We start from the raw sequence: 72,089 nt of genomic DNA, 5'->3' as shown, positions 1-72,089 counted from the left end.
CGTATTATGAGGTGTTGCAGTAGCTGAGGTGTGTATTGTGAGGTGTTGCAGTAGCTGAGGTGTGTATTATGAGGTGTTGCAGTAGCTGAGGTGTGTATTATGAGGTGTTGCAGTAGCTGAGGTGTGTATTATGAGGTGTTGCAGTAGCTGAGGTGTGTATTATGAGGTGTTGCAGTAGTTGAGGTGTGTATTATGATGTGTTGCAGTAGCTGAGGTGTGTATTATGAGGTGTTGCAGTAGCTGAGGTGTGTATTATGAGGTGTTGCAGTAGTTGAGGTGTGTAGTATGAGGAGTTGCAGTAGCTGAGGTGTGTATTATGAGAAGTTGCAGTAGCTGAGGTGTGTATTATGTGGTGCTGCAGTAGCTGAGGTGTGTATTATGAGGTGTTGCAGTAGCTGAGGTGTGTATTATGAGGTGTTGCAGTAGCTGAGGTGTGTATTATGAGGTGCTGCAGTAGCTGAGGTGTGTATTATGAGGTGTTGTAGTAGCTGAGGAGTGTATTATGAGGTGTTGCAGTAGCTGAGGTGTGTATTATGTGGTGTTGCAGTAGCTGAGGTGTGTATTATGAGGTGTTGCAGTAGCTGAGGTGTGTATTATGAGGTGTTGCAGTAGCTGAGGTGTGTATTATGAGGTGTTGCAGTAGCTGAGGTGTGTATTATGAGGTGTTGCAGTAGCTGAGGTGTGTATTATGAGGTGTTTTAGTAGCTGAGGAGTGTATTATGAGGTGATGCAGTAGCTAAGATGTGTATTATGTGGTGTTGCAGTAGCTGAGGTGTGTATTATGAGGTGTTGCAGTAGCTGAGGTGTGTATTATGAGGTGCTGCAGTAGCTGAGGTGTGTATTATGAGGTGTTGTAGTAGCTGAGGAGTGTATTATGAGGTGTTGCAGTAGCTGAGGTGTGTATTATGTGGTGTTGCAGTAGCTGAGGTGTGTATTATGAGGAGCTGCAGTAGCTGAGGTGTGTATTATGAGGTGTTGCAGTAGCTGAGGTGTATATTATGAGGTGCTGCAGTAGCTGAGGTGTGTATTATGAGGTGTTGCAGTAGATGAGGTGTGTATTATGAGGTGTTGCAGTAGCTGAGGTGTGTATTATGAGGTGTTGCAGTAGATGAGGTGTGTATTATGTGGTGTTGCAGTAGCTGAGGTGCGTATTATGAGGTGTTGCAGTAGCTGAGGTGTGTATTATGAGGTGTTGCAGTAGCTGAGGTGTGTATTATGAGGTGTTGCAGTAGCTGAGGTGTGTATTATGAGGTGTTGCAGTAGCTGAGGTGTGTATTATGAGGTGTTGCAGTAGCTGAGGTGTGTATTATGTGGTGTTGCCGTAGATGAGGTGTGTATTATGAGGTGTTGCAGTAGCTGAGGTGTGTATTATGTGGTGTTGCAGTAGCTGAGGTGTGTATTATGAGGTGTTGCAGTAGCTGAGGTGTGTATTACGAGGTGTTGCAGTAGATGAGGTGTGTATTACGAGGTGTTGCAGTAGCTGAGGTGTGTATTACGAGGTGTTGCAGTAGCTGAGGTGTGTATTATGAGGTGTTGCAGTAGCTGAGGTGTGTATTATGAGGTGTTGCAGTAGCTGAGGTGTGTATTATGAGGTGTTGCAGTAGCTGAGGTGTGTATTATGAGGTGTTGCAGTAGCTGAGGTGTGTATTATGAGGTGTTGCAGTAGCTGAGGTGTGTATTATGAGGTGTTGCAGTAGCTGAGGTGTGTATTATGAGGTGTTGCAGTAGCTGAGGTGTGTATTATGAGGTGTTGCAGTAGCTGAGGTGTGTATTATGAGGTGTTGCAGTAGCTGAGGTGTGTATTATGAGGTGATGCAGTAGCTGAGGTGTGTATTATGTGGTGTTGCAGTAGCTGAGGTGTGTATTATGAGGTGTTGCAGTAGCTGAGGTGTGTATTATGAGGTGTTGCAGTAGCTGAGGTGTGTATTATGAGGTGCTGCAGTAGCTGAGGTGTGTATTATGAGGTGTTGCAGTGGCTGAGGTGTGTATTATGAGGTGTTGCAGTAGCTGAGGTGTGTATTATGAGGTGCTGCAGTAGCTGAGATGTGTATTATGTGGTGTTGCAGTAGCTGAGGTGTGTATTATGAGGTGTTGCAGTAGCTGAGGTGTGTATTATGTGGTGTTGCAGTAGCTGAGGTGTGTATTATGAGGTGTTGCAGTAGCTGAGGTGTGTATTATGAGGTGTTGCAGTAGCTGAGGTGTGTATTATGTGGTGTTGCAGTAGCTGAGGTGTGTATTATGAGGTGTTGCAGTAGCTGAGGTGTGTATTATGAGGTGCTGCAGTAGCTGAGGTGTGTATTATGAGGTGTTGTAGTAGCTGAGGTGTGTATTATGTGGTGTTGCAGTAGCTGAGGTGTGTATTATGAGGTGTTGCAGTAGCTGAGGTGTGTATTATGATGTGTTGCAGTAGCTGAGGTGTGTATTATGTGGTGTTGCAGTAGCTGAGGTGTGTATTATGAGGTGCTGCAGTAGCTGAGGTGTGTATTATGAGGTGTTGCAGTAGCTGGGGTGTGTATTATGAGGTGTTGCAGTAGATGAGGTGTGTATTATGAGGTGTTGCAGCAGCTGAGGTGTGTATTATGAGGTGTTGCAGTAGCTGAGGTGTGTATTATGAGGTGTTGCAGTATCTGCGGTGTATATTATGAGGTGTTGCAGTAGCTGAGGTGTGTATTATGAGGTGTTGCAGTAGCTGAGGTGTGTATTATGAGGTGTTGCAGTAGCTGAGGTGTACATTATGAGGTGTTGCAGTAGCTGAGGTGTGTATTATGAGGTGTTGCAGTAGCTGAGGTGTGTATTATGAGGTGTTGCAGTAGCTGAGGTGTGTATTATGTGGTGTTGCAGTAGCTGAGGTGTGTATTATGAGGTGTTGCAGTAGCTGAGGTGTGTACTATGAGGTGTTGCAGTAGCTGAGGTGTGTATTATGAGGTGTTGCAGTAGCTGAGGTGTGTATTATGATGTGTTGCAGTAGCTGTGTGTATTATGAGGTGTTGCAGTAGCTGAGGTGTGTATTGTGAGGTGTTGCAGTAGCTGAGGTGTGTATTGTGAGGTGTTGCAGTAGCTGAGGTGTGTATTATGAGGTGTTGCAGTAGCTGAGGTGTGTATTATGAGGTGTTGTAGTAGCTGAGGTGTGTATTATGAGGTGTTGCAGTAGATGAGGTGTGTATTATGAGGTGTTGCAGTAGCTGAGGTGTGTATTATGAGGTGTTGCAGTAGCTGAGGTGTGTATTATGAGGTGTTGCAGTAGCTGAGGTGTGTATTATGAGGTGTTGCAGTAGCTGAGGTGTGTATTATGAGGTGTTGCAGTAGCTGAGGTGTGTATTATGAGGTGTTGCAGTAGCTGAGGTGTGTATTATGAGGTGTTGCAGTAGCTGAGGTGTGTATTATGAGGTGTTGCAGTAGCTGAGGTGTGTATTATGAGGTGTTGCAGTAGCTGAGGTGTGTATTATGAGGTGTTGCAGTAGCTGAGGTGTGTATTATGAGGTGTTGCAGTAGATGAGGTGTGTATTATGAGGTGTTGCAGTAGCTGAGGTGTGTATTATGAGGTGTTGCAGTAGCTGAGGTGTGTATTATGAGGTGATGCAGTAGCTGAGGTGTGTATTATGAGGTGTTGCAGTAGCTGAGGTGTGTATTATGAGGTGTTGCAGTAGCTGAGGTGTGTATTATGAGGTGTTGCAGTAGCTGAGGTGTGTAGTATGAGGTGTTGCAGTAGCTGAGGTGTGTATTATGTGGTGTTGCAGTAGCTGAGGTGTGTATTATGAGGTGTTGCAGTAGCTGAGGTGCGTATTATGAGGTGTTGCAGTAGCTGTGTGTATTATGTGGTGTTGCAGTATCTGAGGTGTGTATTATGAGGTGATGCAGTAGCTGAGGTGTGTATTATGAGGTGATGCAGTAGCTGAGGTGTGTAGTATGAGGAGTTGCAGTAGCTGAGGTGTGTATTATGAGGTATTGCAGTAGCTGAGGTGTGTATTATGTGGAGTTGCAGTAGCTGAGGTGTGTATTATGAGGTGTTGCAGTAGCTGAGGTGTGTATTATGAGGTGTTGCAGTAGCTGAGGTGTGTATTATAAGGTGTTGCAGTAGCTGAGGTGTGTATTATGAGGTGTTGCAGTAGCTGAGGTGTGTATTATGAGGTGTTGCAGTAGCTGAGGTGTGTATTATGAGGTGTTGCAGTAGCTGAGGTGTGTATTATGATGTGTTGCAGTAGCTGAGGTGTGTATTATGAGGTGTTGCAGTAGCTGAGGTGTGTATTATGATGTGTTGCAGTAGCTGAGGTGTGTATTATGAGGTGTTGCAGTAGCTGAGGTGTGTATTATGAGGTGTTGCAGGAGCTGAGGTGTGTATTATGAGGTGTTGCAGTAGCTGAGGTGTGTGTTATGAGGAGTTGCAGTAGCTGAGGTGTGTGTTATGAGGAGTTGCAGTAGCTGAGGTGTGTATTATGAGGTGTTGCAGTAGCTGAGGTGTGTATTATGAGGTGTTGCAGTAGCTGAGGTGTGTATTATGAAGTGTTGCAGTAGCTGAGGTGTGTATTATGAGGTGTTGCAGTAGCTGAAGTGTGTATTATGAGGTGTTGCAGTAGCTGAGGTGTGTATTATGAGGTGTTGCAGTAGCTGAGGTGTGTATTATGAGGTGTTGCAGTAGCTGAGGTGTGTATTATGAGGTGTTGCAGTAGCTGAGGTGTGTATTATGAGGTGTTGCAGTAGCTGAGGTGTGTATTATGAGGTGTTTTAGTAGCTGATGAGTGTATTATGAGGTGATGCAGTAGCTAAGATGTGTATTATGTGGTGTTGCAGTAGCTGAGGTGTGTATTATGAGGTGTTGCAGTAGCTGAGGTGTGTATTATGAGGTGCTGCAGTAGCTGAGGTGTGTATTATGAGGTGTTGTAGTAGCTGAGGAGTGTATTATGAGGTGTTGCAGTAGCTGAGGTGTGTATTATGTGGTGTTGCAGTAGCTGAGGTGTGTATTATGAGGAGCTGCAGTAGCTGAGGTGTGTATTATGAGGTGTTGCAGTAGCTGAGGTGTATATTATGAGGTGCTGCAGTAGCTGAGGTGTGTATTATGAGGTGTTGCAGTAGATGAGGTGTGTATTATGAGGTGTTGCAGTAGCTGAGGTGTGTATTATGAGGTGTTGCAGTAGATGAGGTGTGTATTATGTGGTGTTGCAGTAGCTGAGGTGCGTATTATGAGGTGTTGCAGTAGCTGAGGTGTGTATTGTGAGGTGTTGCAGTAGCTGAGGTGTGTATTATGAGGTGTTGCAGTAGCTGAGGTGTGTATTATGAGGTGTTGCAGTAGCTGAGGTGTGTATTATGAGGTGTTGCAGTAGCTGAGGTGTGTATTATGAGGTGTTGCAGTAGCTGAGGTGTGTATTATGTGGTGTTGCCGTAGATGAGGTGTGTATTATGAGGTGTTGCAGTAGCTGAGGTGTGTATTATGTGGTGTTGCAGTAGCTGAGGTGTGTATTATGAGGTGTTGCAGTAGCTGAGGTGTGTATTACGAGGTGTTGCAGTAGATGAGGTGTGTATTACGAGGTGTTGCAGTAGCTGAGGTGTGTATTACGAGGTGTTGCAGTAGCTGAGGTGTGTATTATGAGGTGTTGCAGTAGCTGAGGTGTGTATTATGAGGTGTTGCAGTAGCTGAGGTGTGTATTATGAGGTGTTGCAGTAGCTGAGGTGTGTATTATGAGGTGTTGCAGTAGCTGAGGTGTGTATTATGAGGTGTTGCAGTAGCTGAGGTGTGTATTATGAGGTGTTGCAGTAGCTGAGGTGTGTATTATGAGGTGTTGCAGTAGCTGAGGTGTGTATTATGAGGTGTTGCAGTAGCTGAGGTGTGTATTATGAGGTGTTGCAGTAGCTGAGGTGTGTATTATGAGGTGATGCAGTAGCTGAGGTGTGTATTATGTGGTGTTGCAGTAGCTGAGGTGTGTATTATGAGGTGTTGCAGTAGCTGAGGTGTGTATTATGAGGTGTTGCAGTAGCTGAGGTGTGTATTATGAGGTGCTGCAGTAGCTGAGGTGTGTATTATGAGGTGTTGCAGTGGCTGAGGTGTGTATTATGAGGTGTTGCAGTAGCTGAGGTGTGTATTATGAGGTGCTGCAGTAGCTGAGATGTGTATTATGTGGTGTTGCAGTAGCTGAGGTGTGTATTATGAGGTGTTGCAGTAGCTGAGGTGTGTATTATGTGGTGTTGCAGTAGCTGAGGTGTGTATTATGAGGTGTTGCAGTAGCTGAGGTGTGTATTATGAGGTGTTGCAGTAGCTGAGGTGTGTATTATGTGGTGTTGCAGTAGCTGAGGTGTGTATTATGAGGTGTTGCAGTAGCTGAGGTGTGTATTATGAGGTGCTGCAGTAGCTGAGGTGTGTATTATGAGGTGTTGTAGTAGCTGAGGTGTGTATTATGTGGTGTTGCAGTAGCTGAGGTGTGTATTATGAGGTGTTGCAGTAGCTGAGGTGTGTATTATGATGTGTTGCAGTAGCTGAGGTGTGTATTATGTGGTGTTGCAGTAGCTGAGGTGTGTATTATGAGGTGCTGCAGTAGCTGAGGTGTGTATTATGAGGTGTTGCAGTAGCTGGGGTGTGTATTATGAGGTGTTGCAGTAGATGAGGTGTGTATTATGAGGTGTTGCAGCAGCTGAGGTGTGTATTATGAGGTGTTGCAGTAGCTGAGGTGTGTATTATGAGGTGTTGCAGTATCTGCGGTGTATATTATGAGGTGTTGCAGTAGCTGAGGTGTGTATTATGAGGTGTTGCAGTAGCTGAGGTGTGTATTATGAGGTGTTGCAGTAGCTGAGGTGTACATTATGAGGTGTTGCAGTAGCTGAGGTGTGTATTATGAGGTGTTGCAGTAGCTGAGGTGTGTATTATGAGGTGTTGCAGTAGCTGAGGTGTGTATTATGTGGTGTTGCAGTAGCTGAGGTGTGTATTATGAGGTGTTGCAGTAGCTGAGGTGTGTACTATGAGGTGTTGCAGTAGCTGAGGTGTGTATTATGAGGTGTTGCAGTAGCTGAGGTGTGTATTATGATGTGTTGCAGTAGCTGTGTGTATTATGAGGTGTTGCAGTAGCTGAGGTGTGTATTGTGAGGTGTTGCAGTAGCTGAGGTGTGTATTGTGAGGTGTTGCAGTAGCTGAGGTGTGTATTATGAGGTGTTGCAGTAGCTGAGGTGTGTATTATGAGGTGTTGTAGTAGCTGAGGTGTGTATTATGAGGTGTTGCAGTAGATGAGGTGTGTATTATGAGGTGTTGCAGTAGCTGAGGTGTGTATTATGAGGTGTTGCAGTAGCTGAGGTGTGTATTATGAGGTGTTGCAGTAGCTGAGGTGTGTATTATGAGGTGTTGCAGTAGCTGAGGTGTGTATTATGAGGTGTTGCAGTAGCTGAGGTGTGTATTATGAGGTGTTGCAGTAGCTGAGGTGTGTATTATGAGGTGTTGCAGTAGCTGAGGTGTGTATTATGAGGTGTTGCAGTAGCTGAGGTGTGTATTATGAGGTGTTGCAGTAGCTGAGGTGTGTATTATGAGGTGTTGCAGTAGCTGAGGTGTGTATTATGAGGTGTTGCAGTAGTTGAGGTGTATTATGAGGTGTTGCAGTAGCTGAGGTGTGTATTATGAGGTGTTGCAGTAGCTGAGGTGTGTATTATGAGGTGTTGCAGTAGCTGAGGTGTGTATTATGAGGTGTTGCAGTAGCTGAGGTGTGTATTATGAGGTGTTGCAGTAGCTGAGGTGTGTATTATGAGGTGTTGCAGTAGCTGAGGTGTGTATTATGAGGTGTTGCAGTAGATGAGGTGTGTATTATGAGGTGTTGCAGTAGCTGAGGTGTGTATTATGAGGTGTTGCAGTAGCTGAGGTGTGTATTATGAGGTGATGCAGTAGCTGAGGTGTGTATTATGAGGTGTTGCAGTAGCTGAGGTGTGTATTATGAGGTGTTGCAGTAGCTGAGGTGTGTATTATGAGGTGTTGCAGTAGCTGAGGTGTGTAGTATGAGGTGTTGCAGTAGCTGAGGTGTGTATTATGTGGTGTTGCAGTAGCTGAGGTGTGTATTATGAGGTGTTGCAGTAGCTGAGGTGCGTATTATGAGGTGTTGCAGTAGCTGTGTGTATTATGTGGTGTTGCAGTATCTGAGGTGTGTATTATGAGGTGATGCAGTAGCTGAGGTGTGTATTATGAGGTGATGCAGTAGCTGAGGTGTGTAGTATGAGGAGTTGCAGTAGCTGAGGTGTGTATTATGAGGTATTGCAGTAGCTGAGGTGTGTATTATGTGGAGTTGCAGTAGCTGAGGTGTGTATTATGAGGTGTTGCAGTAGCTGAGGTGTGTATTATGAGGTGTTGCAGTAGCTGAGGTGTGTATTATAAGGTGTTGCAGTAGCTGAGGTGTGTATTATGAGGTGTTGCAGTAGCTGAGGTGTGTATTATGAGGTGTTGCAGTAGCTGAGGTGTGTATTATGAGGTGTTGCAGTAGCTGAGGTGTGTATTATGATGTGTTGCAGTAGCTGAGGTGTGTATTATGAGGTGTTGCAGTAGCTGAGGTGTGTATTATGATGTGTTGCAGTAGCTGAGGTGTGTATTATGAGGTGTTGCAGTAGCTGAGGTGTGTATTATGAGGTGTTGCAGGAGCTGAGGTGTGTATTATGAGGTGTTGCAGTAGCTGAGGTGTGTGTTATGAGGAGTTGCAGTAGCTGAGGTGTGTGTTATGAGGAGTTGCAGTAGCTGAGGTGTGTATTATGAGGTGTTGCAGTAGCTGAGGTGTGTATTATGAGGTGTTGCAGTAGCTGAGGTGTGTATTATGAAGTGTTGCAGTAGCTGAGGTGTGTATTATGAGGTGTTGCAGTAGCTGAAGTGTGTATTATGAGGTGTTGCAGTAGCTGAGGTGTGTATTATGAGGTGTTGCAGTAGCTGAGGTGTGTATTATGAGGTGTTGCAGTAGCTGAGGTGTGTATTATGAGGTGTTGCAGTAGCTGAGGTGTGTATTATGAGGTGTTGCAGTAGCTGAAGTGTGTATTATGAGGTGTTGCAGTAGCTGAGGTGTGTATTATGAGGTGTTGCAGTAGCTGAGGTGTGTATTATGAGGTGCTGCAGTAGCTGAAGTGTGTATTATGAGGTGTTGCAGTAGCTGAGGTGTGTATTATGAGGTGTTGCAGTAGCTGAGGTGTGTATTATGAGGTGTTGCAGTAGCTGAGGTGTGTATTATGAGGTGTTGCAGTAGCTGAGGTGTGTATTATGAGGTGTTGCAGTAGCTGAGGTGTGTATTGTGAGGTGTTGCAGTAGCTGAGGTGTGTATTATGAGGTGTTGCAGCAGCTGAGGTGTGTATTATGAGGTTCTGCAGTAGCTGAGGTGTGTATTATGAGGTGTTGCAGTAGCTGAGGTGTGTATTATGAGGTGTTGCAGTAGCTGAGGTGTGTATTATGTGGTGTTGCAGCAGCTGAGGTGTGCATTATGAGGTGTTGCAGTAGCTGAGGTGTGTATTATGAGGTGATGCAGTAGCTGAGGTGTGTATTGTGAGGTGTTGCAGTAGCTGAGGTGTGTATTGTGAGGTGTTGCAGTAGCTGAGGTGTGTATTATGAGGTGTTGCAGTAGCTGAGGTGTGTATTATGAGGTGTTGCAGTAGCTGAGGTGTGTATTATGAGGTTCTGCAGTAGCTGAGGTGTGTATTATGATGTGTTGCAGTAGTTGAGGTGTGTATTATGAGGTGTTGCAGTAGCTGAGGTGTGTAGTATGAGGTGTTGCAGAAGCTGAGGTGTGTATTATGAGGTGTTGCAGTAGCTGAGGTGTGTATTATGAGGTGTTGCAGCAGCTGAGGTGTGTATTATGAGGTGTTGCAGTAGCTGCGGTGTGTATTATTAGGTGTTGCAGTAGCTGAGGTGTGTATTATGAGGTGTTGCAGTAGCTGAGGTGTGTATTATGTGGTGTTGCAGTAGCTGAGGTGTGTATTATGAGGTGTTGCAGTAGCTGAGGTGCGTATTATGAGGTGTTGCAGTAGCTGAGGTGCGTATTATGAGGTGTTGCAGTAGCTGAGGTGTGTATTATGAGGTGTTGCAGTAGCTGAGGTGTGTATTATGAGGTGTTGCAGTAGATGAGGTGTGTATTATGAGGTGTTGCAGTAGCTGAGGTGTGTATTATGAGGTGTTGCAGTAGCTGAGGTGTGTATTATGAGGTGTTGCAGTAGCTGAGGTGTGTATTATGTGGTGGTGCAGCAGCTGAGGTGTGTATTATGAGGTGTTGCAGTAGCTGAGGTGCGTATTATGAGGTGTTGCAGTAGCTGAGGTGTGTATTATGTGGTGGTGCAGCAGCTGAGGTGTGTATTATGAGGTGTTGCAGTAGCTGAGGTGTGTATTATGAGGTGTTGCGGTAGCTGAGGTATGTATTATGAGGTGTTGCTGTAGCTGAGGTGTGTATTATGAGGAGCTGCAGTAGCTGAGGTGTGTATTATGAGGTGTTGCAGTAGCTGAGGTGTGTATTATGTGGTGTTGCAGTAGCTGAGGTGTGTATTATGTGGTGTTGCAGTAGCTGAGGTGTGTATTATGAGGTGTTGCAGTAGCTGAGGTGTGTATTATGAGGTGTTGCAGTAGCTGAGGTGTGTATTATGAGGCGTTGCAGTAGCTGAGGTGTGTATTATGTGGTGTTGCAGTAGCTGAGGTGTGTATTATGAGGTGTTGCAGTAGCTGAGGTGTGTATTATGAGGTGTTGCAGTAGCTGAGGTGTGTATTATGAGGTGTTGCAGTAGCTGAGGTGTGTATTATGAGGTGTTGCAGTAGCTGAGGTGTGTATTATGAGGTGTTGCAGTAGCTGAGGTGTGTATTATGAGGTGTTGCAGTAGCTGAGGTGTGTATTATGAGGTGTTGCAGTAGCTGAGGTGTGTATTATGAGGTGTTGCAGTAGCTGAGGTGTGTATTATGAGGTGTTGCAGTAGCTGAGGTGTGTATTGTGAGGTGTTGCAGTAGCTGAGGTGTGTATTATGAGGTGTTGCAGTAGCTGAGGTGTGTATTATGAGGTGCTGCAGTAGCTGAGGTGTGTATTATGAGGTGTTGCAGTAGCTGAGGTGTGTATTATGAGGTGTTGCAGTAGCTGAGGTGTGTATTATGAGGTGTTGCAGTAGCTGAGGTGTGTATTATGAGGTGTTGCAGTAGCTGAGGTGTGTATTATGAGGTGTTGCAGTAGCTGAGGAGTGTATTATGAGGTGTTGCAGTAGCTGAGGTGTGTATCATGAGGTTCTGCAGCAGCTGAGGTGTGTATTATGAGGTGCTGCAGTAGCTGAGGTGTGTATTATGAGGTGTTGCAGTAGATGAGGTGTGTATTATGAGGTGTTGCAGTAGCTGAGGTGTGTATTATGAGGTGCTGCAGTAGCTGAGGTGTGTATTATGAGGTGTTGCAGTAGCTGAGGTGTGTATTATGAGGTGCTGCAGTAGCTGAGGTGCGTATTATGAGGTGCTGCAGTAGCTGAGGTGCGTATTATGAGGTGTTGCAGTAGCTGAGGTGTGTATTGTGAGGTGTTGCAGTAGCTGAGGTGTGTATCATGAGGTTCTGCAGCAGCTGAGGTGTGTATTATGAGGTGCTGCAGTAGCTGAGGTGTGTATTATGAGGTGTTGCAGTAGATGAGGTGTGTATTATGAGGTGTTGCAGTAGCTGAGGTGTGTATTATGAGGTGCTGCAGTAGCTGAGGTGTGTATTATGAGGTGTTGCAGTAGATGAGGTGTGTATTATGAGGTGTTGCAGTAGCTGAGGTGTGTATTATGAGGCGTTGCAGTAGCTGAGGTGTGTATTATGAGGTGTTGCAGTAGCTGAGGTGTGTATTATGTGGTGATGCAGTAGCTGAGGTGTGTATTATGAGGTGATGCAGTAGCTGAGGTGTGTATTATGTGGTGTTGCAGTAGCTGAGGTGTGTATTATGAGGTGTTGCAGTAGCTGGGGTGTGTATTATGAGGTGTTGCAGTAGCTGAGGTGTGTATTATGAGGTGTTGCAGTAGCTGAGGTGCGTATTATGAGGTGCTGCAGTAGCTGAGGTGTGTATTATGAGGTTCTGCAGTAGCTGAGGTGTGTATTATGTGGTGTTGCAGTAGCTGAGGTGTGTATTATGTGGTGTTGCAGTAGCTGAGGTGTGTATTATGAGGTGTTGCAGTAGCTGAGGTGTGTATTATGAGGTGTTGCAGTAGCTGAGGTGTGTATTATGTGGTGTTGCAGTAGCTGAGGTGTGTATTATGAGGTGTTGCAGTAGTTGAGGTGTGTATTATGTGGTGTTGCAGTAGCTGAGGTGTGTATTATGAGGTGTTGCAGTAGCTGAGGTGTGTATTATGAGGTGTTGCAGTAGCTGAGGTGTGTATTATGAGGTGTTGTAGTAGCTGAGGTGTGTATTATGAGGTGTTGCAGTAGCTGAGGTGTGTATTATGAGGTGTTGCAGTAGCTGAGATGTATATTATGAGGTGTTGCAGTAGCTGAGGTGTGTATTATGAGGTGTTGCAGTAGATGAGGTGTGTATTATGTGGTGTTGCAGTAGCTGAGGTGTGTATTATGAGGTGTTGCAGTAGATGAGGTGTGTTTTATGTGGTGTTGCAGTAGCTGAGGTGTGTATTATGAGGTGTTGCAGTAGCTGAGGTGTGTATTATGAGGTGTTGCAGTAGCTGAGGTGTGTATTATGAGGTGTTGCAGTAGCTGAGGTGTGTATTATGAGGTGTTGCAGTAGCTGAGGTGTGTATTATGAGGTGTTGCAGTAGCTGAGGTGTGTATTATGAGGTGTTGCAGTAGCTGAGGTGTGTATTATGAGGTGTTGCAGTAGCTGAGGTGTGTATTATGAGGTGTTGCAGTAGCTGAGGTGTGTATTATGAGGTGTTGCAGTAGCTGAGGTGTGTATTATGAGGTGTTGCAGTAGCTGAGGTGTGTATTATGAGGTGTTGCAGTAGCTGAGGTGTGTATTATGAGGTGTTGCAGTAGCTGAGGTGTGTATTATGAGGTGTTGCAGTAGCTGAGGTGTGTATTATGAGGTGTTGCAGTAGCTGAGGTGTGTATTATGAGGTGTTGCAGTAGCTGAGGTGTGTATTATGAGGTTCTGCAGTAGCTGAGGTGTGTATTATGAGGTGTTGCAGTAGCTGAGGTGTGTATATGAGGTGTTGCAGTAGCTGAGGTGTGTATTATGAGGTGTTGCAGTAGCTGAGGTGTGTATTATGAGGTGTTGCAGTAGCTGAGGTGTGTATTATGAGGTTCTGCAGTAGCTGAGATGTGTATTATGAGGTGCTGCAGTAGCTGAGGTGTGTATTATGAGGTGTTGCAGTAGCTGAGGTGCGTATTATGAGGTGCTGCAGTAGCTGAGGTGTGTATTATGAGGTGTTGCAGTAGCTGAGGTGTGTATTATGTGGTGTTGCAGTAGCTGAGGTGTGTATTATGAGGTGTTGCAGTAGCTGAGGTGCGTATTATGAGGTGCTGCAGTAGCTGAGGTGTGTATTATGAGGTTCTGCAGTAGCTGAGGTGTGTATTATGAGGTGTTGCAGTGGGTGAGGTGTGTATTATGAGGTGTTGCAGTAGCTGAGGTGTGTATTATGAGGTGCTGCAGTAGCTGAGGTGCGTATTATGAGGTGCTGCAGTAGCTGAGGTGTGTATTATGAGGTGCTGCAGTAGCTGAGGTGCGTATTATGAGGTGCTGCAGTAGCTGAGGTGTGTATTATGAGGTGCTGCAGCAGCTGAGGTGTGTATTATGAGGTGCTGCAGTAGTTGAGGTGTGTATTATGAGGTTCTGTAGCAGCTGAATTACGAGGTTCTGCAGGGTTACATTATGGGGGTACACTCGTGGAGTGATATAATTCGGGCGCAGTAATGATTACAGACCATATGATTGAAGGGACTCGGCGCCATGTTGGTTGTGGGCACAGCGGCCTCACCAGTAAGCAGTTGACGTTACCATGGACGCGGAGTGATGACGCACTTCCTGTGTATACCGGAATTGTCAGTGAGAAGGATGGCGGAGCTCCGGGAGCTGCAGGGCCGGGTACAGGAGCTGGAGCAGCGGCTGTACGGGGAGAGCGGGGCACAGGCGCGGAAGGTATACTGCTGGGACTTGTGGTGTCTGCGCTGAGGATGCTGGGGGAGGGGCGGTAAGGGAGGCTCCTCCCTCTGCCGGGTGAGATTATCCTCATCTGACAGAACAGCTGCAGCCCGGTCTCCATAGTGATGATACAGGAGGCAGCTGTAATGATGGAGGCTCAATGTATGACATCATCACCTGCTAACAGGTCACTATGACATCATCACCTGGGGCCACTGTATGACATCATCACCTGCTAACAGGTCACTATGACATCATCACCTGGGGCCACTGTATGACATCATCACCTGGGGCCACTGTATGACATCATCACCTGCTAACAGGTCACTATGACCTCATCACCTCTGCTAACAGGTCACTATGACATCATCACCTCTGCTAACAGGTCACTATGACCTCATCACCTCTGCTAACGGGTCACTATGACATCATCACCTGCTAACGGGTCACTATGACATCATCACCTGCTAACAGGTCGCTATGACATCATCACCTCTGCTAACAGGTCACTATGACATCATCACCTGCTCTAACAGGTCACTGACATCATCACCTGCTAACAGGTCACTATGACAGCATCACCTCTGCTTACAGGTCACTATGACATCATCACCTCTGCTAACAGGTCACTATGACATCATCACCTCTGCTAACAGGTCACTATGACATCATCACCTCTGCTTACAGGTCACTATGACATCATCACCTCTGCTAACAGGTCACTATGACATCATCACCTCTGCTAACAGGTCACTATGACATCATCACCTGCTAACAGGTCACTATGACAGCATCACCTCTGCTTACAGGTCACTGTATGTGTATATATGTGATAGGTGGCCCTGCTGTATGTGATAATGTGTATGGGGCCTTATCTGGGCACTCACTGTGTATATGTGATAGGTGGCCCTGCTGTATGTGATAGTAATGTGTATGGGGCCTTATCTGGGCACTCACTGTGTATATGTGATAGGTGGCCCTGCTGTATGTGGTAGTTATGTGTATGGGGCCTTATCTGGGCACTCACTGTGTATATGTGATAGGTGGCCCTGCTGTATGTGATAGTAATGTGTATGGGTCTTATCTGGGCACCCACTGTGTATATGTGATAGGTGGCCCTGCTGTATGTGATAGTAATGTGTATGGGTCTTATGTGGGCACTCACTGTGTATATCTGATAGGTGGCCATGCTGTATGTGGTAGTAATGTGTATGGGGCCTTATCTGGGCACTCACTGTGTATATGTGATAGGTGGCCCTGCTGTATGTGATAGTAATGTGTATGGGGCCTTATCTGGGCACTCACTGTGTATATGTCATAGGTGGCCCTGCTGTATGTGATAGTAATGTGTATGGGGCCTTATCTGGGCACTCACTGTGTATATGTGATAGGTGGCCCTGCTGTATGTGATAGGTGGCCCTGCTGTATGTGATAGTAATGTGTATGGGTCTTAATGCCCCAGTGTTTATTATTATATTGATTTATAGGTGGTGAACAGGATTCCACCTTCTTACCCCAGGCTGCGGTGGATTTCCGCACTTTCTCAGCTTTAGCGCAGGCGCATTTCTCTTCATTTTTCTTCCATGTGACATGTCCGGAGCCTGCGGAGTGCCTCTTCCTTATATTCTCTGGTTATATTGCAGATCACCGATGGGTTAATAAAAGTCCAGGTCTCCCTGGGGAACATCGCCAGCAAGAGGGAGCGAGTGAAGACCCTGTACAAGAAAAGTAAGTGAACCCCCTCAGTGTACGAGCCACGTATAGATATCGGGGCGCACTGTATACTTCTGGGGGGGGGCGCTCACTGTATACTTCTGGGGGGTGCGCACTGTATACTTCTGGGGGGTGCGCACTGTATACTTCTGGGGGGCGCACTGTATACTTCTGGGGGGGGCGCGCACTGTATACTTCTGGGGGGGGCGCACACTGTATACTTCTGGGGGGGGCGCACACTGTATACTTCTGGGGGGGGCGCACTGTATACTTCTGGGGGGGGCGCACACTGTATACTTCTGGGGGGGGCGCACACTGTATACTTCTGGGGGGGGCGCACACTGTATACTTCTGGGGGGGGCGCACACTGTATACTTCTGGGGGGGGCGCACACTGTATACTTCTGGGGGGGGCGCACACTGTATACTTCTGGGGGGGGCACTGTATACTTCTGGGGGGGGCGCACACTGTATACTTCTGGGGGGGGCGCACACTGTATACTTCTGGGGGGGGCGCACACTGTATACTTCTGGGGGGGGCGCACACTGTATACTTCTGGGGGGGGCGCACACTGTATACTTCTGGGGGGCGCACTGTATACTTCTGGGGGGGGCGCGCACTGTATACTTCTGGGGGGGGCGCACACTGTATACTTCTGGGGGGGGCGCACACTGTATACTTCTGGGGGGGGCGCACTGTATACTTCTGGGGGGGGCGCACACTGTATACTTCTGGGGGGGGCGCACACTGTATACTTCTGGGGGGGGCGCACACTGTATACTTCTGGGGGGGGCGCACACTGTATACTTCTGGGGGGGGCGCACACTGTATACTTCTGGGGGGGGCGCACACTGTATACTTCTGGGGGGGGCGCACACTGTATACTTCTGGGGGGGGGGCGCACACTGTATACTTCTGGGGGGGGCGCACACTGTATACTTCTGGGGGGGGGGGCGCACACTGTATACTTCTGGGGGGGGCGCACTGTATACTTCTGGGGGGCGCGCACTGTATACTTCTGGGGGGGGCGCACTGTATACTTCTGGGGGGCGCGCACACTGTATACTTCTGGGGGGCGCGCACACTGTATACTTCTGGGGGGGCGCACACTGTATACTTCTGGGGGGGGGCACACACTGTATACTTCTGGGGGGGCGCACACTGTATACTTCTGGGGGGGGGGCGCACACTGTATACTTCTGGGGGGGGGCGCACACTGTATACTTCTGGGGGGGGGCGCACACTGTATACTTCTGGGGGGGGCGCACACTGTATACTTCTGGGGGGGGGCGCACACTGTATACTTCTGGGGGGGGCGCACACTGTATACTACTGGGGGCACAATGTCTCGCCAGTTCTTCTCCTTCCCTGAGGTTATGCTGCCCCCCGCAGGCCAATAGTTGTGTTACAGCAAGTGTTCTCCCCGATATTCCTATATACTCTGTATCAATTCTACCGTGTCTTCAGGACCCCTGCTTGCTGTCAGTGAATTGGGAACATTAATTGGAAACCTGGTCCGGACCTAATACTTCTCACAGCTGAGGGTTTGTTATAATTGTATTCGGTCTACACCAGCGGTCCCCAAACTGTGGCTCTCCAGCTGTTGCAAAACTACAACTCCCAGCATGCTGGAAATTGCAGTTTTGCAACAGATCAGAGTCATTGAATGAGAAATACTGATCAGAGGGTTAGGCTGTCCGGGCATGCTGGGAGTTGTAGTTTTGCAACAGCTGGAGGCACCCTGATTGGGAAACACTGGTCTAGACAGTAAGCAGCCTGGACCATGCAGCCAGATAGTGTTTTACCTGCACCGATACACTGTAACGCTCCCGCTCTCCTGTGTTTTGTCCTTTTCAGTTGATGATCTGATGAAATACCTGGACCCCCAATACATCGACAGGACCGCCATCCCGGACGCCATGAAGCTGGAGGTCATCCTGGCAGGTGGTTTGCTGATGCTCTCCCTGACTGTTTCCATATACAGGGCTGAAGGGGGCGCTCCTGTGTATATGGGCCCGTGGGGAGGAGTATGGTGGGTATATTTGGGTATATAATGGCCTCTCTTTGTCTTGCAGAGGAGCAGTACATCCTGTCCCAGGCCGCCCTGCTGGAGCAGCTCCATTCCCTGCAGCCCCTGCTGGACAGCGAGCACATCAAAGGTGAGGACCCCGCATCCCCACACAGCAAGTTTACTACAGTATTTCCCACACAGGGTGCCTCCAGCTATTGCAAAACTACAACTCCCAGCATGCCCGGACAGCCGAAGGCTGTCCGGGCATGCTGGGAGTTGTAGTTTTGCAATAGCTGGAGGATCTCTGCTTGGGAGAAACTGCTTAAAAGGGGTACTCCGGTGAAAAACTTTTATTTATTTATTTATTTTTTTTAAAGGGGTACTCCGTCCCTAGACATCTTATCCCCTATCCAAAGGATAGGGGATAAGATGTCAGATCCCGGGGGTCCCGCTGCTGGGGACCCCCGGGATCTACCATGCAGCACCCACCTTTATTGGCTTCCGGAACCGCTGGAGGTCCTCAGGCTGAGTCCATCTCGACCACAAGGACGGAGCATAGTGATGTCACGGCTCCGCCCCCTTGTGACGTCACGCTCCGCCCCCTCAATGCAAGTCTAGCTGTCAAGCCCCCTCCCATAGGCTTGCATTGAGGAGGCGGGGCGTGAGATCACAGGGGGACGGAGCCGTGACGTCACTATGCTCCGTCCCCGTGATTGCCAGTAATCAGACCCGCAGCGAACATGCTCCGGGGACTGATTCTAACTGGGTGCGGCGTGGAAGATCACGGGGGTCCCCAGCGGCAGAACCCCCACGATCAGGCATCTTATCCCCTATTCTTTGTATAGGGGATAAGATGTCTTAGCGCCGGAGTACCCCTTTAAATCAACTGGTGCCAGAAAGTAAAACAGATTTGTAAATTAAATCTTAATCCTTCCAGTACTTATTAGCTGCTTAATACTACAGAGGAAATTCTTTTCTTTTTGGAACACAGAGCTCTCTGCTGACATCACGAGCACAGTGCTCTCTGCTGACATCTCTGTCCATTTTAGGAACTGTCCAGAGCAGCATATGTTTTCTATGGGGATTTTCTCCTACTCTTGACAGTTCTTAAAATGGACAGAGGTGTCAGCAGAGAGCACTGTGCTCATGATGTCAGCAGAGAGCTCTGTGTTCCAAAAAGAAAATAATTTCTCAGCAGCTAATAAGTACTGGAAGGATTAAGATTTTGTAATAGAAGTAATTTACAAATCTGTTTAACTTTCTGGCACCAGTTGATTTAAAAAAATAAATAAAAAGGGGAGTACCCCTTTAACAAATCTTAAATGGGCTCTCTAGCTTTATGTCAGTGAATCTCAGTGCTAATATACTTTCAATATCTCTGCTTGCTGTCAGTGTATGGGAACAAAACATTGTACCTTCTGTAAGATATACAGCAGCACACATCTGTGTCCTTTTTGTTATTCTGCTGTTTGTTACAGGGTGTCAGCCCGGGCTCTGCACTGTTTGGACTGAATGCAATAGTAACAAAACTTCAGCTGTGAAAGCAATACCACATCTGTGCACATTTCTGTAGTGAAAAATAACTTATCCCCTATCTAAAGGATAGGGGATAAGTTATAGATCGCGGGTGGGGGGTCCGACCGCTGGTTCCCCCCGCAATCTCCTGAACGGGTCCCGGCAGTCTGCTGGAAGCGGCCGTTCCGACTCCCACATGGCGCCCTGGCCAGCACGCCCACTTCATGTACCCCATATGGATACATGGAAGGGGTCGGAACAGCCGCTTCCAGCAGACTGTCGGGACCCGTTCAGGAGATTGCGGGAGGTACCAGCGGTCGGACCCCCCCGCAAGTTATTTTTCACTACAGAACTCCTTTAAAGGGGTACTCCGGCGGAAAACATCTTATCCCCTGTAGAAAGTGATTGTTGTTTCTGTGTGTTGACAGCGGTGCCGACGCAGGCGTCCAGACTACAGACTCTGGCCCAGGTCCACATCAAGCAACAGGTGAGTGTGTGTGTGTGAGGGGGTCCGGGTCCTCTGGGGGTCTCGGAAGGCTTTAGTGTAGTGAGATCATGTGATTCTCCTCGTCTTATACTCCAGTCACATCCCAGGCTGCGTTTACAGCTCTGATGGGAGATGACATAACTTATGGATTATTCCTGGGGGTCCCGCACCTTCTGGCAGTGCAGGGGTTACTGACGCGATGCGGACCTCCCGTCTACACTCCCTCTGTCTGAGGCTGCACTTAATCATCGATCTGTACAGCGGCTGCTGACTGCAGATAATCGCACATAATCCGCTTTATGGGACAAGTTTACAGCTTTTCTCTTTCCGCTGACTTAAAAATTGTTGATAGAAGTTCAAAAGAAAGAAGTTCCGCAGTATCCGAGGGAGGGGGGTGTATGGTCCGGAATGTATGGGGGGGGGGGGGGCGTCTCCCAGTCTGTAAATTATAATTTGTCGCCATTGAACAGACATAATATTACACATCAATTATAATTGTCACATCATCCCTGACCCCAGGAGCTCACAATCTAATCTCCTATCATACAATGTATCACTCCCATCATCCCTGACCCCAGGAGATCACAATCTAATCTCCTATCATACAATGTATCACTCCCATCATCCCTGACCCCAGGAGCTCACAATCTAATCTCCTATCACATACAATGTATCACTCCCATCATCCCTGACCCCAGGAGATCACAATCTAATCTCCTATCATACAATGTATCACTCCCATCATCCCTGACCCCAGGAGATCACAATCTAATCTCCTATCATACAATGTATCACTCCCATCATCCCTGACCCCAGGAGCTCACAATCTAATCTCCTATCACATACAATGTATCACTCCCATCATCCCTGAACCCAGGAGATCACAATCTAATCTCCTATCATACAATGTATAACTCCCATCATCCCTGACCCCAGGAGATAACAATCTAATCTCCTATCATACAATGTATAACCCCCATCATCCCTGACCCCAGGAGATCACAATCTAATCTCCTATCACATACAATGTATCACTCCCATCATCCCTGACCCCAGGAGATCACAATCTAATCTCCTATCACATACAATGTATCACTCCCATCATCCCTGACCCCAGGAGATCACAATCTAATCTCCTATCATACAATGTATCACTCCCATCATCCCTGACCCCAGGAGATCACAATCTAATCTCCTATCATACAATGTATCACTCCCATCATCCCTGACCCCAGGAGATCACAATCTAATCTCCTATCATACAATGTATCACTCCCATCATCCCTGACCCCAGGAGATCACAATCTAATCTCCTATCATACAATGTATCACTCCCATCATCCCTGACCCCAGGAGCTCACAATCTAATCTCCTATCACATACAATGTATCACTCCCATCATCCCTGACCCCAGGAGCTCACAATCTAATCTCCTATCATACAATGTATCACTCCCATCATCCCTGACCCCAGGAGATCCTATTCTAATCTCCTATCATACAATGTATCACTCCCATCATCCCTGATCCCAGGAGCTCCCAATCTAATCTCCTATCACATACAATGTATCACTCCCATCATCCTGACCCCAGGAGATCACAATCTAATCTCCTATCATACAATGTATCACTCCTATCATCCTGACCCCAGGAGCTCACAATCTAATCTCCTATCATACAATGTATCACTCCCATCATCCCTGACCCCAGGAGCTCACAATCTAATCTCCTATCATACAATGTATCACTCCCATCATCCCTGACCCCAGGAGATCACAATCTAATCTCCTATCATACAATGTATCACTCCCATCATCCCTGACCCCAGGAGCTCACAATCTAATCTCCTATCACATACAATGTATCACTCCCATCATCCCTGACCCCAGGAGATCACAATCTAATCTCCTATCACATACAATGTATCACTCCCATCATCCCTGACCCCAGGAGATCACAATCTAATCTCCTATCACATACAATGTATCACTCCCATCATCCCTGACCCAAGGAGATCACAATCTAATCTCCTATCATACAATGTATCACTCCCATCATCCCGGACCCCAGGAGCTCACAATCTAATCTCCTATCATACAATGTATCACTCCCATCATCCCGGACCCCAGGAGATCACAATCTAATCTCCCATCATACAATGTATCACTCCCATCATCCCTGACCCCAGGAGATCACAATCTAATCTCCTATCATACAATGTATCACTCCCATCATCCCTGACCCCAGGAGATCACAATCTAATCTCCTATCATACACAATGTATCACTCCCATCATCCCTGACCCCAGGAGCTCACAATCTAATCTCCTATCACATACAATGTATCACTCCCATCATCCCTGACCCCAGGAGCTCACAATCTAATCTCCTATCATACAATGTATCACTCCCATCATCCCTGACCCCAGGAGATCACAATCTAATCTCCTATCACATACAATGTATCACCCCCATCATCCCTGACCCCAGGAGCTCACAATCTAATCTCCTATCATACAATGTATCACTCCCATCATCCCTGACCCCAGGAGCTCACAATCTAATCTCCTATCATACAATGTATCACTCCCATCATCCCTGACCCCAGGAGATCACAATCTAATCTCCTATCACATACAATGTATCACTCCCATCATCCCTGACCCCAGGAGATCACAATCTAATCTCCTATCATACAATGTATCACTCCCATCATCCCTGACCCCAGGAGATCACAATCTAATCTCCTATCATACAATGTATCACTCCCATCATCCCTGACCCCAGGAGCTCACAATCTAATCTCCTATCATACAATGTATCACTCCCATCATCCCTGACCCCAGGAGCTCACAATCTAATCTCTTATCATACAATGTATCACTCCCATCATCCCTGACCCCAGGAGATCACAATCTAATCTCCTATCACATACAATGTATCATTCCCATCATCACTGACCCCAGGAGATCACAATCTAATCTCCTATCATACAATGTATCACTCCCATCATCCCTGACCCCAGGAGCTCACAATCTAATCTCCTATCATACAATGTATCACTCCCATCATCCCTGACCCCAGGAGATCACAATCTAATCTCCTATCATACAATGTATCACTCCCATCATCCCTGACCCCAGGAGATCCTATTCTAATCTCCTATCATACAATGTATCACTCCCATCATCCCTGACCCCAGGAGATCACAATCTAATCTCCTATCACATACAATGTATCACTCCCATCATCCCTGACCCCAGGAGATCACAATCTAATCTCCTATCACATACAATGTATCACTCCCATCATCACATGACCCCAGGAGATCACAATCTAATCTCCTATCATACAATGTATCACTCCCATCATCCCTGACCCCAGGAGATCACAATCTAATCTCCTATCATACAATGTATCACTCCCATCATCACATGACCCCAGGAGATCACAATCTAATCTCCTATCATACAATGTATCACTCCCATCATCCCTGACCCCAGGAGATCACAATCTAATCTCCTATCACATACAATGTATCATTCCCATCATCCCTGACCCCAGGAGCTCACAATCTAATCTCCTATCATACAATGTATCACTCCCATCATCCCTGACCCCAGGAGCTCACAATCTAATCTCCTATCACATACAATGTATCACTCCCATCATCCCTGACCCCAGGAGATCACAATCTAATCTCCTATCACATACAATGTATCACTCCCATCATCCCTGACCCCAGGAGCTCACAATCTAATCTCCTATCATACAATGTATCACTCCCATCATCCCTGACCCCAGGAGATCACAATCTAATCTCCTATCATACAATGTATCACTCCCATCATCCCTGACCCCAGGAGATCCTATTCTAATCTCCTATCATACAATGTATCACTCCCATCATCCCTGACCCCAGGAGATCACAATCTAATCTCCTATCACATACAATGTATCACTCCCATCATCCCTGACCCCAGGAGATCACAATCTAATCTCCTATCATACAATGTATCACTCCCATCATCCCTGACCCCAGTAGATCACAATCTAATCTCCTATCATACAATGTATCACTCCCATCATCCCTGACCCCAGGAGCTCACAATCTAATCTCCTATCATACAATGTATCACTCCCATCATCACATGACCCCAGGAGATCACAATCTAATCTCCTATCACATACAATGTATCACTCCCATCATCCCTGACCCCAGGAGCTCACAATCTAATCTCCTATCATACAATGTATCACTCCCATCATCCCTGACCCCAGGAGCTCACAATCTAATCTCCTATCACATACAATGTATCACTCCCATCATCCCTGACCCCAGGAGATCACAATCTAATCTCCTATCACATACAATGTATCACTCCCATCATCCCTGACCCCAGGAGCTCACAATCTAATCTCCTATCATACAATGTATCACTCCCATCATCCCTGACCCCAGGAGATCCTATTCTAATCTCCTATCATACAATGTATCACTCCCATCATCCCTGACCCCAGGAGATCACAATCTAATCTCCTATCACATACAATGTATCACTCCCATCATCCCTGACCCCAGGAGCTCACAATCTAATCTCCTATCATACAATGTATCACTCCCATCATCACATGACCCCAGGAGATCACAATCTAATCTCCTATCACATACAATGTATCACTCCCATCATCCCTGACCCCAGGAGCTCACAATCTAATCTCCTATCATACAATGTATCACTCCCATCATCCCTGACCCCAGGAGCTCACAATCTAATCTCCTATCACATACAATGTATCACTCCCATCATCCCTGACCCCAGGAGATCACAATCTAATCTCCTATCATACAATGTATCACTCCCATCATCCCTGACCCCAGGAGATCACAATCTAATCTCCTATCACATACAATGTATCACTCCCATCATCCCTGACCCCAGGAGATCACAATCTAATCTCCTATCATACAATGTATCACTCCCATCATCCCTGACCCCAGGAGATCACAATCTAATCTCCTATCACATACAATGTATCACTCCCATCATCCCTGACCCCAGGAGATCACAATCTAATCTCCTATCATACAATGTATCACTCCCATCATCCCTGACCCCAGGAGATCACAATCTAATCTCCTATCACATACAATGTATCACTCCCATCATCACATGACCCCAGGAGCTCACAATCTAATCTCCTACCACATACAATGTATCACTCCCATCATCACATGACAGGCCGACCCTCCCTCATCTGAGTGTGTATTAGAGCCTCCATGTTATTGTCTGATCTCCTCCACAGGACCAGTGCGAGGAGGTGACGGCCGAGACCAAGAAACTCCTGGACGAATACAACAGAATGGTATCCTACCAATACCTGCAGTCCTATGTAACACCACAGATAACAGTGATAACTCTTAGTACAGATAATGTATAGATGTGACCTGCAGTCCTATGTAACACCACAGATAACAGTGATAACTCTCTGAGTACAGATAATGTATAGATGTGACCTGCAGTCCTATGTAACACCACAGATAACAGTGATAACTCTCTGAGTACAGATAATGTATAGATGTGACCTGCAGTCCTATGTAACACCACAGATAACAGTGATAACTCTCTGAGTACAGATAATGTATAGATGTGACCTGCAGTCCTATGTAACACCACAGATAACAGTGATAACTCTCTGAGTACAGATAATGTATAGATGTGACCTGCAGTCCTATGTAACACCACAGATAACAGTGATAACTCTCTGAGTACAGATAATGTATAGATGTGACCTGCAGTCCTATGTAACACCACAGATAACAGTGATAACTCTCTGAGTACAGATAATGTATAGATGTGACCTGCAGTCCTATGTAACACCACAGATAACAGTGATAACTCTCTGAGTACAGATAATGTATAGATGTGACCTGCAGTCCTATGTAACACCACAGATAATACAGTGATAACTCTCTGAGTACAGATAATGTATAGATGTGACCTGCAGTCCTATGTAACACCACAGATAACAGTGATAACTCTCTGAGTACAGATAATGTATAGATGTGACCTGCAGTCCTATGTAACACCACAGATAACAGTGATAACTCTCTGAGTACAGATAATGTATAGATGTGACCTGCAGTCCTATGTAACACCACAGATAACAGTGATAACTCTCTGAGTACAGATAATGTATAGATGAGACCTGCAGTCCTATGTAACACCACAGATAACACAGTGATAACTCTCTGAGTACAGATAATGTATAGATGTGACCTGCAGTCCTATGTAACACCACAGATAACACAGTGATAACTCTCTGAGTACAGATAATGTATAGATGTGACCTGCAGTCCTATGTAACACCACAGATAACAGTGATAACGCTCTGAGTACAGATAATGTATAGATGTGACCTGCAGTCCTATGTAACACCACAGATAACACAGTGATAACTCTCTGAGTACAGATAATGTAGTAGATGTGACCTGCAGTCCTATGTAACACTAAGATAACACAGTGATAACTCTCTGAGTACAGATAATGTATAGATGTGACCTGCAGTCCTATGTAACACCACAGATAACACAGTGATAACTCTCTGAGTACAGATAATGTATAGATGTGACCTGCAGTCCTATGTAACACCACAGATAACAGTGATAACTCTCTGAGTACAGATAATGTATAGATGTGTCCTGCAGTCCTATGTAACACCACATATAACAGTGATAACTCTCTGAGTACAGATAATGTATAGATGTGACCTGCAGTCCTATGTAACACCACAGATAACAGTGATAACTCTCTGAGTACAGATAATGTATAGATGTGACCTGCAGTCCTATGTAACACCACAGATAACACAGTGATAACTCTCTGAGTACAGATAATGTAGTAGATGTGACCTGCAGTCCTATGTAACACTAAGATAACACAGTGATAACTCTCTGAGTACAGATAATGTATAGATGTGACCTGCAGTCCTATGTAACACCACAGATAACACAGTGATAACTCTCTGAGTACAGATAATGTATAGATGTGACCTGCAGTCCTATGTAACACCACAGATAACAGTGATAACTCTCTGAGTACAGATAATGGAGTATATGTGACCTGCAGTCCTATGTAACACCACAGATAACACAGTGATAACTCTCTGAGTACAGATAATGTATAGATGTGACCTGCAGTCCTATGTAACACCACAGATAAAACAGTGATAACTCTCTGAGTACAGATAATGTATAGATGTGACTTGCAGTCCTATGTAACACCACAGATAACAGTGATAACTCTCTGAGTACAGATAATGTATAGATGTGTCCTGCAGTCCTATGTAACACCACAGATAACAGTGATAACTCTCTGAGTACAGATAATGTATAGATGTGACCTGCAGTCCTATGTAACACCACAGATAACACAGTGATAACTCTCTGAGTACAGATAATGTATAGATGTGACCTGCAGTCCTATGTAACACCACAGATAACACAGTGATATCTCTCTGAGTACAGATAATGTATAGATGTGACCTGCAGTCCTATGTAACACCACAGATAACACAGTGATAACTCTCTGAGTACAGATAATGTATAGATGTGACCTGCAGTCCTATGTAACACCACAGATAACAGTGATAACTCTCTGAGTACAGATAATGTATAGATGTGACCTGCAGTCCTATGTAACACCACAGATAACAGTGATAACTCTCTGAGTACAGATAATGTATAGATGTGACCTGCAGTCCTATGTAACACCACAGATAACAGTGATAACTCTCTGAGTACAGATAATGTATAGATGTGACCTGCAGTCCTATGTAACAGCACAGATAACAGTGATAACTCTGAGTACAGATAATGTATAGATGTGACCTGCAGTCCTATGTAACACCACAGATAACACAGTGATAACTCTCTGAGTACAGATAATGTATAGATGTGACCTGCAGTCCTATGTAACACCACAGATAACAGTGATAACTCTCTGAGTACAGATAATGTATAGATGTGTCCTGCAGTCCTATGTAACACCACAGATAACAGTGATAACTCTCTGAGTACAGATAATGTATAGATGTGACCTGCAGTCCTATGTAACACCACAGATAACACAGTGATATCTCAGAGTACAGATAATGTATAGATGTGACCTGCAGTCCTATGTAACACCACATATAACAGTGATAACTCTCTGAGTACAGATAATGTATAGATGTGACCTGCAGTCCTATGTAACACCACAGATAACACAGTGATAACTCTCTGAGTACAGATAATGTATAGATGTGACCTGCAGTCCTATGTAACACCACAGATAACACAGTGATAACTCTCTGAGTACAGATAATGTAGTAGATGTGACCTGCAGTCCTATGTAACACTAAGATAACACAGTGATAACTCTCTGAGTACAGATAATGTATAGATGTGACCTGCAGTCCTATGTAACACCACAGATAACACAGTGATAACTCTCTGAGTACAGATAATGTAGTAGATGTGACCTGCAGTCCTATGTAACACTAAGATAACACAGTGATAACTCTCTGAGTACAGATAATGTATAGATGTGACCTGCAGTCCTATGTAACACCACAGATAACAGTGATAACTCTCTGAGTACAGATAATGTATAGATGTGACCTGCAGTCCTATGTAACACCACAGATAACACAGTGATAACTCTCTGAGTACAGATAATGTATAGATGTGACCTGCAGTCCTATGTAACACCACAGATAACACAGTGATATCTCTCTGAGTACAGATAATGTATAGATGTGACCTGCAGTCCTATGTAACACCACAGATAACACAGTGATAACTCTCTGAGTACAGATAATGTATAGATGTGACCTGCAGTCCTATGTAACACCACAGATAACAGTGATAACTCTCTGAGTACAGATAATGTATAGATGTGACCTGCAGTCCTATGTAACACCACAGATAACAGTGATAACTCTCTGAGTACAGATAATGTATAGATGTGACCTGCAGTCCTATGTAACAGCACAGATAACAGTGATAACTCTGAGTACAGATAATGTATAGATGTGACCTGCAGTCCTATGTAACAGCACAGATAACAGTGATAACTCTGAGTACAGATAATGTATAGATGTGACCTGCAGTCCTATGTAACACCACAGATAACACAGTGATAACTCTCTGAGTACAGATAATGTATAGATGTGACCTGCAGTCCTATGTAACACCACAGATAACACAGTGATAACTCTCTGAGTACAGATAATGTATAGATGTGACCTGCAGTCCTATGTAACACCACAGATAACACAGTGATAACTCTCTGAGTACAGATAATGTATAGATGTGACCTGCAGTCCTATGTAACACCACAGATAACAGTGATAACTCTCTAAGTACAGATAATGTGTAGATGTGACCTGCAGTCCTATGTAACACCACAGATAACACAGTGATAACTCTCTGAGTACAGATAATGTAGTAGATGTGACCTGCAGTCCTATGTAACACCACAGATAACAGTGATAACTCTCTAAGTACAGATAATGTATAGATGTGACCTGCAGTCCTATGTAACACCACAGATAACACAGTGATAACTCTCTGAGTACAGATAATGTATAGATGTGACCTGCAGTCCTATGTAACACCACAGATAACACAGTGATAACTCTCTGAGTACAGATAATGTATAGATGTGACCTGCAGTCCTATGTAACACCACAGATAACAGTGATAACTCTCTGAGTACAGATAATGTATAGATGTGACCTGCAGTCCTATGTAACACCACAGATAACAGTGATAACTCTCTGAGTACAGATAATGTATAGATGTGACCTGCAGTCCTATGTAACACCACAGATAACAGTGATAACTCTCTGAGTACAGATAATGTATAGATGTGACCTGCAGTCCTATGTAACACCACAGATAAAACAGTGATAACTCTCTGAGTACAGATAATGTATAGATGTGACCCTGCAGTCCTATGTAACACCACAGATAACAGTGATAACTCTCTGAGTACAGATAATGTATAGATGTGACCTGCAGTCCTATGTAACACCACAGATAACAGTGATAACTCTCTGAGTACAGATAATGTATAGATGTGACCTGCAGTCCTATGTAACACCACAGATAACAGTGATAACTCTCTGAGTACAGATAATGTAGATGTGACCTGCAGTCCTATGTAACACCACAGATAACAGTGATAACTCTCTGAGTACAGATAATGTATAGATGTGACCTGCAGTCCTATGTAACACCACAGATAACACAGTGATATCTCTGAGTACAGATAATGTATAGATGTGACCTGCAGTCCTATGTAACACCACAGATAACACAGTGATAACTCTCTGAGTACAGATAATGTATAGATGTGACCTGCAGTCCTATGTAACACCACAGATAACACAGTGATAACTCTCTGAGTACAGATAATGTATAGATGTGACCTGCAGTCCTATGTAACACCACAGATAACAGTGATAACTCTCTGAAGTACAGATAATGTATAGATGTGACCTGCAGTCCTATGTAACCACAGATAACAGTGATAACTCTCTGAGTACAGATAATGTAGTAGATGTGACCTGCAGTCCTATGTAACACCACAGATAACAGTGATAACTCTCTGAGTACAGATAATGTATAGATGTGACCTGCAGTCCTATGTAACACCACAGATAACAGTGATAACTCTCTGACTACAGATAATGTATAGATGTGACCTGCAGTCCTATGTAACACCACAGATAACAGTGATAACTCTCTGAGTACAGATAATGTATAGATGTGACCTGCAGTCCTATGTAACACCACAGATAACAGTGATAACTCTCTGAGTACAGATAATGTATAGATGTGACCTGCAGTCCTATGTAACACCACAGATAACAGTGATAACTCCTGAGTACAGATAATGTATAGATGTGACCTGCAGTCCTATGTAACACCACAGATAACAGTGATAACTCTCTAAGTACAGATAATGTATAGATGTGACCTGCAGTCCTATGTAACACCACAGATAACAGTGATATCTCTCTGAGTACAGATAATGTATAGATGTGACCTGCAGTCCTATGTAACACCACAGATAACACATTGATAACTATCTGAGTACAGATAATGTATAGATGTGACCTGCAGTCCTATGTAACACCACAGATAACACATTGATAACTATCTGAGTACAGATAATGTATAGATGTGACCGGCAGTCCTATGTAACACCACAGATAACAGTGATAACTCTCTGAGTACAGATAATGTATAGATGTGACCTGCAGTCCTATGTAACACCACAGATAACACAGTGATAACTCTCTGAGTACAGATAATGTATAGATGTGACCTGCAGTCCTATGTAACACCACAGATAACAGTGATAACTCTCTGAGTACAGATAATGTATAGATGTGACCTGCAGTCCTATGTAACACCACAGATAACAGTGATAACTCTCTGAGTACAGATAATGTATAGATGTGACCTGCAGTCCTATGTAACACCACAGATAACACAGTGATAACTCTGAGTACAGATAATGTATAGATGTGACCTGCAGTCCTATGTAACACCACAGATAACACAGTGATAACTCTCTGAGTACAGATAATGTATAGATGTGACCTGCAGTCCTATGTAACACCACAGATAACACAGTGATAACTCTCTGAGTACAGATAATGTATAGATGTGACCTGCAGTCCTATGTAACACCACAGATAACACAGTGATAACTCTCTGAGTACAGATGATGTATAGATGTGACCTGCAGTCCTATGTAACACTACAGATAACACAGTGATAACTCTCTGAGTACAGATAATGTAGTAGATGTGACCTGCAGTCCTATGTAACACCACAGATAACACAGTGATAACTCTCTGAGTACAGATAATGTATAGATGTGACCTGCAGTCCTATGTAACACCACAGATAACAGTGATAACTCTCTGAGTACAGATAATGTATAGATGTGACCTGCAGTCCTATGTAACACCACAGATAACACAGTGATAACTCTCTGAGTACAGAAAATGTAGTAGATGTGACCTGCAGTCCTATGTAACACTACAGATAACAGTGATAACTCTCTGAGTACAGATAATGTATAGATGTGACCTGCAGTCCTATGTAACACCACAGATAACAGTGATAACTCTCTGAGTACAGATAATGTATAGATGTGACCTGCAGTCCTATGTAACACCACAGATAACAGTGATAACTCTCTGAGTACAGATAATGTATAGATGTGACCTGCAGTCCTATGTAACACCACAGATAACAGTGATAACTCTCTGAGTACAGATAATGTATAGATGTGACCTGCAGTCCTATGTAACACCACAGATAACAGTGATAACTCTCTGAGTACAGATAATGTATAGATGTGACCTGCAGTCCTATGTAACCCCACAGATAACAGTGATATCTCTGAGTACAGATAATGTATAGATGTGACCTGCAGTCCTATGTAACACCACAGATAACACAGTGATAACTCTCTGAGTACAGATAATGTATAGATGTGACCTGCAGTCCTATGTAACACCACAGATAACACAGTGATAACTCTCTGAGTACAGATAATGTATAGATGTGACCTGCAGTCCTATGTAACACCACAGATAACAGTGATAACTCTCTGAGTACAGATAATGGAGTATATGTGACCTGCAGTCCTATGTAACACCACAGATAACACAGTGATAACTCTCTGAGTACAGATAATGTATAGATGTGACCTGCAGTCCTATGTAACACCACAGATAAAACAGTGATAACTCTCTGAGTACAGATAATGTATAGATGTGACCTGCAGTCCTATGTAACACCACAGATAACAGTGATAACTCTCTGAGTACAGATAATGTATAGATGTGTCCTGCAGTCCTATGTAACACCACAGATAACAGTGATAACTCTCTGAGTACAGATAATGTATAGATGTGACCTGCAGTCCTATGTAACACCACAGATAACACAGTGATAACTCTCTGAGTACAGATAATGTATAGATGTGACCTGCAGTCCTATGTAACACCACAGATAACACAGTGATAACTCTCTGAGTACAGATAATGTATAGATGTGACCTGCAGTCCTATGTAACACCACAGATAACAGTGATAACTCTCTGAGTACAGATAATGTATAGATGTGACCTGCAGTCCTATGTAACACCACAGATAACAGTGATAACTCTCTGAGTACAGATAATGTATAGATGTGACCTGCAGTCCTATGTAACAGCACAGATAACAGTGATAACTCTGAGTACAGATAATGTATAGATGTGACCTGCAGTCCTATGTAACAGCACAGATAACAGTGATAACTCTGAGTACAGATAATGTATAGATGTGACCTGCAGTCCTATGTAACACCACAGATAACACAGTGATAACTCTCTGAGTACAGATAATGTATAGATGTGACCTGCAGTCCTATGTAACACCACAGATAACACAGTGATAACTCTCTGAGTACAGATAATGTATAGATGTGACCTGCAGTCCTATGTAACACCACAGATAACAGTGATAACTCTCTGAGTACAGATAATGTATAGATGTGACCTGCAGTCCTATGTAACACCACAGATAACACAGTGATAACTCTCTGAGTACAGATAATGTATAGATGTGACCTGCAGTCCTATGTAACACCACAGATAACACAGTGATAACTCTCTGAGTACAGATAATGTATAGATGTGACCTGCAGTCCTATGTAACACCACAGATAACACAGTGATAACTCTCTGAGTACAGATGATGTATAGATGTGACCTGCAGTCCTATGTAACACTACAGATAACACAGTGATAACTCTCTGAGTACAGATAATGTAGTAGATGTGACCTGCAGTCCTATGTAACACCACAGATAACACAGTGATAACTCTCTGAGTACAGATAATGTATAGATGTGACCTGCAGTCCTATGTAACACCACAGATAACAGTGATAACTCTCTGAGTACAGATAATGTATAGATGTGACCTGCAGTCCTATGTAACACCACAGATAACACAGTGATAACTCTCTGAGTACAGAAAATGTAGTAGATGTGACCTGCAGTCCTATGTAACACTACAGATAACAGTGATAACTCTCTGAGTACAGATAATGTATAGATGTGACCTGCAGTCCTATGTAACACCACAGATAACAGTGATAACTCTCTGAGTACAGATAATGTATAGATGTGACCTGCAGTCCTATGTAACACCACAGATAACAGTGATAACTCTCTGAGTACAGATAATGTATAGATGTGACCTGCAGTCCTATGTAACACCACAGATAACAGTGATAACTCTCTGAGTACAGATAATGTATAGATGTGACCTGCAGTCCTATGTAACACCACAGATAACAGTGATAACTCTCTGAGTACAGATAATGTATAGATGTGACCTGCAGTCCTATGTAACCCCACAGATAACAGTGATATCTCTGAGTACAGATAATGTATAGATGTGACCTGCAGTCCTATGTAACACCACAGATAACACAGTGATAACTCTCTGAGTACAGATAATGTATAGATGTGACCTGCAGTCCTATGTAACACCACAGATAACACAGTGATAACTCTCTGAGTACAGATAATGTATAGATGTGACCTGCAGTCCTATGTAACACCACAGATAACAGTGATAACTCTCTGAGTACAGATAATGGAGTATATGTGACCTGCAGTCCTATGTAACACCACAGATAACACAGTGATAACTCTCTGAGTACAGATAATGTATAGATGTGACCTGCAGTCCTATGTAACACCACAGATAACAGTGATAACTCTCTGAGTACAGATAATGTATAGATGTGTCCTGCAGTCCTATGTAACACCACAGATAACAGTGATAACTCTCTGAGTACAGATAATGTATAGATGTGACCTGCAGTCCTATGTAACACCACAGATAACACAGTGATAACTCTCTGAGTACAGATAATGTATAGATGTGACCTGCAGTCCTATGTAACACCACAGATAACACAGTGATAACTCTCTGAGTACAGATAATGTATAGATGTGACCTGCAGTCCTATGTAACACCACAGATAACAGTGATAACTCTCTGAGTACAGATAATGTATAGATGTGACCTGCAGTCCTATGTAACACCACAGATAACAGTGATAACTCTCTGAGTACAGATAATGTATAGATGTGACCTGCAGTCCTATGTAACAGCACAGATAACAGTGATAACTCTGAGTACAGATAATGTATAGATGTGACCTGCAGTCCTATGTAACAGCACAGATAACAGTGATAACTCTGAGTACAGATAATGTATAGATGTGACCTGCAGTCCTATGTAACACCACAGATAACACAGTGATAACTCTCTGAGTACAGATAATGTATAGATGTGACCTGCAGTCCTATGTAACACCACAGATAACACAGTGATAACTCTCTGAGTACAGATAATGTATAGATGTGACCTGCAGTCCTATGTAACACCACAGATAACACAGTGATAACTCTCTGAGTACAGATAATGTATAGATGTGACCTGCAGTCCTATGTAACACCACAGATAACAGTGATAACTCTCTAAGTACAGATAATGTGTAGATGTGACCTGCAGTCCTATGTAACACCACAGATAACAGTGATAACTCTCTGAGTACAGATAATGTAGTAGATGTGACCTGCAGTCCTATGTAACACCACAGATAACAGTGATAACTCTCTGAGTACAGATAATGTATAGATGTGACCTGCAGTCCTATGTAACACCACAGATAACAGTGATAACTCTCTAAGTACAGATAATGTATAGATGTGACCTGCAGTCCTATGTAACACCACAGATAACACAGTGATAACTCTCTGAGTACAGATAATGTATAGATGTGACCTGCAGTCCTATGTAACACCACAGATAACAGTGATAACTCTCTGAGTACAGATAATGTATAGATGTGACCTGCAGTCCTATGTAACACCACAGATAATACAGTGATAACTCTCTGAGTACAGATAATGTATAGATGTGACCTGCAGTCCTATGTAACACCACAGATAACAGTGATAACTCTCTGAGTACAGATAATGTATAGATGTGACCTGCAGTCCTATGTAACACCACAGATAACAGTGATAACTCTCTGAGTACAGATAATGTATAGATGTGACCTGCAGTCCTATGTAACACCACAGATAACAGTGATAACTCTCTGAGTACAGATAATGTATAGATGAGACCTGCAGTCCTATGTAACACCACAGATAACACAGTGATAACTCTCTGAGTACAGATAATGTATAGATGTGACCTGCAGTCCTATGTAACACCACAGATAACACAGTGATAACTCTCTGAGTACAGATAATGTATAGATGTGACCTGCAGTCCTATGTAACACCACAGATAACATTGATAACTCTCTGAGTACAGATAATGTATAGATTTGTCCTGCAGTCCTATGTAACACCACAGATAACACAGTGATAACTCTCTGAGTACAGATAATGTATAGATGTGACCTGCAGTCCTATGTAACACCACAGATAACAGTGATAACTCTCTGAGTACAGATAATGTATAGATGTGACCTGCAGTCCTATGTAACACCACAGATAACACAGTGATAACTCTCTGAGTACAGATAATGTATAGATGTGACCTGCAGTCCTATGTAACACCACAGATAACACAGTGATAACTCTCTGAGTACAGATAATGTAGTAGATGTGACCTGCAGTCCTATGTAACACTAAGATAACACAGTGATAACTCTCTGAGTACAGATAATGTATAGATGTGACCTGCAGTCCTATGTAACACCACAGATAACACAGTGATAACTCTCTGAGTACAGATAATGTATAGATGTGACCTGCAGTCCTATGTAACACCACAGATAACAGTGATAACTCTCTGAGTACAGATAATGTATAGATGTGTCCTGCAGTCCTATGTAACACCACATATAACAGTGATAACTCTCTGAGTACAGATAATGTATAGATGTGACCTGCAGTCCTATGTAACACCACAGATAACACAGTGATAACTCTCTGAGTACAGATAATGTATAGATGTGACCTGCAGTCCTATGTAACACCACAGATAACACAGTGATAACTCTCTGAGTACAGATAATGTAGTAGATGTGACCTGCAGTCCTATGTAACACTAAGATAACACAGTGATAACTCTCTGAGTACAGATAATGTATAGATGTGACCTGCAGTCCTATGTAACACCACAGATAACACAGTGATAACTCTCTGAGTACAGATAATGTATAGATGTGACCTGCAGTCCTATGTAACACCACAGATAACAGTGATAACTCTCTGAGTACAGATAATGGAGTATATGTGACCTGCAGTCCTATGTAACACCACAGATAACACAGTGATAACTCTCTGAGTACAGATAATGTATAGATGTGACCTGCAGTCCTATGTAACACCACAGATAAAACAGTGATAACTCTCTGAGTACAGATAATGTATAGATGTGACTTGCAGTCCTATGTAACACCACAGATAACAGTGATAACTCTCTGAGTACAGATAATGTATAGATGTGTCCTGCAGTCCTATGTAACACCACAGATAACAGTGATAACTCTCTGAGTACAGATAATGTATAGATGTGACCTGCAGTCCTATGTAACACCACAGATAACACAGTGATAACTCTCTGAGTACAGATAATGTATAGATGTGACCTGCAGTCCTATGTAACACCACAGATAACACAGTGATATCTCTCTGAGTACAGATAATGTATAGATGTGACCTGCAGTCCTATGTAACACCACAGATAACACAGTGATAACTCTCTGAGTACAGATAATGTATAGATGTGACCTGCAGTCCTATGTAACACCACAGATAACAGTGATAACTCTCTGAGTACAGATAATGTATAGATGTGACCTGCAGTCCTATGTAACACCACAGATAACAGTGATAACTCTCTGAGTACAGATAATGTATAGATGTGACCTGCAGTCCTATGTAACACCACAGATAACAGTGATAACTCTCTGAGTACAGATAATGTATAGATGTGACCTGCAGTCCTATGTAACAGCACAGATAACAGTGATAACTCTGAGTACAGATAATGTATAGATGTGACCTGCAGTCCTATGTAACACCACAGATAACACAGTGATAACTCTCTGAGTACAGATAATGTATAGATGTGACCTGCAGTCCTATGTAACACCACAGATAACAGTGATAACTCTCTGAGTACAGATAATGTATAGATGTGTCCTGCAGTCCTATGTAACACCACAGATAACAGTGATAACTCTCTGAGTACAGATAATGTATAGATGTGACCTGCAGTCCTATGTAACACCACAGATAACACAGTGATATCTCAGAGTACAGATAATGTATAGATGTGACCTGCAGTCCTATGTAACACCACATATAACAGTGATAACTCTCTGAGTACAGATAATGTATAGATGTGACCTGCAGTCCTATGTAACACCACAGATAACACAGTGATAACTCTCTGAGTACAGATAATGTATAGATGTGACCTGCAGTCCTATGTAACACCACAGATAACACAGTGATAACTCTCTGAGTACAGATAATGTAGTAGATGTGACCTGCAGTCCTATGTAACACTAAGATAACACAGTGATAACTCTCTGAGTACAGATAATGTATAGATGTGACCTGCAGTCCTATGTAACACCACAGATAACACAGTGATAACTCTCTGAGTACAGATAATGTATAGATGTGACCTGCAGTCCTATGTAACACCACAGATAACAGTGATAACTCTCTGAGTACAGATAATGGAGTATATGTGACCTGCAGTCCTATGTAACACCACAGATAACACAGTGATAACTCTCTGAGTACAGATAATGTATAGATGTGACCTGCAGTCCTATGTAACACCACAGATAAAACAGTGATAACTCTCTGAGTACAGATAATGTATAGATGTGACCTGCAGTCCTATGTAACACCACAGATAACAGTGATAACTCTCTGAGTACAGATAATGTATAGATGTGTCCTGCAGTCCTATGTAACACCACAGATAACAGTGATAACTCTCTGAGTACAGATAATGTATAGATGTGACCTGCAGTCCTATGTAACACCACAGATAACACAGTGATAACTCTCTGAGTACAGATAATGTATAGATGTGACCTGCAGTCCTATGTAACACCACAGATAACACAGTGATATCTCTCTGAGTACAGATAATGTATAGATGTGACCTGCAGTCCTATGTAACACCACAGATAACACAGTGATAACTCTCTGAGTACAGATAATGTATAGATGTGACCTGCAGTCCTATGTAACACCACAGATAACAGTGATAACTCTCTGAGTACAGATAATGTATAGATGTGACCTGCAGTCCTATGTAACACCACAGATAACAGTGATAACTCTCTGAGTACAGATAATGTATAGATGTGACCTGCAGTCCTATGTAACAGCACAGATAACAGTGATAACTCTGAGTACAGATAATGTATAGATGTGACCTGCAGTCCTATGTAACAGCACAGATAACAGTGATAACTCTGAGTACAGATAATGTATAGATGTGACCTGCAGTCCTATGTAACACCACAGATAACACAGTGATAACTCTCTGAGTACAGATAATGTATAGATGTGACCTGCAGTCCTATGTAACACCACAGATAACACAGTGATAACTCTCTGAGTACAGATAATGTATAGATGTGACCTGCAGTCCTATGTAACACCACAGATAACACAGTGATAACTCTCTGAGTACAGATAATGTATAGATGTGACCTGCAGTCCTATGTAACACCACAGATAACAGTGATAACTCTCTAAGTACAGATAATGTATAGATGTGACCTGCAGTCCTATGTAACACCACAGATAACACAGTGATAACTCTCTGAGTACAGATAATGTATAGATGTGACCTGCAGTCCTATGTAACACCACAGATAACAGTGATAACTCTCTGAGTACAGATAATGTATAGATGTGACCTGCAGTCCTATGTAACACCACAGATAACAGTGATAACTCTCTGAGTACAGATAATGTATAGATGTGACCTGCAGTCCTATGTAACACCACAGATAAAACAGTGATAACTCTCTGAGTACAGATAATGTATAGATGTGACCTGCAGTCCTATGTAACACCACAGATAACAGTGATAACTCTCTGAGTACAGATAATGTATAGATGTGACCTGCAGTCCTATGTAACACCACAGATAACAGTGATAACTCTCTGAGTACAGATAATGTATAGATGTGACCTGCAGTCCTATGTAACACCACAGATAACAGTGATAACTCTCTGAGTACAGATAATGTATAGATGTGACCTGCAGTCCTATGTAACACCACAGATAACACAGTGATATCTCTGAGTACAGATAATGTATAGATGTGACCTGCAGTCCTATGTAACACCACAGATAACACAGTGATAACTCTCTGAGTACAGATAATGTATAGATGTGACCTGCAGTCCTATGTAACACCACAGATAACACAGTGATAACTCTCTGAGTACAGATAATGTATAGATGTGACCTGCAGTCCTATGTAACACCACAGATAACAGTGATAACTCTCTAAGTACAGATAATGTATAGATGTGACCTGCAGTCCTATGTAACACCAGAGATAACACAGTGATAACTCTCTGAGTACAGATAATGTATAGATGTGACCTGCAGTCCTATGTAACCACAGATAACAGTGATAACTCTCTGAGTACAGATAATGTAGTAGATGTGACCTGCAGTCCTATGTAACACCACAGATAACAGTGATAACTCTCTAAGTACAGATAATGTGTAGATGTGACCTGCAGTCCTATGTAACACCACAGATAACAGTGATAACTCTCTGAGTACAGATAATGTAGTAGATGTGACCTGCAGTCCTATGTAACACCACAGATAACAGTGATAACTCTCTGAGTACAGATAATGTATAGATGTGACCTGCAGTCCTATGTAACACCACAGATAACAGTGATAACTCTCTAAGTACAGATAATGTATAGATGTGACCTGCAGTCCTATGTAACACCACAGATAACAGTGATATCTCTCTGAGTACAGATAATGTATAGATGTGACCTGCAGTCCTATGTAACACCACAGATAACACATTGATAACTATCTGAGTACAGATAATGTATAGATGTGACCTGCAGTCCTATGTAACACCACAGATAACACATTGATAACTATCTGAGTACAGATAATGTATAGATGTGACCGGCAGTCCTATGTAACACCACAGATAACAGTGATAACTCTCTGAGTACAGATAATGTATAGATGTGACCTGCAGTCCTATGTAACACCACAGATAACAGTGATAACTCTCTGAGTACAGATAATGTATAGATGTGACCTGCAGTCCTATGTAACACCACAGATAACACAGTGATAACTCTCTGAGTACAGATAATGTATAGATGTGACCTGCAGTCCTATGTAACACCACAGATAACAGTGATAACTCTCTGAGTACAGATAATGTATAGATGTGACCTGCAGTCCTATGTAACACCACAGATAACAGTGATAACTCTCTGAGTACAGATAATGTATAGATGTGACCTGCAGTCCTATGTAACACCACAGATAACACAGTGATAACTCTCTGAGTACAGATAATGTATAGATGTGACCTGCAGTCCTATGTAACACCACAGATAACACAGTGATAACTCTCTGAGTACAGATAATGTATAGATGTGACCTGCAGTCCTATGTAACACCACAGATAACACAGTGATAACTCTCTGAGTACAGATAATGTATAGATGTGACCTGCAGTCCTATGTAACACCACAGATAACACAGTGATAACTCTCTGAGTACAGATGATGTATAGATGTGACCTGCAGTCCTATGTAACACTACAGATAACACAGTGATAACTCTCTGAGTACAGATAATGTAGTAGATGTGACCTGCAGTCCTATGTAACACCACAGATAACACAGTGATAACTCTCTGAGTACAGATAATGTATAGATGTGACCTGCAGTCCTATGTAACACCACAGATAACAGTGATAACTCTCTGAGTACAGATAATGTATAGATGTGACCTGCAGTCCTATGTAACACCACAGATAACACAGTGATAACTCTCTGAGTACAGAAAATGTAGTAGATGTGACCTGCAGTCCTATGTAACACTACAGATAACAGTGATAACTCTCTGAGTACAGATAATGTATAGATGTGACCTGCAGTCCTATGTAACACCACAGATAACAGTGATAACTCTCTGAGTACAGATAATGTATAGATGTGACCTGCAGTCCTATGTAACACCACAGATAACAGTGATAACTCTCTGAGTACAGATAATGTATAGATGTGACCTGCAGTCCTATGTAACACCACAGATAACAGTGATAACTCTCTGAGTACAGATAATGTATAGATGTGACCTGCAGTCCTATGTAACACCACAGATAACAGTGATAACTCTCTGAGTACAGATAATGTATAGATGTGACCTGCAGTCCTATGTAACACCACAGATAACAGTGATAACTCTGAGTACAGATAATGTATAGATGTGACCTGCAGTCCTATGTAACCCCACAGATAACAGTGATATCTCTGAGTACAGATAATGTATAGATGTGACCTGCAGTCCTATGTAACACCACAGATAACACAGTGATAACTCTCTGAGTACAGATAATGTATAGATGTGACCTGCAGTCCTATGTAACACCACAGATAACACAGTGATAACTCTCTGAGTACAGATAATGTATAGATGTGACCTGCAGTCCTATGTAACACCACAGATAACAGTGATAACTCTCTGAGTACAGATAATGGAGTATATGTGACCTGCAGTCCTATGTAACACCACAGATAACACAGTGATAACTCTCTGAGTACAGATAATGTATAGATGTGACCTGCAGTCCTATGTAACACCACAGATAAAACAGTGATAACTCTCTGAGTACAGATAATGTATAGATGTGACTTGCAGTCCTATGTAACACCACAGATAACAGTGATAACTCTCTGAGTACAGATAATGTATAGATGTGTCCTGCAGTCCTATGTAACACCACAGATAACACAGTGATAACTCTCTGAGTACAGATAATGTATAGATGTGACCTGCAGTCCTATGTAACACCACAGATAACACAGTGATAACTCTCTGAGTACAGATAATGTATAGATGTGACCTGCAGTCCTATGTAACACCACAGATAACAGTGATAACTCTCTGAGTACAGATAATGTATAGATGTGACCTGCAGTCCTATGTAACACCACAGATAACACAGTGATAACTCTCTGAGTACAGATAATGTATAGATGTGACCTGCAGTCCTATGTAACACCACAGATAACACAGTGATATCTCTCTGAGTACAGATAATGTATAGATGTGACCTGCAGTCCTATGTAACACCACAGATAACACAGTGATAACTCTCTGAGTACAGATAATGTATAGATGTGACCTGCAGTCCTATGTAACACCACAGATAACAGTGATAACTCTCTGAGTACAGATAATGTATAGATGTGACCTGCAGTCCTATGTAACACCACAGATAACAGTGATAACTCTCTGAGTACAGATAATGTATAGATGTGACCTGCAGTCCTATGTAACAGCACAGATAACAGTGATAACTCTGAGTACAGATAATGTATAGATGTGACCTGCAGTCCTATGTAACAGCACAGATAACAGTGATAACTCTGAGTACAGATAATGTATAGATGTGACCTGCAGTCCTATGTAACACCACAGATAACACAGTGATAACTCTCTGAGTACAGATAATGTATAGATGTGACCTGCAGTCCTATGTAACACCACAGATAACACAGTGATAACACTCTGAGTACAGATAATGTATAGATGTGACCTGCAGTCCTATGTAACACCACAGATAACACAGTGATAACTCTCTGAGTACAGATAATGTATAGATGTGACCTGCAGTCCTATGTAACACCACAGATAACAGTGATAACTCTCTAAGTACAGATAATGTGTAGATGTGACCTGCAGTCCTATGTAACACCACAGATAACAGTGATAACTCTCTGAGTACAGATAATGTAGTAGATGTGACCTGCAGTCCTATGTAACACCACAGATAACAGTGATAACTCTCTGAGTACAGATAATGTATAGATGTGACCTGCAGTCCTATGTAACACCACAGATAACAGTGATAACTCTCTAAGTACAGATAATGTATAGATGTGACCTGCAGTCCTATGTAACACCACAGATAACACAGTGATAACTCTCTGAGTACAGATAATGTATAGATGTGACCTGCAGTCCTATGTAACACCACAGATAACAGTGATAACTCTCTGAGTACAGATAATGTATAGATGTGACCTGCAGTCCTATGTAACACCACAGATAACAGTGATAACTCTCTGAGTACAGATAATGTATAGATGTGACCTGCAGTCCTATGTAACACCACAGATAAAACAGTGATAACTCTCTGAGTACAGATAATGTATAGATGTGACCTGCAGTCCTATGTAACACCACAGATAACAGTGATAACTCTCTGAGTACAGATAATGTATAGATGTGACCTGCAGTCCTATGTAACACCACAGATAACAGTGATAACTCTCTGAGTACAGATAATGTATAGATGTGACCTGCAGTCCTATGTAACACCACAGATAACACAGTGATATCTCTGAGTACAGATAATGTATAGATGTGACCTGCAGTCCTATGTAACACCACAGATAACACAGTGATAACTCTCTGAGTACAGATAATGTATAGATGTGACCTGCAGTCCTATGTAACACCACAGATAACACAGTGATAACTCTCTGAGTACAGATAATGTATAGATGTGACCTGCAGTCCTATGTAACACCACAGATAACAGTGATAACTCTCTAAGTACAGATAATGTATAGATGTGACCTGCAGTCCTATGTAACCACAGATAACAGTGATAACTCTCTGAGTACAGATAATGTAGTAGATGTGACCTGCAGTCCTATGTAACACCACAGATAACAGTGATAACTCTCTGAGTACAGATAATGTATAGATGTGACCTGCAGTCCTATGTAACACCACAGATAACAGTGATAACTCTCTGACTACAGATAATGTATAGATGTGACCTGCAGTCCTATGTAACACCACAGATAACAGTGATAACTCTCTGAGTACAGATAATGTATAGATGTGACCTGCAGTCCTATGTAACACCACAGATAACAGTGATAACTCTCTGAGTACAGATAATGTATAGATGTGACCTGCAGTCCTATGTAACACCACAGATAACAGTGATAACTCCCTGAGTACAGATAATGTATAGATGTGACCTGCAGTCCTATGTAACACCACAGATAACAGTGATAACTCTCTAAGTACAGATAATGTGTAGATGTGACCTGCAGTCCTATGTAACACCACAGATAACAGTGATAACTCTCTGAGTACAGATAATGTAGTAGATGTGACCTGCAGTCCTATGTAACACCACAGATAACAGTGATAACTCTCTGAGTACAGATAATGTATAGATGTGACCTGCAGTCCTATGTAACACCACAGATAACAGTGATAACTCTCTAAGTACAGATAATGTATAGATGTGACCTGCAGTCCTATGTAACACCACAAATAACAGTGATATCTCTCTGAGTACAGATAATGTATAGATGTGACCTGCAGTCCTATGTAACACCACAGATAACACATTGATAACTATCTGAGTACAGATAATGTATAGATGTGACCTGCAGTCCTATGTAACACCACAGATAACACATTGATAACTATCTGAGTACAGATAATGTATAGATGTGACCGGCAGTCCTATGTAACACCACAGATAACAGTGATAACTCTCTGAGTACAGATAATGTATAGATGTGACCTGCAGTCCTATGTAACACCACAGATAACAGTGATAACTCTCTGAGTACAGATAATGTATAGATGTGACCTGCAGTCCTATGTAACACCACAGATAACAGTGATAACTCTCTGAGTACAGATAATGTATAGATGTGACCTGCAGTCCTATGTAACACCACAGATAACACAGTGATAACTCTCTGAGTACAGATAATGTATAGATGTGACCTGCAGTCCTATGTAACACCACAGATAACACAGTGATAACTCTCTGAGTACAGATAATGTATAGATGTGACCTGCAGTCCTATGTAACACCACAGATAACACAGTGATAACTCTCTGAGTACAGATAATGTATAGATGTGACCTGCAGTCCTATGTAACACCACAGATAACACAGTGATAACTCTCTGAGTACAGATGATGTATAGATGTGACCTGCAGTCCTATGTAACACTACAGATAACACAGTGATAACTCTCTGAGTACAGATAATGTAGTAGATGTGACCTGCAGTCCTATGTAACACCACAGATAACAGTGATAACTCTCTGAGTACAGATAATGTATAGATGTGACCTGCAGTCCTATGTAACACCACAGATAACACAGTGATAACTCTCTGAGTACAGAAAATGTAGTAGATGTGACCTGCAGTCCTATGTAACACTACAGATAACAGTGATAACTCTCTGAGTACAGATAATGTATAGATGTGACCTGCAGTCCTATGTAACACCACAGATAACAGTGATAACTCTCTGAGTACAGATAATGTATAGATGTGACCTGCAGTCCTATGTAACACCACAGATAACAGTGATAACTCTCTGAGTACAGATAATGTATAGATGTGACCTGCAGTCCTATGTAACACCACAGATAACAGTGATAACTCTCTGAGTACAGATAATGTATAGATGTGACCTGCAGTCCTATGTAACACCACAGATAACAGTGATAACTCTCTGAGTACAGATAATGTATAGATGTGACCTGCAGTCCTATGTAACACCACAGATAACAGTGATAACTCTCTGAGTACAGATAATGTATAGATGTGACCTGCAGTCCTATGTAACCCCACAGATAACAGTGATATCTCTGAGTACAGATAATGTATAGATGTGACCTGCAGTCCTATGTAACACCACAGATAACACAGTGATAACTCTCTGAGTACAGATAATGTATAGATGTGACCTGCAGTCCTATGTAACACCACAGATAACACAGTGATAACTCTCTGAGTACAGATAATGTATAGATGTGACCTGCAGTCCTATGTAACACCACAGATAACAGTGATAACTCTCTGAGTACAGATAATGTATAGATGTGACCTGCAGTCCTATGTAACACTCCTTAACCAGCTATCAGACCGTCCTCCTCTCCAAGCAGTTTGTGATGTGGGACGAGATTCTTTCTCAGCTTGAAGACGCTAAACAGTTGAAGCCGCGCTCGGAGTGATCCCGGTGTCCGCCGTACGTGATCCGCACCTACACAGCATCAGCCGCCGCCATTATCTGTCCTCGTCCTCTTTCGCTATTAGTAGCGGCGCCGCTGATCTATGCCGGGACGCGCCTCCTGCAGCCTCTGTATTATCCTAGTCTGGGTGTGATGCTCTGTATAGACCAGAAGGGGGCACCATCACGGGATCACAATGTCACAGCTCCCCCACGTGATCAGTGCGGTATTGCAACTAGACTCCATTCACTTCACTTAAACTAAACTGCAATCCCACACACAGCCTGATGACAAGAGTGGCACTCTTTTTGGAAGAAAGCAGCTATGTCAGTGTTTTCCCAAGAGTGTGCCTCCAGCTGTTGCAAAACTACAACTCCCAGCATGCCCGGACAGCCGAAGGCTGTCCGGCCATGCTGGGAGTTGTAGTTTTGCAACAGCTGGAGACACACTTTTTGGAAAACACTGAGCTATGTCCTTCTATGTCCCGGTCTCGCTGCAGCTTTGGCTGTGTGTGCTGTCTCATCTGTTTTAGTCCTAATAAAACTAATACATTTTACAAGTTATATTAGTTTGTCCTCTGACCCGTAATATTTATATCCCGGGATCTGCCATCACTGGGGGGCGCTGCTGTTACCCTGTCCTTGTCTTCATCTTCGGAGGAGTCATGTGACCTCTTTATTTATCTTTTCCCCCCATTGATTCCTATTAAAGGTTTATATCCGGATTGCAATATTTTCTTGTATTTGTTCGGCTGTAGTTACAATGTCACTGGGAGAGTAAAACTGATGACAGAGGACAATAGCACACTTAAAGGGGTGCCAGAAAGTAAAACAGATTTGTAAATTACTTCTATTTAAAAAATCTTAATCCTTCCAGTACTTATCAGCTGCTGTATGCTCTACAGGAAGTTCTTTTCTTTTTCAATTTCCTTTCTGTCTGACCGCAGTGCTCTCTGCTGACACCTCTGTCCATGTCAGGAACTGTCCAGAGTAGGAGCAAATCCCCATAGCAAACCTCTCCTGCTCCGGACAGTTCCTGACATGGACAGAGGTGTCAGCAGAGAGCACTGTGGTCAGACAGAAAGGAAATTGAAAAAAATAAGAACTTCCTGTGGAGCATACAGCAGCTGATAAGTACTGGAAGGATTAAGATTTTTAAATAGAAGTAATTTACAAATCTGGCACCAGTTGATTAAAAAAAATAAAAAGTTTTCCCGGGGAGTACCCCTTTAATTTTGTATTACAGAGTTGAATGCCGTATGTGTCACAGTTTATAGTGTGAACTAAGGCCCACATTCCCATCAACAAAAACGTTGGTGCGCACAATTCACATAGTTCGCAGTCAACATATGAACCCAGCTTTACCTTCTATCCAATGGGGTTTGCAGAAAATCGCCGCAGCTGCTCATGTCCGGGGATCGTTGTTACTTCCAGAAATTTCTACCACAACTCTATGGTGGGTGAATGTTCCCTACTGGGGATTACTAGGGTTCTGTAGACAGCACCCCCACAGCTTCCAGCGGTAATTACAACAGCAACCATCAGAAATCAATGGCCCCTATAATAAGTCAACTGGGTCTGTCTCAGCTGTCATGGCCTCCATTAGAATAGATGCAATGTAAACAGCCTAAGATTTTAGGGTGACGTAACAAATCTAGGAAAGTGAAGGATGACATGATTGTCTGAGAACTCCACTGTATAGTTAGGAGAGTAGAAAAGTAGAAAACTGGATTGAGGGTCATGTACATTACAGTAGGAGGCTAATTAATTTACAGCAGGATAGGGGTTAATAAGAGGATGTTGCTGATGTACAGAAGGGGAGGGGTTAATAAGAGGATGCTGGTAATGTACAGCCGTGGAGAGGTTAATAAGAGGATGCTGGTAATGTACAGCCACGGAGGGGTTAATAAGAGGATGCTGGTAATGTACAGCAGGGGAGGGGTAAATAAGAGGATGCTGGTAATGTACAGTAGTGGAGAGGTTAATATGAGAATTATGGGTAATGTACAGGGGAGGGCTTAATAAGAGGATGCTGGTAATGTACAGCAGGGCAGGGGTTAATACAGAGATGCTGGGTGATATACAGTACACAAGGGGTTAATAAGAATGCTGGATAATATACAGCAGGGGAGGGGTTAATAAGAGGATGCTGGTAATGTACAGCAGTAGAGGAGTTAATAGGATCCTGGGTAATGTACAGTATGGGGGGGTTGATATGATGCTGAGAAATGTACAGCAAGGGAGGGGTTAATATGGGGATGCTAAGTAATGTACAGCAGTGGAGGGGTTAATATAAGGATGCTGAGTAATGTACAGCAGTGGAGGGTTTAGTATGAGGATGCTGGGTAATGTACAGCACAGGAGGGGTTAATGAGATGCTGGCAATGTATAATACATGAAGGGTTAATAAGATGCTGGTAATGTACAGTAAACAAGGGGTTAATAAGATGCTAGTAATGTACAGTACACGAAGGGCTAAGAAGAAGCTGTTAATGTACAGTACACAAGGGGTTAATAAAAAAAAAAGATGCTGGTCATGTACAGTACACAAGGGGTTAACAATAAGATGCTGGTCATGTACAGTACACGAGGGGTTAATAAGATGCTGTCCATGTACAGTACACGAGGGGTTAATAAGATGCTGGTTATCTACAGTACACGAGGGGTTAATAAGATGCTGGTCATGTACAGTACACGAGGGATTAATAAGATGCTGGTCATGTACAGTACTCGAGGGGTTAAAAAGAAGACGCTGGTCATGTACAGTACACGAGGGGTTAATAAGACGCTGGTCATATACAGTACTCGAGGGGTTAATAAGAAGACACTGGTCATGAACAGTACACGAGGGGTTAATAAGAAGACACTGGTCATGAACAGTACACGAGGGGTTAATAAGAAGACGCTGGTTATGTACAGTACACGAGGGGTTAATAAGACACTGGTCATGAACAGTACACGAGAGGTTAATAAGGTGCTGGTCATGTACAGTACACGAGGGGGTTAATAAGATGCTGGTCATGTACAGTACATGAGGGGTTAATAAGATGCTGGTCATGTACAGTACACGAGGGGTTAATAAGACGCTGGTCTTGTACAGTACACGAGGGGTTAATAATAAGATGCTGGTCATGTACAGTACACGAGGGGTTAATAAGACGCTGGTCTTGTACAGTACACGAGGGGTTAATAATAAGATGCTGGTCATGTACAGTACACGAGGGGTTAATAATTAGATGCTGGTCATGTGCAGTACACGAGGGGTTAATAATTAGATGCTGGCCATGTGCAGTACACAAGGGGTTAATAAGATGCTGGTCATGTACAGTACACGAGGGGTTAATAATTAGATTCTGGTCATGTACAGTACACGAGGGGTTAATAATTAGATTCTGGTCATGTACAGTACACGAGGGGTTAATAAGACGCTGGTCATGTACGGTACACGAGGGGTTAATAATAAGACGCTGGTCATGTACAGTACACGAGAGGTTAATAAGATGCTTGTCATGTACAGTACACGAGGGGTTAATAAGATGCTGGTCATGTACAGTACACGAGGGGTTAATAAGACGCTGGTCATGTACAGTACACGAGGGGTTAATAAGACGCTGGTCATGTACAGTACACGAGGGGGTTAATAAGACGCTTGTCATGTACAGTACACGAGGGGTTAATAAGACACTGGTCATGTACAGTACACGAGGGGTTAATAAGACGCTGGTCATGTAAAGTACACGAGGGGTTAATAAGACGCTGGTCATGTACAGTACACGAGGGGTTAATAAGACGCTGGTCATGTACAGTACACGAGGGGTTAATAAGACGCTGGTCATGTACAGTACATGAGGGGTTAATAAGACGCTGGTCATGTACAGTATACGAGGGGTTAATATGATGCTGGTCATGTACAGTACACGAGGGGTTAATAAGACACTGGTCATGTACAGTACACGAGGGGTTAATAAGACGCTGGTCATGTACAGTACACGAGGGGTTAATAAGACGCTGGTCATGTACAGTATACGAGGGGTTAATATGATGCTGGTCATGTACAGTACACGAGGGGTTAATAAGACACTGGTCATGTACAGTACACGAGGGGTTAATAAGACGCTGGTTATGTACAGTACACGAGGGGTTAATAAGACGCTGGTCATGTACAGTATACGAGGGGTTAATAAGACGCTGGTCATGTACAGTACACGAGGGGTTAATAAGACGCTGGTCATGTACAGTACACGAGGGGTTAATAATAAGATGCTGGTCATGTACAGTACACGAGGGGTTAATAAGACGCTTGTCATGTACAGTATACGAGGGGTTAATAAGACGCTGGTCATGTACAGTACACGAGGGGTTAATAAGACGCTGGTCATGTACAGTACACGAGGGGTTAATAAGATGCTGGTCATGTACAGTACACGAGGGGTTAATAAGATGCTGGTCATGTACAGTACACGAGGGGTTAATAAGATGCTGGTCATGTACAGTACACGAGGGGTTAATAAGATGCTGGTCATGTACAGTACACGAGGGGTTAATAAGACACTGGTTATATACAGTACACGAGGGGTTAATAAGACGCTGGTCATGTACAGTACACGAGGGGTTAATAAGACGCTGGTCATGTACAGTACACGAGGGGTTAATAAGACGCTGGTCATGTACAGTACACGAGGGGTTAATAAGACGCTGGTCATGTACAGTACACGAGGGGTTAATAAGATGCTGGTCATGTACAGTACATGAGGGGTTAATAAGACGCTGGTCATGTACAGTACACGAGGGGTTAATAAGACGCTGGTCATGTACAGTACACGAGGGGTTAATAAGACGCTGGTCATGTACAGTACACGAGGGGTTAATAAGATGCTGGTCATGTACAGTACATGAGGGGTTAATAAGACGCTGGTCATGTACAGTACACGAGGGGTTATTAAGATGCTGGTCATGTACAGTACATGAGGGGTTAATAAGACGCTGGTCATGTACAGTACACGAGGGGTTAATAAGATGCTGGTCATGCACAGTACACGAGGGGTTAATAAGTCGCTGGTCATGTACAGTACACGAGGGGTTAATAAGACGCTGGTCATGTACAGTACATGAGGGGTTAATAAGACGCTGGTCATGTACAGTACACGAGGGGTTAATAATAAGACGCTGGTCATGTACAGTACACGAGGGGTTAATAAGATGCTGGTCATGTACAGTACATGAGGGGTTAATAAGACGCTGGTCATGTACAGTACACGAGGGGTTAATAAGACGCTGGTCATGTACAGTACACGAGGGGTTAATAAGATGCTGGTCATGTACAGTACACGAGGGGTTAATAAGATGCTGGTCATTTACAGTACACGAGGGGTTAATAAGATGCTGGTCATGTACAGTACACGAGGGGTTAATAAGACGCTGGTCATGTACAGTACACGAGGGGGTTAATAAAACGCTGGTCATGTACAGTACACGAGGGGTTAATAAGACGCTGGTCATGTACAGTATACGAGGGGTTAATAAGACGCTGGTCATGTACAGTACACGAGGGGTTAATAAGACGCTGGTCATGTACAGTACACGAGGGGTTAATAAGACGCTGGTCATGTACAGTACACGAGGGGTTAATAAGACGCTGGTCATGTACAGTACACGAGGGGGTTAATAAGACGCTGGTCATGTACAGTACACGAGGGGTTAATAAGACGCTGGTCATGTACAGTACACGAGGGGTTAATAAGACGCTGGTCATGTACAGTACACGAGGGGTTAATAAGACGCTGGTTATGTACAGTACACGAGGGGTTAATAAGACGCTGGTCATGTACAGTACACGATGGGTTAATAAGACGCTGGTCATGTACAGTACACGAGGGGTTAATAAGACGCTGGTCATGTACAGTACACGAGGGGTTAATAAGATGCTGGTCATGTACAGTACACGAGGGGTTAATAAGACGCTGGTCATGTACAGTACACGAGGGGGTTAATAAAACGCTGGTCATGTACAGTACACGAGGGGTTAATAAGACGCTGGTCATGTACAGTACACGAGGGGTTAATAAGACGCTGGTCATGTACAGTACACGAGGGGTTAATAAGACGCTGGTCATGTACAGTACACGAGGGGTTAATAAGACGCTGGTCATGTACAGTACACGAGGGGTTAATAAGACGCTGGTCATGTACAGTACACGAGGGGTTAATAAGACGCTGGTCATGTACAGTACACGAGGGGTTAATAAGACGCTGGTCATGTACAGTACACGAGGGGTTAATAAGACGCTGGTCATGTACAGTACACGAGGGGTTAATAAGACGCTGGTCATGTACAGTACACGAGGGGTTAATAAGACGCTGGTCATGTACAGTACACGAGGGGTTAATAAGACGCTGGTCATGTACAGTACACGAGGGGTTAATAAGACGCTGGTCATGTACAGTACACGAGGGGTTAATAATAAGACGCTGGTCATGTACAGTACACGAGGGGTTAATAAGACGCTGGTCATGTACAGTACACGAGGGGTTAATAATAAGACGCTGGTCGTGTACAGTACACGAGGGGTTAATAAGACGCTGGTCGTGTACAGTACACGAGGGGTTAATAAGACGCTGGTCGTGTACAGTACACGAGGGGTTAATAAGACGCTGGTCGTGTACAGTACACGAGGGGTTAATAAGACGCTGGTCGTGTACAGTACACGAGGGGTTAATAAGACGCTGGTCGTGTACAGTACACGAGGGGTTAATAAGACGCTGGTCGTGTACAGTACACGAGGGGTTAATAAGACGCTGGTCGTGTACAGTACACGAGGGGTTAATAAGACGCTGGTCGTGTACAGTACACGAGGGGTTAATAAGACGCTGGTCGTGTACAGTACACGAGGGGTTAATAAGACGCTGGTCGTGTACAGTACACGAGGGGTTAATAAGACGCTGGTCGTGTACAGTACACGAGGGGTTAATAAGACGCTGGTCATGTACAGTACACGAGGGGTTAATAAGACGCTGGTCGTGTACAGTACACGAGGGGTTAATAAGACGCTGGTCATGTACAGTACACGAGGGGTTAATAAGACGCTGGTCATGTACAGTACACGAGGGGTTAATAAGACGCTGGTCATGTACAGTACACGAGGGGTTAATAAGACGCTGGTCATGTACAGTACACGAGGGGTTAATAAGACGCTGGTCATGTACAGTACACGAGGGGTTAATAAGACGCTGGTCATGTACAGTACACGAGGGGGTTAATAAGACGCTGGTCGTGTACAGTACACGAGGGGTTAATAAGACGCTGGTCGTGTACAGTACACGAGGGGGTTAATAAGACGCTGGTCGTGTACAGTACACGAGGGGTTAATAAGACGCTGGTCGTGTACAGTACACGAGGGGTTAATAAGACGCTGGTCATGTACAGTACACGAGGGGTTAATAAGACGCTGGTCATGTACAGTACACGAGGGGTTAATAAGACGCTGGTCATGTACAGTACACGAGGGGTTAATAAGACGCTGGTCATGTACAGTACACGAGGGGTTAATAAGACGCTGGTCATGTACAGTACACGAGGGGTTAATAAGACGCTGGTCATGTACAGTACACGAGGGGTTAATAAGACGCTGGTCATGTACAGTACACGAGGGGTTAATAAGACGCTGGTCATGTACAGTACACGAGGGGTTAATAAGACGCTGGTCATGTACAGTACACGAGGGGTTAATAAGACGCTGGTCATGTACAGTACACGAGGGGTTAATAAGACGCTGGTCATGTACAGTACACGAGGGGTTAATAAGACGCTGGTCATGTACAGTACACGAGGGGTTAATAAGACGCTGGTCATGTACAGTACACGAGGGGTTAATAAGACGCTGGTCATGTACAGTACACGAGGGGTTAATAAGACGCTGGTCATGTACAGTACACGAGGGGTTAATAAGACGCTGGTCATGTATGATGTCCCTTGCGGCAGTGAACGGGTTATTTCTACATCTATACTTCCGGGTGCGGTTACTATATCAGTGGCCGGGGCTGTAGTCTCTCTGGTGCCCGGCAGGTGGCAGCAGTGCTCTTCGCTCCGGTCTATGTGAGTGTTGGCTCGTTTGACGCTTCATAGAGCTGACAGATGGGTGACCACGCCTCCTCGTTTCGTCATAACAATATGGCGGCGCAGTGAGGAGCGGCGTGTGCGGGCGGTAGAGCGGAATATCGGGTGAGAGCAGGATACACAGCGCCAAAAACTACAGACCAGTGCATGCTGGGGGTTGTAGTCCTAGATCTGCTGTAGTGGCTGGTACAGGATACACAGGGTCAAATACATGTTATATATAAAGTATATACAGGTCTATTACATGTTATATATACAGTATATACGGATCCAGTACATGTTATATATACAGTATATACGGATCCAGTACATGTTATATATACAGTATATACGGATCCAGTACATGTTATGTGTACAGTATATACGGATCTAGTACATGTTATGTGTACAGTATATACAGGTCTAGTACATGTTATATATACAGTATATACAGGATCTAGTACATGTTATGTATACAGTATATACAGGATCTAGTACATGTTATGTGTACAGTATATACGGGTCTATTACATGTTATATATACAGTATATACAGGGTCTAGTACATGTTATGTGTACAGTATATACAGGTCTATTACATGTTATGTGTACAGTATATACAGGGTCTAGTACATGTTGTGTGTACAGTATATACAGGTCTATTACATGTTATGTGTACAGTATATACAGGATCTAGTACATGTTATGTATACAGTATATACAGGATCTAGTACATGTTATGTATACAGTATATACAGGTCTATTACATGTTATATATACAGTATATACAGGTCTATTACATGTTATGTGTACAGTATATACAGGATCTAGTACATGTTATGTATACAGTATATACAGGTCTATTACATGTTATATATACAGTATATACAGGGTCTAGTACATGTTATGTGTACAGTATATACAGGATCTATTACATGTTATATATACAGTATATACAGGATCTAGTACATGTTATGTATACAGTATATACAGGATCTAGTACATGTTATGTATACAGTATATACAGGTCTAGTACATGTTATGTATACAGTATATACGGGTCTATTACATGTTATGTATATAGTATATACAGGATCTAGTACATGTTATGTGTACAGTATATACAGGATCTAGTACATGTTATATATACAGTATATACAGGATCTAGTACATGTTATGTATACAGTATATACAGGTCTAGTACATGTTATGTATATAGTATATACAGGATCTAGTACATGTTATGTATATAGTATATACAGGATCTAGTACATGTTATGTATATAGTATATACAGGATCTAGTACATGTTATGTATACAGTATATACAGGATCTAGTACATGTTATGTGTACAGTATATACAGGTCTATTACATGTTATATATACAGTATATACAGGATCTAGTACATGTTATGTGTACAGTATATACGGGTCTATTACATGTTATATAAACAGTATATACAGGGTCTAGTACATGTTATGTATACAGTATATACAGGATCTAGTACATGTTATGTATACAGTATATACAGGTCTAGTACATGTTATGTGTACAGTATATACGGGTCTATTACATGTTATATATACAGTATATACGGGTCTATTACATGTTATGTGTACAGTATATACGGGTCTATTACATGTTATATATACAGTATATACGGGTCTATTACATGTTATATATACAGTATATACAGGTCTATTACATGTTATATATACAGTATATACAGGATCTAGTACATGTTATGTGTACAGTATATACAGGATCTATTACATGTTATATATACAGTATATACAGGATCTAGTACATGTTATGTGTACAGTATATACGGGTCTATTACATGTTATATATACAGTATATACAGGTCTATTACATGTTATATATACAGTATATACAGGATCTAGTACATGTTATGTGTACAGTATATACAGGATCTATTACATGTTATATATACAGTATATACAGGATCTAGTACATGTTATGTGTACAGTATATACAGGGTCTAGTACATGTTATGTGTACAGTATATACAGGATCTATTACATGTTATATATACAGTATATACAGGGTCTAGTACATGTTATGTGTACAGTATATACAGGATCTATTACATGTTATATATACAGTATATACAGGATCTAGTACATGTTATGTATACAGTATATACAGGTCTATTACATGTTATATATACAGTATATACAGGATCTAGTACATGTTATGTATACAGTATATACGGGTCTATTACATGTTATATATACAGTATATACAGGATCTAGTACATGTTATGTATACAGTATATACAGGATCTAGTACATGTTATGTATACAGTATATACAGGTCTATTACATGTTATATATACAGTATATACAGGATCTAGTACATGTTATGTGTACAGTATATACAGGTCTATTACATGTTATATATACAGTATATACAGGTCTATTACATGTTATGTGTACAGTATATACAGGATCTAGTACATGTTATGTGTACAGTATATACAGGGTCTAGTACATGTTATGTGTACAGTATATACAGGTCTATTACATGTTATGTGTACAGTATATACAGGATCTAGTACATGTTATGTGTACAGTATATACAGGTCTAGTACATGTTATGTATACAGTATATACAGGATCTAGTACATGTTATGTGTACAGTATATACAGGGTCTAGTACATGTTATGTGTACAGTATATACAGGGTCTAGTACATGTTATGTGTACAGTATATACAGGTCTATTACATGTTATGTGTACAGTATATACAGGATCTAGTACATGTTATGTGTACAGTATATACAGGTCTAGTACATGTTATGTATACAGTATATACAGGATCTAGTACATGTTATGTATACAGTATATACAGGTCTATTACATGTTATATATACAGTATATACAGGTCTATTACATGTTATGTGTACAGTATATACAGGATCTAGTACATGTTATGTATACAGTATATACAGGATCTAGTACGTTATGTGTACAGTATATACAGGATCTAGTACATGTTATGTATACAGTATATACAGGATCTAGTACATGTTATGTATACAGTATATACAGGTCTATTACATGTTATATATACAGTATATACAGGTCTATTACATGTTATGTGTACAGTATATACAGGATCTAGTACATGTTATGTATACAGTATATACAGGTCTATTACATGTTATATATACAGTATATACAGGATCTAGTACATGTTATGTGTACAGTATATACAGGTCTATTACATGTTATGTGTACAGTATATACAGGATCTAGTACATGTTATGTGTACAGTATATACAGGATCTAGTACATGTTATGTGTACAGTATATACAGGTCTATTACATGTTGTGTGTACAGTATAGACAGGGTCTAGTACGTGTTGAGTGGACAGTATGGACGGGGTCTAGCACGTGGTGTGTGTACAGTATGGACGGGGTCTAGTACGTGTTGAGTGTGTACAGTATGGACGGGGTCTAGTACGTGTTGAGTGTGTACAGTATGGACGGGGTCTAGCACGTGGTGTGTGTACAGTATGGACGGGGTCTGGCACGTGGTGTGTGGACAGTATGGACGGGGTCTAGTACGTGTTGAGTGTACAGTATAGACGGGGTCTAGCACGTGGTGTGTGTACAGTATGGACGGCGTCTAGTACGTGTTGAGTGTACAGTATAGACGGGGTCTAGCATGTGGTGTGTGTACAGTATGGACGGCGTCTAGTACGTGTTGTGTGTACAGTATAAACAGGGTCTAGTACGTGTTGTGTGTACAGTATGGACGGGGTCTAGTACGTGTTGAGTGTACAGTATGGACGGGGTCTAGTACGTGTTGTGTGTACAGTATAGACGGGGTCTAGCACGTGTTGTGTGTACAGTATGGACGGGGTCTAGCACGTGTTGAGTGTACAGTATGGACGGGGTCTAGTACGTGTTGTGTGTACAGTATGGACGGGGTCTAGTACGTGTTGAGTGTACAGTATAGACGGGGTCTAGCACGTGTTGTGTGTACAGTATGGACGGGGTCTAGCACGTGTTGAGTGTACAGTATGGACGGGGTCTAGTACGTGTTGTGTGTACAGTATGGACGGGGTCTAGCACGTGTTGTGTGTACAGTATGGACGGGGTCTAGTACGTGTTGTGTGTACAGTATAGACGGGGTCTAGTACGTGTTGTGTACAGTATAGACGGGGTCTAGCACGTGTTGTGTGTGTACAGTATTGACGGGGTCTAGTACGTGTTGAGTGTACAGTATGGACGGGGTCTAGTACGTGTTGAGTGTACAGTATGGACGGGGTCTAGTACGTGTTGAGTGTACAGTATGGACGGGGTCTAGTACGTGTTGAGTGTACAGTATGGACGGGGTCTAGTACGTGTTGAGTGTACAGTATGGACGGGGTCTAGTACGTGTTGAGTGTACAGTATGGACGGGGTCTAGTACGTGTTGAGTGTACAGTATGGACGGGGTCTAGTACGTGTTGTGTGGACAGTATGGACGGGGTCTAGTACGTGTTGTGTGGACAGTATGGACGGGGTCTAGCACGTGGTGTGTGTACAGTATGGACGGGGTCTAGTACGTGTTGTGTGTACAGTATGGACGGGGTCTAGTATGTGGTGTGTGTACAGTATGGACGGGGTCTAGTATGTGGTGTGTGTACAGTATGGACGGGGTCTAGTATGTGGTGTGTGTACAGTATGGACGGGGTCTGGTACGTGTTGTGTGTACAGTATGGACGGGGTCTAGTATGTGGTGTGTGTACAGTATGGACGGGGTCTAGTATGTGGTGTGTGTACAGTATGGACGGGGTCTGGTACGTGGTGTGTGTACAGTATGGACGGGGTCTGGTATGTGGTGTGTGTACAGTATATACAGGTCTATTACATGTTGTGTGTACAGTATGGACGGGGTCTAGTACGTGTTGTGTGTACAGTATGGACGGGGTCTAGTACGTGTTGTGTGTACAGTATGGACGGGGTCTAGTACGTGTTGAGTGTACAGTATGGACGGGGTCTAGTACGTGTTGTGTGTACAGTATGGACGGGGTCTAGTACGTGTTGAGTGTACAGTATGGACGGGGTCTAGTACGTGTTGAGTGTACAGTATGGACGGGGTCTAGTACGTGGTGTGTGTACAGTATATACATTAGTCCCCAATATAAGAAGGCTGTATATAAATAGTAACCAGTGGCCACTTCATACATTAACACCAGAGAAATAAGGTCACATGATAACCATGGATACAAAAACAAATATTATCTTTATTAAAGGGGTATTCTAGGAAAAAATATATTTTTTTTATTTTTATATCAACTGGCTCCAGAAAGTTAAACAGATTTGTAAATTACTTCTACTAAAAAATCTTAATCCTTCCAATAATTATCAGCTGCTGAAATTGAGTTGTTGTTTTCTGTCTGACCACAGTGCTCTCTGCTGACATCTCTGCTTGTCTCGGGAACTGCACAGAGTAGAAGAAGTTTGCTATGGGGATTTGCTTCTAAACTGGGCGGTTCCCGAGACGCGTGTCATCAGAGAGCACTTAGACAGAAAAGAACAACTCAACTTCAGCAGCTCATAAGTACTGAAAGGATTAAGATTCTTTAATAGAAGTAATTTACAAATCTGTTTAACTGGGGCTGTAGTCTCTCTGGTATATATATATATTAGTTGTTTCCTGGATAACCCCTTTAAATATCTCATAAAATTGGATCAAACAATATTAAAATCTGAGAGCGGCAAAACAGATCTCAGACCGAAAAAGATGAGGAAGATCCTCCAAATAGTGACCATGAGGTACAGGAGACACAACACTGGTCACACAGGGGGATGATGGAGACACAGAAACAACAATACATGAGCACAAGCAATAAAAGCCCAAATAATCACATTGTGTCCTGTATAGAGATCTCCCCTCAGCCCCAAATCTACATTGTCACCGTTTGCTTCGTCCCCTGATGAAAACGTAGATTTGGGGCTGAGGGGAGATCTCTATACAGGACACAATGTGATCACCGTGGTCCCTCAAGTTACAATATTATTTGGTTCCAGGACGACCACTGTATGTATGTTGGGGGACCACTGTATGTATGTTGGGGGACCACTGTATGTATGTTGGGGGACCACTGTATGTATGTTGGGGGACCACTGTATGTATGTTGGGGGACCACTGTATGTATGTTGGGGACCACTGTATGTATGTTGGGGGACCACTGTATGTATGTTGGGGACCACTGTATGTATGTTGGGGACCACTGTATGTATGTTGGGGACCACTGTATGTATGTTGGGGACCACTGTATGTATGTTGGGGACCACTGTATGTATGTTGGGGACCACTGTATGTATGTTGGGGGACCACTGTATGTATGTTGGGGGACCACTGTATGTATGTTGGAGGACCACTGTATGTATGTTGGGGGGACCACTGTATGTATGTTGGGGGGACCACTGTATGTATGTTGGGGGGACCACTGTATGTATGTTGGGGGGACCACTGTATGTATGTTGGGGGGACCACTGTATGTATGTTGGGGGGGCCACTGTATGTATGTTGGGGGGACCACTGTATGTATGTTGGGGGGACCACTGTATGTATGTTGGGGGGACCACTGTATGTATGTTGGGGGGACCACTGTATGTTGGGGGACCACTGTATGTATGTTGGGGGGACCACTGTATGTATGTTGGGGGGACCACTGTATGTTGGGGGACCACTGTATGTATGTTGGGGGACCACTGTATGTATGTTGGGGACCACTGTATGTATGTTGGGGACCACTTTATGTATGTATGTTGGGGACCACTGTATGTATGTTGGGGACCACTGTATGTATGTATGTATGTTAGGGGACCACTGTATGTATGTTGGGGGGACCACTGTATGTATGTATGTTGGGGACCACTGTATGTATGTTGGGGGGACCACTGTATGTATGTTGGGGGGACCACTGTATGTTGGGGGGACCACTGTATGTATGTTGGGGGACCACTGTATGTATGTTGGGGGACCACTGTATGTATATATGTTGGGGGACCACTGTATGTATGTTGGGGACCACTGTATGTATGTTGGGGACCACTGTATGTATGTTGGGGGACCACTGTATGTATGTATGTTGGGGGACCACTGTATGTATGTATGTTGGGGACCACTGTATGTATGTTGGGGACCACTGTATGTATGTTGGGGACCACTGTATGTATGTATGTTGGGGACCACTGTATGTATGTATGTTGGGGACCACTGTATGTATGTATGTATGTTGGGGACCACTGTATGTATGTATGTTGGGGACCACTGTATGTATGTATGTTGGGGACCACTGTATGTATGTTGGGGACCACTGTATGTATGTTGGGGACCACTGTATGTATGTTGGGGACCACTGTATGTATGTTGGGGACCACTGTATGTATGTTGGGGACCACTGTATGTATGTTGGGGACCACTGTATGTATGTATGTTGGGGACCACTGTATGTATGTATGTTGGGGACCACTGTATGTATGTATGTTGGGGACCACTGTATGTATGTATGTTGGGGGACCACTGTATGTATGTATGTTGGGGGACCACTGTATGTATGTTGGGGGACCACTGTATGTATGTTGGGGGACCACTGTATGTATGTGGGGGACCACTGTATGTATGTTGGGGGGACCACTGTATGTATGTTGGGGGGACCACTGTATGTATGTGGGGGGACCACTGTATGTATGTGGGGGGACCACTGTATGTATGTGGGGGGACCACTGTATGTATGTGGGGGGACCACTGTATGTATGTGGGGGGACCACTGTATGTATGTTGGGGGACCACTGTATGTATGTATGTTGGGGGACCACTGTATGTATGTATGTTGGGGGACCACTGTATGTATGTATGTTGGGGGACCACTGTATGTATGTATGTTGGGGGACCACTGTATGTATGTATGTTGGGGGACCACTGTATGTATGTATGTTGGGGGACCACTGTATGTATGTGGGGGACCACTGTATGTATGTGGGGGACCACTGTATGTATGTGGGGGACCACTGTATGTATGTGGGGGAACCACTGTATGTATGTTGGGGACCACTGTTTGTATGTTGGGGGACCACTGTATGTATGTTGGGGACCACTGTATGTATGTATGTTGGGGGACCACTGTATGTATGTATGTTGGGGACCACTGTATGTATGTTGGGGACCACTGTATGTATGTATGTTGGGGACCACTGTATGTATGTTGGGGACCACTGTATGTATGTATGTTGGGGACCACTGTATGTATGTATGTTGGGGACCACTGTATGTATGTTGGGGACCACTGTATGTATGTATGTTGGGGACCACTGTATGTATGTATGTTGGGGACCACTGTATGTATGTATGTTGGGGACCACTGTATGTATGTATGTTGGGGACCACTGTATGTATGTATGTTGGGGACCACTGTATGTATGTATGTATGTTGGGGGACCACTGTATGTATGTATGTTGGGGACCACTGTATGTATGTATGTTGGGGGACCACTGTATGTATGTATGTTGGGGGACCACTGTATGTATGTATGTTGGGGACCACTGTATGTATGTATGTTGGGGACCACTGTATGTATGTATGTTGGGGACCACTGTATGTATGTATGTTGGGGACCACTGTATGTATGTATGTTGGGGGGACCACTGTATGTATGTATGTTGGGGACCACTGTATGTATGTATGTTGGGGACCACTGTATGTATGTATGTATGTTGGGGACCACTGTATGTATGTATGTATGTATGTTGGGGACCACTGTATGTATGTATGTTGGGGACCACTGTATGTATGTATGTTGGGGACCACTGTATGTATGTATGTTGGGGACCACTGTATGTATGTATGTTGGGGACCACTGTATGTATTAGGGGTGTGAATCGCCAAGAATTTGGCGATTCGATTCGAATCGCGATACCAGTGTGGCGATTCGATATATCCCGATATATCGCTATACCGTCTAGGTGACGATACATCGCGATATATCGCCCACCTGGGAGCATTCATAGATCCCAATAGACGCCGCTGTCAGCTTTGACAGCGGCGATCTAGTACTCCGGTGCTCACTTTTCTCATGTTATACCGTCCGGGCTGCAAAATAAAATAAAACGCACTTTCTCTTACCTGCCAACGAGCCCCCGGAGCTCCGGTACACTCCGGTACAGGTGTTGGGTCCCCGGGCTGTATTCTTCTTACTTCCTGTTAGTCCGGCACGTCACATGGAGCTTCAGCCTATCACCAGCGGAGGCGGGACATCGCTGCGGCCAGTGATAGGCTGAAGCTCCGTGTGACGTGCCGGACTAACAGGAAGTAAGAAGAATACAGCCCGGGGACCGAACACCTGTACCGGAGTGTACCGGAGCTCTGGGGGCTCATTGGCAGGTAAGAGAAAGTGCGTTTTATTAAAAATTCCACATCCCTAAAAGAATCGATTCAAAAATATTTTGAATCGATTCTGTATCGGCAAATGAAAAATCGCGATTATCGCGAGAATCGATTTTTTCTTACATCCCTAGTATGTATGTATGTATGTTGGGGGACCACTGTATGTATGTATGTTGGGGGACCACTGTATGTATGTATGTTGGGGGACCACTGTATGTATGTATGTTGGGGGACCACTGTATGTATGTATGTTGGGGACCACTGTATGTATGTATGTATGTTGGGGGACCACTGTATGTATGTATGTTGGGGGGACCACTGTATGTATGTTGGGGGACCACTGTATGTATGTATGTTGGGGGGACCACTGTATGTATGTTGGGGGACCACTGTATGTATGTTGGGGACCACTGTATGTATGTTGGGGGACCACTGTATGTATGTATGTTGGGGGACCACTGTATGTATGTATGTTGGGGGACCACTGTATGTATGTATGTTGGGGGACCACTGTATGTATGTATGTTGGGGACCACTGTATGTATGTATGTATGTTGGGGGACCACTGTATGTATGTATGTTGGGGGGACCACTGTATGTATGTTGGGGGACCACTGTATGTATGTATGTTGGGGGGACCACTGTATGTATGTTGGGGGACCACTGTATGTATGTTGGGGACCACTGTATGTATGTTGGGGGACCACTGTATGTATGTATGTTGGGGACCACTGTATGTATGTATGTATGTATGTTGGGGACCACTGTATGTATGTATGTTGGGGGACCACTGTATGTATGTATGTTGGGGACCACTGTATGTATGTATGTTGGGGACCACTGTATGTATGTATGTATGTTGGGGACCACTGTATGTATGTATGTATGTTGGGGACCACTGTATGTATGTATGTATGTTGGGGACCACTGTATGTATGTATGTTGGGGGACCACTGTATGTATGTATGTTGGGGACCACTGTATGTATGTATGTATGTATGTTGGGGGACCACTGTATGTATGTATGTTGGGGGACCACTGTATGTATGTATGTTGGGGACCACTGTATGTATGTATGTTGGGGACCACTGTATGTATGTATGTATGTTGGGGACCACTGTATGTATGTATGTATGTTGGGGACCACTGTATGTATGTATGTATGTTGGGGACCACTGTATGTATGTATGTATGTTGGGGACCACTGTATGTATGTATGTATGTTGGGGACCACTGTATGTATGTATGTATGTTGGGGACCACTGTATGTATGTATGTATGTTGGGGGACCACTGTATGTATGTATGTTGGGGACCACTGTATGTATGTATGTTGGGGACCACTGTATGTATGTATGTTGGGGACCACTGTATGTATGTATGTATGTATGTTGGGGACCACTGTATGTATGTATGTATGTTGGGGACCACTGTATGTATGTATGTATGTTGGGGACCACTGTATGTATGTATGTTGGGGACCACTGTATGTATGTATGTTGGGGGGACCACTGTATGTATGTATGTTGGGGGGACCACTGTATGTATGTTGGGGGACCACTGTATGTATGTATGTTGGGGACCACTGTATGTATGTATGTTGGGGACCACTGTATGTATGTATGTTGGGGACCACTGTATGTATGTATGTATGTATGTTGGGGACCACTGTATGTATGTATGTTGGGGACCACTGTATGTATGTATGTTGGGGACCACTGTATGTATGTATGTTGGGGACCACTGTATGTATGTATGTTGGGGACCACTGTATGTATGTATGTATGTTGGGGACCACTGTATGTATGTATGTATGTTGGGGGACCACTGTATGTATGTATGTTGGGGACCACTGTATGTATGTATGTTGGGGACCACTGTATGTATGTATGTTGGGGACCACTGTATGTATGTATGTTGGGGACCACTGTATGTATGTATGTATGTTGGGGACCACTGTATGTATGTATGTTGGGGGGACCACTGTATGTATGTTGGGGGACCACTGTATGTATGTATGTTGGGGGGACCACTGTATGTATGTATGTTGGGGGACCACTGTATGTATGTATGTTGGGGGACCACTGTATGTATGTATGTTGGGGGACCACTGTATGTATGTATGTTGGGGGACCACTGTATGTATGTATGTTGGGGGACCAATGTATGTATGTATGTTGGGGGACCAATGTATGTATGTATGTTGGGGGACCACTGTATGTATGTATGTTGGGGACCACTGTATGTATGTTGGGACCATTGTAATTGGTTCTAAAGGTACCAAAATGTCATCCAAAAATAGGAAAAAGTGAGGAATAAAGAAAGGGTGGGCCACGGTATGTATGTTGGGGGGGGGGCCACGTTATGTATGTTGGGGGGGGGCACGGTATGTATGTTGGGGGGACCACGGAATGTATGTATGTTGGGACCATTGTAATTGGTTCTAAAGGCACCAAAATGTCATCCAAAAATAGGAAAAAGTGAGGAATAAAGAAAGATGGGGCCATTGTATGTTGGGGCCATTGTATGTTGGGGCCATTGTATGTTGGGGGATCACTGTATTTGGGTTTTTCCTTATATGTATCTTTCGGTAACTTTGGCGTCTTTACCTTTGATCTCTTAGATCCGGTGATGGAGAACTACAAGAAGGTCCGGGTGGAGGAGAAGCCCATGGAGGGGCCGTTTTCCGCCCTTTCACCAGATATCATCGACATGAAGGTAAAAGATGGCAGCAAAATCCGCAACCTGATGGGTTTCGCTATCGGGAAGATGGAGAGCGAGAACGTGCGGCAGATATTGTTCAGCGGCGGCGGGAAGGCCCTGAGCAAGACCATCACCTGCGTGGAGATCATGAAACGGAGGGTGAAGGATCTTCACCAGATCTCCAAGATCTTCTACCGACAGACTGAAGAGATCTGGGAGCCCATAGTGCCCGAGGTGGGCTTAGACCCCCTCACGGTGAAGAGGAACAGCCCCTCCATCTGCGTCCTGCTCAGTAAGGACCCCTTAGATACCACCGAGTCCGGCTACCAAGCTCCAGGCGACTATGACTCCATGTGGATCCAGGAACTTAAAGTGGAGTCTAAGGGGCCGAAGAGGAGGAAACCGGGGATGGGCCGGGGATCCGCAACCGGAACAAAACAGCCAAGACCTCCCGGGGGGCGAGGGGGGACCCCCAAAAAGGCGTAGAATGTCCGCCCTGAGTCACATTGTATTTCTAGTGGTTGGACACGTTGTTTGGATCCAATCCTGGTCTGGGCGGGGTCTTTATGGGCTCGGTCAGGAGAAGATGATTCTATGGGGTATTTTCTAGAATTTCAGAGGTCAAGGTGACCCTAAGTCTTATTTTAATGGGAATTTCCAAAGTTAAAGGGGTACTCCACTGGCCAACGTACGGAAGTAAATGTTCCGAACTCTGTTTTCGCGTTGCGGGGGTCGGCCACGCCGCCTCATGACATCACGGCCATGCCCCCTCAATGCAAGTCTATGGGAGGGGGCGTGACTGCCGTCACGCCCCCTCCCATAGACTTGCATTGAGGGGGCTTGGCCGTGATGTCACGAGGGGGCGTGGCCGACCCCCGCAACGCGAAAACAGAGTTAGGAATATTTACTTCCGTGCGCTGGCCAGTGGATTAACCCCTTTAAAGCTGAAGATTTCTGACCCCACAGGTTTATTTATGGCCGACATTCTGGATTATTCTGTGTTCAAATCCTGATCAGGCAGTGAATTATGGGAGCTGGAGACGGAGGCTCCTCCCCTAATAAATACATATTTTATTATGATGTCTCTTACGGTCATTGACGATGCGTCCGATATCCTACGAGACTCTTCTGACCCTACTTGGTCCTGGACAGATCACGACTTAGATAGAAGGGACGGCGCGAGGATCGGTCTATGAAACTTGTGGAACATGGCGACTGTTTCCTTGTGGATCCCCCATGTCCTCAGTACGGTCCCTGGTTTCCTTGTAGATTCCCCGTGTCCTCAGTACGGTCCCTGTTTCCTTGTGGATCCCCCATGTCCTCAGTACGGTCCCTGTTTCCTTGTGGATTCCCAATGTCCTCAGTACGGTCCCTGGTTTCCTTGTAGATTCCCCGTGTCCTCAGTACGGTCCCTGTTTCCTTGTGGATTCCCAATGTTCTCAGTACGGTCCCTGTTTCCTTGTAGATTCCCCGTGTCCTCAGTACGGTCCCTGTTTCCTTGTGGATCCCCCCATGTCCTCAGTACGGTCCCTGGTTTCCTTGTAGATTCCCCGTGTCCTCAGTACGGTCCCTGTTTCCTTGTAGATTCCCCATGTCCTCAGTACGGTCCCTGGTTTCCTTGTAGATTCCCCATGTACTCAGTACGGTCCCGGTTTCCTTGTGGATCCCCCATGTCCTCAGTACGGTCCCTGTTTCCTTGTGGATTCCCCGTGTCCTCAGTACGGTCCCTGTTTCCTTGTAGATTCCCAGTGTCCTCAGTACGGTCCCTGTTTCCTTGTAGATTCCCTGTGTCCTCAGTACGGTCCCTGTTTCCTTGTAGATTCCCCGTGTCCTCAGTACGGTCCCTGTTTCCTTGTAGATTCCCCGTGTCCTCAGTACGGTCCCTGTTTCCTTGTAGATTCCTCGTGTCCTCAGTACGGTCCCTGTTTCCTTGTAGATTCCCCGTGTCCTCAGTACGGTCCCTGTTTCCTTGTAGATTCCCCGTGTCCTCAGTACGGTCCCTGTTTCCTTGTAGATTCCCCGTGTCCTCAGTACGGTCCCTGTTTCCTTGTAGATTCCCCGTGTCCTCAGTACGGTCCCTGTTTCCTTGTAGATTCCCCGTGTCCTCAGTACGGTCCCTGTTTCCTTGTAGATTCCCCGTGTCCTCAGTACGGTCCCTGTTTCCTTGTAGATTCCCCGTGTCCTCAGTACGGTCCCTGTTTCCTTGTAGATTCCCCGTGTCCTCAGTACGGTCCCTGTTTCCTTGTAGATTCCCCGTGTCCTCAGTACGGTCCCTGTTTCCTTGTAGATTCCCCATGTCCTCAGTACGGTCCCTGTTTCCTTGTAGATTCCCCGTGTCCTCAGTACGGTCCCTGTTTCCTTGTAGATTCCTCGTGTCCTCAGTACGGTCCCTGTTTCCTTGTAGATTCCCCGTGTCCTCAGTACGGTCCCTGTTTCCTTGTAGATTCTCCGTGTCCTCAGTACGGTCCCTGTTTCCTTGTAGATTCCTCGTGTCCTCAGTACGGTCCCTGTTTCCTTGTAGATTCCCCGTGTCCTCAGTACGGTCCCTGGTTTCCTTGTAGATTCCCCGTGTCCTCAGTACGGTCCCTGGTTTCCTTGTAGATTTCCTGTGTCCTCAGTACGGTCCCTGGTTTCCTTGTAGATTCCCCGTGTCCTCAGTACGGTCCCTGTTTCCTTGTGGATTCCCCGTGTCCTCAGTACGGTCCCTGTTTCCTTGTAGATTCCCCGTGTCCTCAGTACGGTCCCTGTTTCCTTGTAGATTCCCCGTGTCCTCAGTACGGTCCCTGTTTCCTTGTAGATTCCCCGTGTCCTCAGTACGGTCCCTGTTTCCTTGTAGATTCCTCGTGTCCTCAGTACGGTCCCTGTTTCCTTGTAGATTCCCCGTGTCCTCAGTACGGTCCCTGTTTCCTTGTAGATTCCCCGTGTCCTCAGTACGGTCCCTGTTTCCTTGTAGATTCCCCGTGTCCTCAGTACGGTCCCTGTTTCCTTGTAGATTCCCCGTGTCCTCAGTACGGTCCCTGTTTCCTTGTAGATTCCCCATGTCCTCAGTACGGTCCCTGTTTCCTTGTAGATTCCCCGTGTCCTCAGTACGGTCCCTGTTTCCTTGTAGATTCCCCATGTCCTCAGTACGGTCCATGTTTCCTTGTAGATTCCCCGTGTCCTCAGTACGGTCCCTGTTTCCTTGTAGATTCCCCGTGTCCTCAGTACGGTCCCTGTTTCCTTGTAGATTCCTCGTGTCCTCAGTACGGTCCCTGTTTCCTTGTAGATTCCCCGTGTCCTCAGTACGGTCCCTGTTTCCTTGTAGATTCTCCGTGTCCTCAGTACGGTCCCTGTTTCCTTGTAGATTCCTCGTGTCCTCAGTACGGTCCCTGTTTCCTTGTAGATTCCTCGTGTCCTCAGTACGGTCCCTGGTTTCCTTGTAGATTCCCCGTGTCCTCAGTACGGTCCCTGGTTTCCTTGTAGATTTCCTGTGTCCTCAGTACGGTCCCTGGTTTCCTTGTAGATTCCCCGTGTCCTCAGTACGGTCCCTGTTTCCTTGTAGATTCCTCGTGTCCTCAGTACGGTCCCTGGTTTCCTTGTAGATTCCCCGTGTCCTCAGTACGGTCCCTGTTTCCTTGTAGATTCTCCGTGTCCTCAGTACGGTCCCTGTTTCCTTGTAGATTCCTCGTGTCCTCAGTACGGTCCCTGTTTCCTTGTAGATTCCTCGTGTCCTCAGTACGGTCCCTGTTTCCTTGTAGATTTCCTGTGTCCTCAGTACGGTCCCTGGTTTCCTTGTAGATTCCCCGTGTCCTCAGTACGGTCCCTGTTTCCTTGTAGATTCCCCGTGTCCTCAGTACGGTCCCTGTTTCCTTGTAGATTCCCCGTGTCCTCAGTACGGTCCCTGTTTCCTTGTAGATTCCCCGTGTCCTCAGTACGGTCCCTGTTTCCTTGTAGATTCTCCGTGTCCTCAGTACGGTCCCTGTTTCCTTGTAGATTCCCCGTGTCCTCAGTACGGTCCCTGGTTTCCTTGTAGATTCCCCGTGTCCTCAGTACGGTCCCTGGTTTCCTTGTAGATTTCCTGTGTCCTCAGTACGGTCCCTGGTTTTCTCATAGATTTCCTGTGTCCCTGGTACGGTCCTTGGCATCGCTGCTGCAGCTCTCGTTACAGTGTTCGCCATTTGTTAGTTTTACCTTTGGGAACAATATTCTACTGAGCTGGAGTCCGTCCCAGCGTCTGTCCTTAAAGGGGTAAAGGGGCACTCCGGTGGAATTTTTAAACATTTTTTTTAATAAATCAACCGGTGCTAGAAAGTTACATTTGTATATTTCTTCTATATAAAAATCTTAATCCTCCCAGTACTTATCAGCTGCTGTATGCTCCACAGGAAGTTGTGTAGTTCTTTCCAGTCTGACCACAGTGCTCTCTGCTGACACCTCTGTCCATGTCAGGAACTGTCCAGAGTAGGAGAGGTTTGCTATGGGGATTTGTTCCTGCTCTGGACAGTTCCTAACACAGGCAGAGGTGGCAGCAGAGAACACTGTGGACAGAAAGAACTGGAAAGAACTACACAACTTCCCGTGGAGCATATAGCAGCTAATAAGTACTGGAAGGATTAAGATTTTTTAATAGAAGTAATTTACAAATCTGTTTAACTTTCTGGCACTAGTTGATTAAAAAAAATAATTTAATAATTTTTGTTTTCACCTGTGGTACCCGGCAGTGTACACAGGTGAATGGATGATCGGATCATAA

The 72,089-nt window shown here is 43.9% G+C and overlaps 2 protein-coding genes across 2 annotated transcripts; both read left to right on the top strand.

The window, feature by feature from the left end:
* The first annotated feature begins 13,867 nt into the window (after window positions 1–13,867).
* DCTN3 (dynactin subunit 3) lies at window positions 13,868–47,885 on the top strand. The gene is made up of 7 exons (XM_056552267.1): window positions 13,868–14,007; window positions 15,654–15,738; window positions 17,581–17,667; window positions 17,799–17,882; window positions 19,678–19,736; window positions 25,042–25,101; window positions 47,069–47,885. The coding sequence occupies exons 1-7, from the start codon at window positions 13,882–13,884 to the stop codon at window positions 47,156–47,158; spliced, it is 591 nt and encodes a 196-aa protein (XP_056408242.1). The 5' UTR covers window positions 13,868–13,881; the 3' UTR covers window positions 47,159–47,885.
* A 7,343-nt stretch (window positions 47,886–55,228) lies between these two features.
* Window positions 55,229–68,049, top strand: RPP25L (ribonuclease P/MRP subunit p25 like). The gene is made up of 2 exons (XM_056552270.1): window positions 55,229–55,372; window positions 67,278–68,049. The coding sequence occupies exon 2, from the start codon at window positions 67,286–67,288 to the stop codon at window positions 67,841–67,843; it is 558 nt and encodes a 185-aa protein (XP_056408245.1). The 5' UTR covers window positions 55,229–55,372; window positions 67,278–67,285; the 3' UTR covers window positions 67,844–68,049.
* The last annotated feature ends 4,040 nt before the right edge of the window (window positions 68,050–72,089 follow it).

Source organism: Hyla sarda, unplaced genomic scaffold (genome assembly GCF_029499605.1).
Source record: "Hyla sarda isolate aHylSar1 unplaced genomic scaffold, aHylSar1.hap1 scaffold_149, whole genome shotgun sequence".
Classification (NCBI taxonomy): Eukaryota; Metazoa; Chordata; class Amphibia; order Anura; family Hylidae; genus Hyla; species Hyla sarda.
The sequence above is the reverse complement of the archived record's forward strand: the minus strand, read 5'-3'. Positions and strand labels throughout refer to the sequence as shown.

Excerpts from the sequence above, each read along its gene's own strand:
- DCTN3 (XM_056552267.1), top strand. The coding sequence starts at position 13,882 with ATGACGCACTTCCTGTGTATACCGGAATTGTCAGTGAGAAGGATGGCG. Across the intron at positions 14,008-15,653 it reads GCGGGGCACAGGCGCGGAAG|ATCACCGATGGGTTAATAAA; the intron begins GTATACTGCTGG and ends GTTATATTGCAG. Across the intron at positions 19,737-25,041 it reads AGGTCCACATCAAGCAACAG|GACCAGTGCGAGGAGGTGAC; the intron begins GTGAGTGTGTGT and ends TCTCCTCCACAG.
- RPP25L (XM_056552270.1), top strand. The coding sequence starts at position 67,286 with ATGGAGAACTACAAGAAGGTCCGGGTGGAGGAGAAGCCCATGGAGGGG.